Raw genomic sequence first — 72,089 nt, 5'->3', positions numbered from 1 at the left:
ATGTTGCCAGTAATTTCCAGTCGTGCTGACACAGTTTTGAGTATCGCATTACATCCCACAAAGTGTTTTTAAATGATCAAATATAACAAAGAACCATCATGTGTCAATCCGTAATTCCGAGCTACTAGGGGTGCCATGAACAATCGCATTCGCTTCTACAGCGGTACAGCAGACCCCCCATATCCCTGGTAATTGCGAGTAATCTCTTATAATCGTCTATGAGAGATAGTTCACGATATGGATTCAGGAACAATAAAAAAGGAAAGATTCCTCGAAGGTTCGAGAAAGAATAGGGAAGTAGAGAGGGAGAGAGAGAAGATGGAGGGAGAAGGAAAGGGAAAGGGAGGTTGATGGGAGTAGGGCTTATATCGGGAGGGAGGACGGTCCGATGAGTGCCTCTATGCCGGTAGTGCTACCAGGGGGAGGGGATAAGCCCCCCCCCCCATCATCCATCCACTCCATGTGCCCCTGTTCTCAAACCCCCTGTGGAAGGAGGGATTAGTGAGGTGGCGGAGGACCAGTCCCCTCAATGTCTTTATTGAGGTTAGGTTAGGTCTGGTATGGATGTGTCGGGTCGTGTCTCAAGCGCTGGCTACGCTATTAACCCACGGATCCCAGATCTTTTCGAACTTCCTAGTAGTCCCCCTGACCTGAGCCGTCAATTTGTCCATCAAAAAAGTATCCCTAATTTTCTGTTTTGTGAATGCCACGGTAGGGGCATCACACTGTAGCCACTGTTGTGCTAAGGCGCGTCTCGCGGCAAGGGTTATTTTATGGAGGAGGGTTTGTTCAGCTCGCGACCAATCCTCTATGGATCTCGATAGTAGGAACACCCACGGATCCAGCTCCACTACCCGGTCGAACACCTCTCCTAACAACGCTGCCATCCTCTTCCAGAACGACTGCGCTATCGGGCATTCCCACCACATATGAATATACGTACCCTTCTGGCCGCAGCCCCTCCAGCACAGGTCTGTCGTAGTTTTACCCGTGCGGAAAAGTGTCACTGGGGTGGTATACCATCGAAAAAGGGTCTTATACGATTGCTCCTGCAGGGTCACGCACACTGAAGAGGTCGCGGCCGCCTCCCATATTTCCTGCCACTCGACCCCCTCTAACACCTCCTTCAAGTCTGCTTCCCACTGATCAGTGTATTTAATAGTCCCCCATTCCGAGGTGTGCGTACTCAGGTGTGCATACAAACAAGAGATGAGGCCAGTCGGAAACTGTTCCTTGGAGCACATCCTCTCAAAGAACGTAAGAGGTGCCTGTGCCGCCTGTTTGATCCTGGCTGCTCGGGCGTAGTCCCGAAGTTGAAGATAACGGAAGTAGTCGAAAGGCCTCAGTGGGGTCCTGTTATTCAATTCCTCGAAGGAGACTATGAAATCGTTGTCATATAAGTGATGCAATCTCTGTAGTCCCGCGGTTTCCAAACCTCTAAAATCACGAGCTTGCAAACCTGGAGGGAAATCTCTATTTCTCAAGTACGGAGTCATCGGGGACAAAGCGGAAGTCAGACCATATTTAAGAGCAACCGAGTCCCAGACCTTCAAAGAGGTCCGAACCGCTTGGCATGGGATCCTATCTGGAGATCGAAATGCTCTAGGGGTCCACAGGATGAACTGGGGGAGGTCCGGGCCCAACAAAGAGGACTCTAGGTCCACCCATCGCCTTTCTTCCGGAGGTGTGTGCCACAATGCTATCTGGGCCAGTTGTGCCGCCACGTAGTAGTAGTAAAGATTTGGCAGCCCCAGACCCCCCCTCTCTCTCGCCCTGTAGAGTATATTCCGTGATGTCCTATGTTTCCTATTCTGCCAGATGAACCTGCCGATGGCCTGTTGAAGTGTCCCCAAGCTGGATTTGGTCAAGTGGATCGGGAGGGCTTGAAAGAGGAAGAGTATCCGGGGTAAAATATTCATTTTTACCGAATGAATCCTCCCGATCCACAAATCGGTTTATCTACCCACTCCTCCAAATCACGCAGTAGTTGTCTAGTTAAGGGTACATAGTTCTGTTGGTGTAACAGGGAAGGATCAGCCGTTAGCCATATGCCTAGGTATTTAATATGGTCCTTCACCACTCGTACGTTAAATGTCTTCCCGAGATGCCTAGCCTCTGCGTCGCTCATCCCGATGGGGAGCGCGCACGATTTGTGGAGGTTAACCTTATAACCGGCCACTGAACCATATTCTGCCAGAATCCCCGTCAAGGCTGCCATAGACTCCAACGGATCCGTTAATGATAGTAAAACATCATCAGCAAATCCAGAAATAACGTATTCCTGCCCCCGTATTGCGATGCCCTTGATCTCAGGGGTGGCGCAAATCTTTTGCAGGAGAGGTTCCAATGACAGAACAAATAGCAACGGAGACAGGGGGCAGCCCTGCCTCGTGCCATTGCTCAGTGGGAAAGGGATAGACTTCGCTCCCGTTATCCTAACCTGTGCCCTGACGTTAGTGTATAGGGCTTGGATCATCGTGATGAAGCGATCCGGCATCCCGAAGTGACGTAATGTTTCAAATAGGAACGGCCATTTGACTCTATCAAACGCCTTTACGGCGTCTAGCGATAACATCAGCGTCGGGATATGTAGTCTAAATTGTCTCTCTATACGATCGATGTTCCGTCTCGTATTCTCGAACAACTGCCTGCCCGGTACGAAGCCCACCTGGTCCGGATGGACCAGACTATTGAGGATCGGGTTTAGTCTAATCGCTAACACTTTCGCCAAGATCTTGGAGTCATGGTTAATTAAAGATATCGGGCGGAAATTCTCCGGGAGGGAATCATCTCTTCCAGGTTTGTGCAATAAGACTATGTTCGCGAGGGACATGTCTCGGTCTACGATCCCTCCATCCTGGAGATCGTTGAACCACGATTCGAGGTGGGGTACCAGTACTTCCCGGAACGTCTTGTAGTAGCTCCTGTCGAAGCCATCCGGGCCGGGTGCCTTATTGCTCTTCAGGGCCGATATTGCCGCATCTATTTCCTCCACCGATATCTGACCACTAAGGATGGCCACATCGACCTCGCTCAGTGACGGCAAATGGATCCCAGAGAGGAAATCTCGTATCTCTTCCATTTGTTCGTGTGGTTCCGCGTCGTCCCCCCTCGAGTGGTTATAAAGTGTAGAGTAATACTCAGAAAATTTTTTGCCGATGTCGACGGGGTTCGTCCGGTACGTTCCCGTAGCGTCTTTAATTTTCGTAACATGCGTGTTCGTAAGAGATTGTTTTTGATATTTTTACTCTTTCTCTTGGACATTTTATTAGTAATTTTTGAATGAGTAAACACATAGATATATTTACAGGGTGCCTAAATAGAAAAAAGGAAGAAAAAAACCCAAAAAGGGATGTCTTATATACAGACCGCCCAGAGGGTAAATACCCAGTCCAATCTCAACAGTAGTGTAGTTGCCAAAAAAATAAAAAAGCCTTTATTGAAATCTATTAAAAACCTGGGTTATCAGTGATGGACAGAATAATATAGGGAGAAATATGTATGGTAGGAACAGGGCTAGTCAGGAGCCTAATAGCCAAAAGGAACCCTCACAAAAAACGGAGAGGGGATAGAAGGCAATATGTACCCCCATACATAACTCAGGTAACAAAGCAGTAGGAGAGAACAGGGAAAGGGAGAAACACACACTCCCAACCAAACAGTAGTGCTATGCTAATACCCTATCTCCTATAAAACACCTTCGTGGGTGTTCTAATCTAAATGCTGTCATAACATCTGAATCCCCAGGTTACACACACATGCTAGAAAAACATAAATGAAAAAGGTGCTCAGAGCAAAGTGCTCAAAGAGTATTAAAAACACAGAAGAACCCGACGTACGTTTCGGCGTGACCACACGCCGTCCTCAGGGGTATCAGCAGTGAGCAGAAACTGTCCGGGTGGTAAATTTATACCTTAAGCTCATAAGCTTTATTGTAATCACCTGTGATTGTGTCTAAGCTGCTCTGTGTAACGAGTATATACCCCTACACGCAGGATCCAGCCTAACAGAAGACAGTACAGAGGAGAGATACGTCTACCGGACCTTAGAGTGGCCGGACTCGACGTAATAGGATAAGACAGAGTCAGGAACGATCCGAGGTCAAGGGCACAAAGAGACAGCGAAAACGAAAACTAGCCGGGGACTGGTACACAGGAATCAGCAAGCCGGCAAACAGTACAGAAAAGGATAAAGCGAAAACGAAGTCAGAATACAAAGCCAAGGTCAAATACGGAGAAACACAACTGAACACAACAAGCACTAAAGGGAACTGTAGCAGAAACCACGATAGGGCAAGGAACTAAGGGAAAAGGGTAAGTATAAGTAGCCTTCAAACTAATGTGATTGGCTCCTGTCACTTCCACTCCCCCAACAGGTAAGTGTATGGGGTGATTGGCATGACAGGAGCCAATGGGAGCCTTTTTGCAATTTAGGCTCCCACTGTCTCTTTAAGAGCGCGCCCGAGATTCGCGGCGCGCTCTTAGCTGCAGGCGGGACACGTGACCGCTTCTCGCGGTCACTGCCCGCCTTCCTGTCAGAACAGTCGGACGAGCCGCGCGCGGCTCGTGCAGCCGCAGGACCGCGCGCGGCTTGAAGAGAGGACCGCGTCCGGCCCCCGGATAAGGTAAGTACCGCTACAGTACCCCCCCCTGAGGACACGCCCTCCGGGCGGGCAGGACCAGGCCTGGCAGGAAAACGCGAATGGAAAGAACGTACAAGGCGGGGAGCATGAACAGCATCCGCAGAAATCCAACTGCGCTCCTCAGGCCCATAACCCTTCCAATGTACCAAGTACTGAAGCCGACCCCTAAGAAAACGAGAGTCAATAACAGCAGATACTTCGAACTCCTCATGACCCTCCACAGAGACAGGAGGGGGAGGGGGAGTATGCCGGGTATAGCGGTTGTGTACGTAAGGCTTCAACAAAGAGGTGTGAAATACATTGGGTATACGCAGATTCTTAGGCAGACCCAAGGCATAAGAAACGGGATTAACCTTATGTATAATGCGATAAGGACCAATGAAGCGGGGAGCCAATTTCATAGAAGGCACCCGGAGGCGAATATTCCGTGTGGAAAGCAAAACCCTGTCCCCCACCCACAACATAGGAAGGAGCCGCTCTGCGATGCTTGTCAGCCTGAGCCTTCTGGCGGGCAGCAGAGTCCACCAAAGAACGCTGAACCTGCTCCCAAGTATTACGCAAACCAGCCAAATGCTCATCCAGAACTGGCATGCCCTGAGAGGAGAATGCAGCCGGAAGAACAACGGGATGCTGGCCATAGACAACGTAAAAAGGGCTTTTGCCGGAAGAATCATGAGTGGCATTATTCCGAGCAAATTCAGCCCAAGGAAGCAGGTCAGACCAATTGTCCTGATGGTGAGACACAAAACAACGGAGGTACTGCTCTAGAGACTGGTTGGCACGTTCAGCAGCTCCATTAGACTGGGGGTGGTAAGCGGAAGAAAATGAGAGGGAAATACCCATCTCCGAACAAAAGGCTTTCCAGAACCTGGAAATAAATTGGCTACCCCTATCGGATACAATAGATAAGGGAATACCATGTAATCGAAACACTTCTCTAGCGAAGATAAGAGCCAATTCCTTGGAAGTGGGCAACTTGCGAAGAGACACAAAGTGAGCCATTTTGGAAAACCGATCTACTATCATTAGGATGACTGTGTTACCATTCGAAGGGGGTAATTCAACAATAAAATCCATTGATAGATTAGACCAAGGTCTCTCGGGAACGGGCAACGGATGCAACAGCCCACAAGGAACTCTACGAGAGGTTTTCATACATGCACAAGTAGTACAAGCACTTATATAGTCAGTAACATCCTTACGTAAGGTATCCCACCAGAAATACCGAGAAACGGCTGACACTGTTTTGGAAATACCAGGATGTCCAGCAGTCTTAGTATCGTGATAAAGTGACAGAATATCCCGTCTCTCGGGAATGTCAATGAACAATTTATCATTAGGCCTCTCGCTGGGTGCCATGCCTTGTTTCGCTTGTATGGCCTGCAAGAGGGACGAGGAAATAGACAATATAGTAGTTGCTATTATCCTGTCTGGGGGAATGACAGGAGTGACATCAATCTCCTGTTTGTCAATAGTCTCGAATTGTCTGGACAGAGCGTCCGCTTTAGTGTTCCGGTCACCTGGCCTATAGGTGATTATATAATTAAAATGAGACAAGAACAGTGACCACCTAGCCTGCCTTGAAGACAATCTTTTAGCTTCGCTAAGGTAGGATAGGTTCTTATGATCTGTAAATATGAGAATAGGATCCTTAGTTCCTTCTAGCAAATGTCTCCATTCTTTGAGTGCTAAAATGATAGCAAGGAGTTCGCGATTACCCACATCATAATTCCTCTCTGCCTTGGACATTTGTTTAGAAAAGAAGCCACAAGGATGCAATGGCTTGTCAGGAAACTCTCTTTGGGATAAGACAGCACCTACCCCTATATCGGAAGCATCAACCTCAAGTATATATGGCAATGAGGGGACAGGATGCTGTAAAATAGGGGCAGAGGCGAACGTAGTCTTAAGAAAGTCAAAAGCCTGAAGTGCCTCAGTAGACCAGACACGTGTATTGCCATCCTTTTTAGTCATACGAGTTATAGGCGCTACTATAGACGAAAAACCTTTGATAAAACGTCTATAATAATTAGAGAACCCCAGAAAACGCTGGATGGCTTTCAGACCTTGCGGCAGAGGCCATTCTATGACTGCAGCGAGCTTCTGGGGATCCATCCGAAAACCCTCGGCGGAAATCAAATACCCTAAAAACTGGACCTCGGACTGGTCGAATAGACATTTTTCTAATTTGCAATAAAGACCATTAGCAAGAAGGGTCTTCAGAACTGTTGTAACATGTCTGTGATGAGCGTGAATGTCTGTAGAATATATTAAAATGTCATCCAAGTACACAATAACAAATGAGTGAATAAAATCCCTTAAGACATCATTAATAAATTCTTGGAACACTGCTGGGGCATTGCAAAGCCCAAATGGCATGACGGTATACTCATAATGACCTGACCGAGTGTTAAAGGCTGTCTTCCATTCGTGGTCCTTTTTAATACGTATCAAATTGTATGCTCCTCTAAGATCTAATTTGGTGAATACCGTAGCATGTTTGAGCCTGTCAAACAATTCTGTTATTAGAGGTATAGGGTAAGCATTTTTGATGGTGATCTTGTTAAGACCTCTATAATCAATGCAAGGTCTTAAATCACCTTCTTTCTTTGATACAAAGAAGAACCCCGCTCCAGCCGGAGAAGAGGATCTTCTAATAAATCCCTTGTCTAATGACTCTTTAATGTACTCCTCCATGACACGGTTTTCTTGAACCGATAGGGGGTACACCCTGCCCTTAGGAGGTATAGTACCAGGCAACAAATCAATAGCACAATCGTAGGGTCTGTGAGGCGGTAATTTGTCAGCCTCTCTTTTATCAAAGACAGTCTTTAAAGTTAAATACTGAGAGGGTATAGTCGTAGATAAAGGAGGAACAGTAGGAACGTTAATAGAATTCACAGGCGTGACTTCAATAGTACATGACTCATGGCAGGCTTCACTCCATGATTTTATCTGCCCTGTCTCCCAGTCAAAAATGGGATTGTGGGCACGTAACCATGGATACCCTAACACCAACTGTGAAGAGGGAGAGGTGATGACCTGGAACCGAATGGTTTCATAGTGTAGAACCCCTGTGTACATGTGTAGCGGTGCAGTCTCGTGAGTAACAACAGGAGATATCAATGGTCTACCATCTATGGCCTCAACGGCCAAGGGTATCTCCTTCTCTCTGATGGGAATATTGTTTCTCTTTACAAAACCAGAGTCTATAAAGTTCTCGGCTGCCCCAGAATCAACCAGGGCGTCTATGTTTTCAACTATACAACTCTCTCCCATATGTAAAGAAACAGGGAGAAGCAGTCGGTTAGGAGGCAAAGTAGGAGACTTAGAAATCACACCCAAGGCCAGTCCCCTATAAGGTCTTAGGTGCGAGAGTTTTCCGGGAGCAGAGGACACTCCTTTACCATATGGTCTCTCTTACCACAATATAGGCAGAGTCCCTCCCTTCTCCTATGTAATTTCTCAGTATCTGAGAGTTTGGCAACCCCTAATTGCATAGGTTCCTCTTCAGGTACTTTAACACTCTCCGGTATATTAACTCTGGGTTGAATAGGTGTAACAAAACGTCTATTCCTGTTCTTAGTATAGAGCCTGTCACGAATCCTATTATCTATATCGATGAGGTAGTCAATAAGGTCCTCTAAGGCAATAGGAAGCTCCTTAGCTGCTACCTCATCCAATATAGAGTCTGATAAACCTTCCATGAAGGCCGTAGTTAACCCATTATTGGTCCAATCGACCTGTGAGGCAAGGGTACGAAACTGTATAGCGTAATCAGCCACAGACCTAGAACCCTGTTTAACCCTCATTAATGCTCTAGCGGCATTCTTAGACCTTTTCATAGTATCAAAAGTTCTGCGAAAAGCTGTTAGGAAACTGTGAAAGTTATGCACCATAGGTCCATTAGCCTCCCAAATAGGGTTTGCCCATTCAAGTGCTTTGTCGGTAAGTTGGTGCATAAAGAACCCAACTTTAGACCTCTCTGTGGGAAATGAACGTGGATACATTTCAAAATGAAACTCTATTTGGTTAATGAACCCTCTGCATGTCTTAGAATCCCCTCCATACCTAGGAGGAGGCGTTAAATGTGCTGTAGCGTTAGGCATAGTCGATACTTCAGGAAGCAGGGGTGCAGGAGGGTTAGGTGCGGTTGCTGGAATGGTTCTAGCTAAGAGCGTCTGGAGAGCCTGAGCTATTTGATCCATACGGTGATCCTGCTCTACAAATCTAGCCTCATGGGTCGCCATCTGTTGAGCTAAATCTGCGGGGTCCATGGCCCTATCGTAATGTAACGAGTATATACCCCTACACGCAGGATCCAGCCTAACAGAAGACAGTACAGAGGAGAGATACGTCTACCGGACCTTAGAGTGGCCGGACTCGACGTAATAGGATAAGACAGAGTCAGGAACGATCCGAGGTCAAGGGCACAAAGAGACAGCGAAAACGAAAACTAGCCGGGGACTGGTACACAGGAATCAGCAAGCCGGCAAACAGTACAGAAAAGGATAAAGCGAAAACGAAGTCAGAATACAAAGCCAAGGTCAAATACGGAGAAACACAACTGAACACAACAAGCACTAAAGGGAACTGTAGCAGAAACCACGATAGGGCAAGGAACTAAGGGAAAAGGGTAAGTATAAGTAGCCTTCAAACTAATGTGATTGGCTCCTGTCACTTCCACTCCCCCAACAGGTAAGTGTATGGGGTGATTGGCATGACAGGAGCCAATGGGAGCCTTTTTGCAATTTAGGCTCCCACTGTCTCTTTAAGAGCGCGCCCGAGATTCGCGGCGCGCTCTTAGCTGCAGGCGGGACACGTGACCGCTTCTCGCGGTCACTGCCCGCCTTCCTGTCAGAACAGTCGGACGAGCCGCGCGCGGCTCGTGCAGCCGCAGGACCGCGCGCGGCTTGAAGAGAGGACCGCGTCCGGCCCCCGGATAAGGTAAGTACCGCTACACTCTGGTCCTCCTGCGAATGGGGCTGTGGGGGTGTGGTGTAACACACCATAGTGTCAGCCCACATTTCTATGTCAGAGGTGGCCAGAACAGAAAGCTGAACATAATCAGGTGGAAGGGAATTAACCCTTTGAGTGCCCCGCCCGGAACAGATATAAATGGATACTTACTATGTCTAAAGGGCAGTATCCATAGCTTAACAATTAACCCTTGGAATGTCCAAATTGTGTCATATAGGTCAAGTATGTGGATTGATTCTTATGGCTGTATTGTGTAGCTTTAGTACAATTAAAGAAACAACTTATAACCGTTGTAAACCAGTAAGGGATAAGTACAATGGCTATATGGGCAATCATACACAGAAGCCGACAATTATTTTTGTTTTTGCCACTGTAAAAAGTAACCCATTAGTTTTGTAAACACAAAACAGACCCCTAAACTCTTAGACCTATAATACAAGTAAAGTGAATGGACATATGAACACCAAATATTAATAGAAATAAATAAAGAATATATACATATATACAGGCATAACTTAAGATACCATTTATTATCAGAATTATTGCAGTACTTTAAATAAACGGGGAATATGAAAACCCTTCATTTAACCCCAGGGGAGATAGCGTTTTGAGATGGTAAATCCAAAACGCCTCTCTTTGTCTTAGTTTTAGGTCCCAGTTTCCTTTCCTAGGAGGCTGTGGTACATGTTCAAGACCCATGAACCGGATGCCTGCCAAGGAGTGATTGTGATGTAGATGTAAATGCCTTGAGACGGGTGTTTCCAAACGTCTCTTGACAGAATTTACATGTTCACGTATCCTTAGCCTAAAGTGGCGAAAAGTCTTGCCTACATATTTTAGGCCACAGGAGCAAGACAGTAGGTAAACTACTCCTGTTGTGTTACAATTAAAGAAGGAACGTGGTTTGAAATTCATTAAGCCCTTGCTGTCAGAGGCCCTCTTGGTAATAAACGGGCATGCACTGCAGTGACCACATTGGAAAGAACCCATTGGTAGGTATTTTTGAAAATAACCTGACGGGGACGTAGTTGAGAGGTGACTAGGTGCTAGGATATCTCTCAAGTTTTTGCCCCTCCGTGCTGTAATTGAAGGGAGTGATGGCAGAATTTCCTTCAAATGCTTATCTGATTGGAGGATAGGCCAAAATTTTTGAAAGACATTCAGCATAGTGTCCCATCCTGCATCATATGTACCGATGCAGCGTATTTTATTTTCCTCAGTCTTACGACCCCCATCTGTAATTAGGGTTTCCCGTTCAGTGTGGATTGCCCTCAGATAGGCTCTTTTCAGAACCCTATTTGGGTAACCTTTGGCCTTAAACATGTGACGCAGCTCATTTGTCTGCTTTTAATTTGAACTCCTCCATTGTGGAGCAGTTTCGTCGAAGTCTCAAATATTGGCCTATTGGGATACCGGATTTGAGTGATATGGGGTGATGACTAGACCAGCATAGCAGGTTATTTGAGGCTGTCTTCTTTCTGTACAAGGTTGTTTCAATTTTGCCTTCTTTAGATACCTGTAGTGCTAGATCTAGAAAGCAAAGGTTTTGACCCCCTACTTCACTAGTGAATCGTAAGTTAAAATCGTTGCTGTTCAGCAGACATACAAATTCTTTGAATCTCTCTGATGTATCAAGCCAAATCAAAAACACATCATCGATGTATCTTTTCCAATAGAAGATCTGATTAGTGTATGATTTCAGCTTGGGATCTGCCCTAATACACCTCTCCCACCAGCCTAGATGGAGATTGGCATATGAGGGCGCACAAGACGTCCCCATAGCTGTACCAGTGGTCTGGTGGAAGATTTTGCCATTGAACAGAAAGATATTACGAGTCAAAATGAATTCAAGTAATTCCATCACAAAATTCACATAATGTTCAGGTAGGTCAGTTTCAAGATTTAATAGTTCACGGGTATGTTTAATACCTAGGTTATGAGGAATTGAGCTGTAAAGGGCCTCCACGTCAAGGCTGCACAGGAGAGCGTTTGGGGGTAAAATAAGGTTGGTCAATAAATGCAACATTTGTTTAGTATCTCTAAGGAAAGATGGTAGCTTCTGTACTACTGGGGACAGAATTTTATCCACATAAATGCTTACATTCTGAGTTAGGTTAGCACAACCAGAAACTATCAGCCTACCGGTCGGATCGGTTAGGGATTTGTGCACTTTAGGCAAACAATAAAAAGTAGATAGACATGGTTGTTTGGTGCACATAAATTCAAACTCATCCTGATTAATGAGTTGATGATTCACAGCCTTAGTAAGCATAGTTTTTAACTCAGCTTGGAACGCTTTTTGTAGGATCTTTTGCTAGTATACGGTAAGTATTTTTATCAGATAGAAGTCTTTCAGCTATACGAATGTAGTGGTCTCTGTCAAGTATCACCACATTGCCCCCTTTATATAGAGGGTTTGAAAATCAAATTTTTATAGCTCTGTAGTTTTTTCAGGGCTATTAGTTCCTGAGTATTAAGGTTGCCATTAGGGGATAGATCAAAGTCATCCATTTTTATCTTATCTATTTCCCTGGTAACCATTTCCAAAAATACCTCCAAATTTTTATAATCCTGAAAATGAGGGGTAAACTTACTCTTGGGTTTCAAATTAGTATGTGGTATATCAGATTGTATAGTACCATCCCCAGAGTTAAGTAATTCCACCAGAGTGTCTAAGCACTCCAAGTCGTTTGGTGATAGACCCAAACTTTGGGCCTTAGTTTCTTTACGTACTGCATGGTATTTATGCAAGGCAAGCTTTCTCACAAAAAGGTTTACATCCTTAGTCCAGTTGAACTTGCTGAATGTTGGAATGGGTATGAATGAAAGACCCTTCTCCAATACGCTAAGTTCGGTCTGACCAAGGATGGTATCAGAGAGATTAATGATACGCAGAGAGGATGCTCTCATTCCCTGCGTCGTCTCTGACTTCTGCCCCTGTATCTGGTGTGCGGACCCTGAGTTAGATCCGCTTGTCTTAATCCTAAAAAATCCACCCCCTTTTTAAGAATACTTTTAGTTGGATTCTTAGGAGTAGGGGTTTGAGGTTTTTCAGTTTCAGTATCGGTTGATTCGTATTCAGATGTACTGAATTGGTCAGAGTCTACTTTGGACCTCTTTTTAAAAGAACGGTAAATTCTACCTTGTTCAAAGTCCTTTGTATCTCTCATATACTTCTGGTGTTTCCTCACTTTTATAATGTGAGAGAATTTGTCCAGATTGGATTTGAGTTTTATCTCTAGTGATTCAAATTGTGGTTCTACTTTAAAACCCTGGACCACCTCAATCTCTTTATCCAGTTCTAGTTGGACATTGGATAGTTTAATAGACTCATATTTAAAAATAATACTCATGAACGTATTTGAGCATTTAGTAGCTGCCTCATCCCATTCTTTATAGAAATCTTCCATCTCGACTTGTCTTGATGGAGAGGTCTGAACTCTTAACCCTCTAGGGATGATTTTTTTAGAGATGTATTTCTCGAGAGTGGAGACTTCCCAGCTTATCTTAATTTGTTGTTTAAAGAGTTTAGTAAGCTTATTAAAGCTGGTGTGAATATTAGGGGGAGACAGTGTATCTAGTGTACTTTCAGTACTGAACACAGAATCAGCGTCCGCACACCACGTACTTGCGCTGGGCTTATTAGACAGAAAGCCTGCCATTGTGGTTTGGAAAACGGTTATAAAAACTGATAATAGTAATGGTGGTGACCACACGGTGAATAACACCAATTTAATTAAATAACAAGAAAAAGGAAACTCAAAAGGCTGGAAAGTGGGGGGGGGGGGGGGGGGGGAGGAAAAGACACTCCCGTATCCCACTGCCGAGCCTCCAGAGTATAGAGGTCACCTGGACTGGTTAAAAGGGGGTAACCCTGGAAATTGTAGAAAAAAGGAAGAAAAAAAACCCAAAAAGGGATGTCTTATATACAGACCGCCCAGAGGGTAAATACCCAGTCCAATCTCAACAGTAGTGTAGTTGCCAAAAAAATAAAAAAGCCTTTATTGAAATCTATTAAAAACCTGGGTTATCAGTGATGGACAGAATAATATAGGGAGAAATATGTATGGTAGGAACAGGGCTAGTCAGGAGCCTAATAGCCAAAAGGAACCCTCACAAAAAACGGAGAGGGGATAGAAGGCAATATGTACCCCCATACATAACTCAGGTAACAAAGCAGTAGGAGAGAACAGGGAAAGGGAGAAACACACACTCCCAACCAAACAGTAGTGCTATGCTAATACCCTATCTCCTATAAAACACCTTCGTGGGTGTTCTAATCTAAATGCTGTCATAACATCTGAATCCCCAGGTTACACACACATGCTAGAAAAACATAAATGAAAAAGGTGCTCAGAGCAAAGTGCTCAAAGAGTATTAAAAACACAGAAGAACCCGACGTACGTTTCGGCGTGACCACACGCCGTCCTCAGGGGTATCAGCAGTGAGCAGAAACTGTCCGGGTGGTAAATTTATACCTTAAGCTCATAAGCTTTATTGTAATCACCTGTGATTGTGTCTAAGCTGCTCTGGTCCTCCTGCGAATGGGGCTGTGGGGGTGTGGTGTAACACACCATAGTGTCAGCCCACATTTCTATGTCAGAGGTGGCCAGAACAGAAAGCTGAACATAATCAGGTGGAAGGGAATTAACCCTTTGAGTGCCCCGCCCGGAACAGATATAAATGGATACTTACTATGTCTAAAGGGCAGTATCCATAGCTTAACAATTAACCCTTGGAATGTCCAAATTGTGTCATATAGGTCAAGTATGTGGATTGATTCTTATGGCTGTATTGTGTAGCTTTAGTACAATTAAAGAAACAACTTATAACCGTTGTAAACCAGTAAGGGATAAGTACAATGGCTTTATGGGCAATCATACACAGAAGCCGACAATTATTTTTGTTTTTGCCACTGTAAATAGTAACCCATTAGTTTTGCAAACACAAAACAGACCCCTAAACTCTTAGACCTATAATACAAGTAAAGTGAATGGACATAGGAACACCAAATATTAATAGAAATAAATAGAGAATATATACATATATACAGGCATAACTTAAGATACCATTTATTATCAGAATTATTGCAGTACTTTAAATAAACGGGGAATATGAAAACCCTTCATTTAACCCCAGGGGAGATAGCGTTTTGAGATGGTAAATCCAAAACGCCTCTCTTTGTCTTAGTTTTAGGTCCCAGTTTCCTTTCCTAGGAGGCTGTGGTACATGTTCAAGACCCATGAACCGGATGCCTGCCGAGGAGTGATTGTGATGTAGATGTAAATGCCTTGAGACGGGTGTTTCCAAACGTCTCTTGACAGAATTTACATGTTCACGTATCCTTAGCCTAAAGTGGCGAAAAGTCTTGCCTACATATTTTAGGCCACAGGAGCAAGACAGTAGGTAAACTACTCCTGTTGTGTTACAATTAAAGAAGGAACGTGGTTTGAAATTCATTAAGCCCTTGCTGTCAGAGGCCCTCTTGGTAATAAACGGGCATGCACTGCAGTGACCACATTGGAAAGAACCCATTGGTAGGTATTTTTGAAAATAACCTGACGGGGACGTAGTTGAGAGGTGACTAGGTGCTAGGATATCTCTCAAGTTTTTGCCCCTCCGTGCTGTAATTGAAGGGAGTGATGGCAGAATTTCCTTCAAATGCTTATCTGATTGGAGGATAGGCCAAAATTTTTGAAAGACATTCAGCATAGTGTCCCATCCTGCATCATATGTACCGATGCAGCGTATTTTATTTTCCTCAGTCTTACGACCCCCATCTGTAATTAGGGTTTCCCGTTCAGTGTGGATTGCCCTTAGATAGGCTCTTTTCAGAACCCTATTTGGGTAACCTTTGGCCTTAAACATGTGACGCAGCTCATTTGTCTGCTTTTAATTTGAACTCCTCCATCGTGGAGCAGTTTTGTTGAAGTCTCAAATATTGGCCTATTGGGATACCGGATTTGAGTGATATGGGGTGATGACTAGACCAGCATAGCAGGTTATTTGAGGCTGCCTAAATATACTTTGAAAAAATATATATATAATTATGTCTTGAATTGAATGAAAATAGTTCTTCCTTATAGGCTAAATAATTTAGACCTTGTTTTTATGCTTACTAGACTGTAAAATGGAACATTAACTTGTTCAAAATGGTGTCTAATTTAGCTGCATGTTGGCAAATGCAAGCAAAATAATTTATTAATGTATTAATTGAATACTATGCAGGCAGGGATATTCACTGCATTAAAATGAGCTAATTAAAACCTAAATTGTAAAATTGAGGCTGAAATAGTTAATTCTGAAAAAAAATCCAAATCATCTATAGTCAAAATCTACGGACTTTTAGGCTCCGCTTTGTGATTTTGTTTATAATTGACTACAATTGAGAATTTAGTGACTATAAGTAATTCTTTAGAACTGATCACGAATGTTAGTTTTAGTATCTCATGCTGTTTAATCACAAATCCTCTTTTGAGAGAGGCTTCTAGACCATATATTGCAGGGGTTTCAGCCTTCTTTACTTTGGCAAAGTATTTTGCATTCAGCCATTTTCAAACTTGACCCTACACATATACATTTTTTTTTTTTTTTTTTCCCTCTAAAATCTGATTTTAGAATTACTTTGCTTAGTTACTTTTGGCCCTGTGTATGCATTAACTAATTAACGGAGTGATTTGCCACTAGAAAGCACTTTCCTTTTCCATTGTTTACATAATTTAGAGCTGCACTTTGTACATTCCTAAGATAACATTGAAACTTCTTAAAGGTTTAGTATAGGTTAAAACATTCCCTGTATATAATGCATTATATAGACAATGCATTAAAAATAGTGCAAAAATGTAAATTAATAAAAAAAAAACCTTAAAGCAAACACCCCCCACAATAGAATGAGACACTCCAATAAGGAGCAACTCATTCTGGTCTCTTCAGGCTGATCTTATTTAACGCGAACAAAAAGAGGAGAGTAGGAAGCCTAGAACGAGCACTCAAAATATAAGGGGATAACCCTAGAGAAACTACCAAAGTAGTTAAAGACAAAAAGGAGAGAGGGGTGAGTGCCCTAAATAGTTAATACATAACCTTTAATGATACATATAAAAAGTGGTAATAACCACGGTAAAAATGATCAATGAGCTGACACTAATGATTCTGGTAGGGAACAGATGTCCTGGAAAATAAATGATAATAAACATGTGTTTGTAAACCTAGTGACCTCACCAGAGGTGTCAGTGCATGTTCCAACGTAAGGGGGTAAAACCCATATCTGTAGACCCCTACAACGTTAGAAACAAAGAGAGCTTTCCAAGTGAGATAAATGGAGAGGACCTGTGCAGAGGTTTCTAGTGTCCTCACTGTGGAAAGCTAAGTGCTAAAAGGAAGAATGGTTTAGCACAATCATTAGACAAGGGTGAACAACCCAGATTGTCTGTTAGTATTCCAATGTTTCAGGGTAAATCCTCTGTATATAGACCCCTGAAAAACTGATAAATAAAAGAACTTCACTAGTCAAACAAATTCTATAGAGAGGTCCTGTTCAAAAGTTTTCAGTGTCCTCTCAGCTGAAGCTAGGTGCAAAAAAGCAATAATTTTGCACATAATGTACATAGAGTGTGAGTGTATACTGAGACCACCTGGGTACAAGGCATCAGTACACTCACTTAGCCATATATTGTAGGCATAGATAGGTAACGAGTAACATAAATAAATAACGTAAATTGAATCTTGAGTATAAGTGAATGGGCGATCGTAAGGGTTGGGACCTCCTGGGTAGAGATCACTAATACACCCGATACACAGTGTAGCCCCAATTAACAATGTAACATATATTCTGGCACGGTATGCACCTATAAGTCTCGTATAGTGTCCTATAGAGCGTTATGTATATATGGACGGGTATATTCACGGTTAGAAGTATACCCCATATCAGTTATACATAAAATACAAAACAAAGCTAAACTGGGAAGGTCAGTATACAAGTCGGCCGGCAGGGTAGCCAGTAATAGAAAAATATTAGGTAGCTAGTTCATAGCAGTAGGAACATAGCCACTAGTCCTTTCCCTTCCCAGTAAAAGCTCAAGTCAGCTCGAGATCCATTGTGCCACAAACGCCATAACAGGAGAAAAATCTTAGTGCATCAGAAGTAGTGATAGCTGTGGATCGTCGAGTGGCCCCTGACGCGCGCGTTTCGCCCGCAGCTCATCAGAGGGGAGCCGATGTGCGGGAACTGGACCGATATTTAAAGGTAGGTGATGAGTTTTCATTGGAGGTAAACAAGAAAGACGTCAGCCGTACCAGCCTATCAACGTCAGGTAGGGAGGTGATGTAACTGAGTGGAATAAATGTCAGGCAGATTAACCCCTTGTGAGTCTAATTGTGAAACCATAGAGAAAAAAAAAAAAATTAAGAACACCCTTACGATGGAGGGATGAATGTCAATATGACCCTTGGTAAGTATAAATGTTCGCCCATTATTGATGTGCAAATAGCATGTAACAAAATATAGCTGTGCTAAAAATTGTAAATCTAATCGGAAGATCGTTGAAAGCAATAAAACAGAAGGATATACATGCCGATGGGGAGATGGTACACTTATTGGACGTTAAATAGGATATTGAAAGAGACCATCTATGGGAACCCAGGGAATGTGCCGACTAAAATTGTAGATGTCCTTGGATTTGGACGTACAGCAGTCTGCGGGTATCGAGGTATCATATACCATTAACGAGTTACCTATAGATGAGTGTATATATTAATCCCGTGGGTTGAGTATCACATATAATGAGTGACTCAAGATTCAGGATATAAATACACAGGGGAAGGTGACCCGGAGATGTATCGTGGACAGATAGCGATACATACATAATGAAGGTAGAGCAAAAGTGGTTAGTGACCGGAGAACCGGTGCTTCAGTGGAAAATAACAATAAACATTAATTGGTCACCTGAAAGGTGCTGGTAACGTACAGTGGAGGAAATGCCTGTCCCCTGTTTCACTTGCAGAGCCCAAGAATTGGGTAGACGAGCCCAAATTAGAGCAGCTGACAAGGGTGTAACTCCACACGATGGAGTATGTAATAATGATAGCCCAACAAACCATTGAGATTGAGGCACCTTCCTCCTTGATGGTAAAATAGGGATATAAGGGGACAGAAATAGGGAAGGAAACAAATCTACTGGAGGTTAGGAAATATGGCAGTGAACAGATCCAAAGGCCTTGTTTCCCCTGGTGACACATTATGGGACTGTGAATGGAGATACTCTGCTTGGTGTCCAAACAGATCCCATCGTTGTAGGTATGAGGTACCAGGCAGACTAGTGGATAAATGGGGTGAAATTAAATTCTTCATTCATCCCCCCTGGGTTTAGGGTTCTGAACTCATAAATCCACTTGGACTCCTTCTGGAGAAGAGTTAAGTTAAAATTGCCTTTCCTGGAGTTTAAAGTGACTTTTTCTGAGGCTTGGAAGGATAAGTGGTTGGGATTGCCGTCATGAAAGTGGCGAACATGGTTCGCTACAGGAGTGCTTAGGTTCAGGTTGGTAACAGAGTTGATATGCTGAAGAACACGTCTCCTGAACTCCTGATAGGTTTTCCCTATGTATTGGGTACCACATGAACATGTTATCACGTAGATGACACGTGTGGTGCTGCAGTTGATGAAATGGTTCACCCTGAATTCTTTAGAGGTTTGGCTACATCTCACCATTTTTGAGGTTTTGATGTATTGGCACGCCTTGCAATGGCCGCATTTATGAGTCCCTATTGGAGCCACCAACCAGTTTTTTGTGGAAGTTTTTCTTTCTAAGTGGCTATGAACCAGAAGGTCTCTAAGATTTTTTGATCTGCGTGCCGTGATGTTCGGATAGGGTACTAGATTGATATCTAGATCTTTATCATATTGCAAGATAGGCCAATGTCGGGTGAATATATCTTTGATGGGTTGCCATTGATCATCAAAGGTGCCTATACATCTAATCGTTGGTTTAGTAGGGATAGGTCTTGTTGATCGGAGGCTGGTGCTTCTTTCTTGTATCAAAGCTCTCTGGAACGCTTTCTTGAGGGTCCGGTTTGGGTACCCTTTGTTTTTGAAACGGGTACGTAGTTTATTAGCCTCTGCTCTGAAGGATTCCTCACTGGAGCAGTTTCTTCTTGCTCTAAGATACTGACCATAGGGGATTCCAGCCTTAAGTCGCTTTGGGTGGAAGCTGTGCCAATGTAAAAGGCTGTTTGATGCAGTGCTTTTCCTGAAAAGTTCAGTATCTACTGTTCCATCGATATTAAGTATGATCCTAAGGTCCAGGAATTCCAAATGTGTCTCATGGATCACATATGTCAGTTTGAGTCCAATTTGATTATCATTGAGCTCATCCACCATATTTACAAAAGATGGGATGGAACCAGTCCAAAACAGCAACACATCGTCGATATATCTGACCCATTTGTGGATATATTGATGGAACTGACTGATATCTTTCAGAATAGTTTCCTCCCACCACCCAAGATATAAGTTCGCATAGCTAGGGGCACAAGCTGTGCCCATAGCAGTGCCAACTAATTGTAGGTAGTATTTGCCGTCAAAGACAAAATAATTGTGAGTTAAGATGAACTCCAACAGTGCTAGTATTAATTCAATTTGTTCAGAATCGTATTTGCTAGATTTAAGTAGAAAATAAGATGAAGCACGTAGTCCTATTTCATGTGGAATGTTGTTATACAAGGATACAACGTCTAAACTTGCGAGTAGAGTGTAAGGTGGAACCACTAGGTTTTCCAGCATTAGCAGTGTTTGTTTGGTGTCCTGTACGTGTGATTCTAAGTTGATAACAAAGGGATGAAGGAGTTTCTCTATAAATTTACTGGCTTTTTCTGTTAAGGAGTTATTGCCGGAGATGATTGGTTGGCCGGGAGGATTTGTGAGAGATTTGTGAACCTTCGGAAGGCAGTAGAAAGTGGAGATGGTTGGATAGTTGTTAGGGAGCATAAATTGAAATTCTTCCTTAGTAATTATTTTCATTTCTAGTGCTCTGGTTAGTATGGTTCTTAGTTCAGTGAGGAACAGGCTAGTTGGATCTTGGGAGAGTACTTTATATTGGGTAGTATCTTTCAGGTGTTCCATGCACATGTCCAGGTAGATCTTTTGGTCCATTATCACAATGTTTCCTCCTTTATCAGAAGGTTTAATGATTAGGTCTTTGTTATTGATGAGATCCCTTAGTGCCTCCCGTTCTGCTCTGGTTAAGTTGTCCCTGAATTCCCCAGGTGGTGGAAGTGATTCTAAGCATTTTGTCGTCATCTGGACAAATAAAGCACGTAGTCCTATTTCATGTGGAATGTTGTTATACATTGTATGCCTTTGGCACTTTTCTGTAAAGCTACAATGCTATATAAGAAACAAGGCTATTTCAGTTTCTATAGTTAGAATTTTCACAGATGGTCTTGAAGGGCGTATGTCTAATTTTAGAGTATTATAGCAGTGTGACTGTTCAAATAACCCACCAAAGGGCTTTCATTTGATAAAGCAGACACCCCAGGGTATCTTAACCCATTAAGGACACATGACATGTGAGACATGTCATGATTCCATTTTATTCCAGAAGTTTGGTCCTTAAGGGGTTAAATGGTGTATTTTGTGCTTTAACTTGTCACTATTATTTCACCAATTTATGTCAATGTTTGGTGAGGGGTGAAAAAATGTAATTTTTACATATATGTTGCATTTTTGCTAAGCATTTCTTACACTTGATATGTACCACTGTCATAAAAATCCCCATATTATGCTCAATTACATCTTCTGAGTAAAACAATATGCCCAATGTATGACCTAGACACTATTTTGTGAAGTTACAGTGCTGTAAAAGAGATGTGACAAGTTCAGGTTTTTAAGTGTGAATTTTCATGGAGGGTTTTGATGCGCCGTGTCCCACTTTGGAACACTTGAACAGGCTACATATTACAACTACACCATAAAGGCATACCATTTCTTAAAGAAGACATCCCAGGGTATTTCAAAAGGCATATTTTGAACTTTAGCATGGGATAATTTTTCCTCTAGCTTGTACCAAGTGTAGTGGTAATAAGCATTTTCGGCTGAGTACAGTAATACACAGTAAAACTTTTTTTTAAACTTTTTTTGTAAAGCTTTTTTTAACGTTAACCCCTAGCTAGCCTAGCACCAAATTCCCCACTAACTTCCACCCACTCCAGCTAGCTCAATATATAATTTTTATATATTTAAATTAATTAATAAAATTAAATTTTAAAAAAATAATCAGATGACAGTAAAATTTAGTCCCTGTCAATTGATCACTGTAGTCAGTGATCAATTGGCAGGGAAGGGGATAATTTTATTGAAGCAGATTCAATATGACAACACTCAAAATAAGATTTTAAAGGCTTTAGAATCCATTTGTTTGTTATCCAGATTCAAGGTCCTTAGTCAGTACAAAGCTGCTTATCTTCCAAACATGATGATGTCAACCATTGACTCATGGTATTTGAGCATAACCAACACATTTTCTGTTTCCCCATGCTCACAACTTTCCACTCTGACTCACTGCTGAACTCCACTGTCTCCACTGTCTCCCTGTTACTCATTCAACGAACTGTAAGGCAAATTTTGTTAATCAGCTTGTTTGGGACAGATGGGCAAGTTTTGTTAGCCAAAATGTTGATTGAACAAGACAATATGTTTTAAATATGTTTATTGGTATCATGACTTAAGTTCTCATATCAGACAGATTTTCATTAAAGCAAACAGTCGCCTGCGCAGAGGCTGAAGTATCGGTTTAGAAGGGTCAATGCAGATTATCGCCTGCGCAGAGGCGGATTAGTCAGAACATATAAACATATATAAACTTTGCAGAAATGTATTTGTATATATTACAACACAGACTGCACATAATGAACTATTGTGACGTGTTACGCTAGCTGCCCGTGGGCGTTAAGCTTCATGGTTATGTAGTTTATAACCGTGCTTCCCAGGGACCAAGGCGTCTCAGCGTGGGCTCCCGTCACCTGCCTCCCTGGTGTGCCTTATTACTGTGTGGGAGTGAATTATCCGCCGGCCATTTCAGTCTCAAATGGGTTCGGGCTCCATGCCTTATGGGCCTCTTCCCCCAGCCTCCGAAGTGTGGGCTTTCAGGCCTGGATCACCCCCATCGGCCTGTACAAGGGAGGGGGAGCGGGGCCGGGCCGGGTCTCCTGGCTCCAACGCTGTCTGTGCTCATCGTGGGCCCTGTGTGCCTGGGCCTCGCGGGGGCCTTGTGGTTGTTGTGTGCTGTTAGCGGGTCGGGATAATCTGTGCTCCGCTCCTGGGCATGTCACCCCTCGGTTCCGGGCTTGTTACCGGTTTCTAGCGGGTATATAGGGTTTTTAAGTGGGTTTTTAGGCTTTGCTTAGCCGGAGCTGGCTTAGGTTGCTGCCGCTCTGCTCGGTGGCCCGTCCCCGTCCCTGAACAAGACAATATGTAAGCTCAATGTTCTATTGAAGTTGTTTAGAAACTCTCAACACATCCCATGTAAACCAACAGACGCCCGTAGACTCCAAACTGCGATAGGCACCTTCATATGGAATGACCGCAAACCAAGAATGTGCAGATCTACCCTATACGTATTATTAGTAGTAGTAGTAGTATTATTATTATGTTATTATTTATATAGCGCCAACAAATTCTGTAGCGCTTCACAGTGGGTGGACGAACAGACATGTAGTTGTAACCAGACAAGTTGGACACACAGGAACAGAGGTGTTGAGGGCACTGCTCAATGAGCTTACATGCTAGAGGGAGTGGGGTAAAGTGACACAAAAGCTATGGATACTATTAGACTAATGACAGTTGCAAGAGAGGAATCAGTCGGGAGCTATTAACAGTTTACCCAAAAGATCCGGCGGACTTTACCAACAAGCATCCCACTTAGCACAGATCCAACAATGACACATCACCCCGGGGAAAAAGAGATGAGTGGACTTTGAACACAAAATCTTTGGCTACAACCGCCCTTCCCAATACATCTGGCTACTGAGACAACACAGACAACTACCCCCCAGACATCTCCCGCAATCACATACTCAATAGACCTCTGGGACAAACTCCAAAACGGATTCGATCTCTCCACTGAATTAACGCCTCTCACTCCCATCCTGCGTGACAAACTCTTCCTCCCAGGCTTCACACCTAAACACTACGCACAATTCGAAAGCCGAGACATCATACGACAGGGACACCTATACACAGATAGAAAGCTTATCGAATACTCAGCGCTTCCTGAGGCCACAACACTGACAGCATTCGACCACTTCCACTTCATGCAGCTGAAGAGCTTCGCCTCCACCCCAGCAATATGGCAGACAGCCACATCAGCCATGACCCCTTTTGAATGGGACTACATTAGAGCACCCACACGAAAAGGGCAATTATCTGACTTATACATCACCTTGGCCACACACAACATGCAAATCTCATTGCCCTACATCACAGCATTGGAACAAGACCTGGGCCAACATATGGACCCCCCTAACCTCAAGAACAAGCCTATAAAATGGTGTTCCGCTGGTACTACACCTCACAGTGCCTAGCAGCAATGCACAGAACCAGCTTGAATTTAAGCCCACGAGGGAACCCGAGACCCATGGGACTAGCATCCTCTGTGTGCCTTCCAACGCAAGAGGTGAGGGCTGAGGAACGGACAAGGGTTGTCATCCAACAACAATACGAATGTAGAGACAAACCTACTTAATTACTGATGGTACTGGACCCAGTTGTTACATCCCCCTAAACTCTGTTATGGTTCCTGTAAATACTATCCTTTTGATGCAAATGTTAAGCAAACATACTCAATTTTTTTGTAAAATACTGCTATAACGATGCAAATGTCAAGCAACCGTATTTTTTTTTTTTTGTTACTACTGTTATCTTGATGCAAAAGTTAAGCAAACATATTCGATGTTTTTTGAAAATCTCAACCAAAAAATAGAATAAAAAAAAAAAATACTCTGGACACAAATTGGGTATTGTCACTCATGATTGCTCTAAATTCTAAACTGTACTATGGAAGTACCATAAAATACTGTAGAATCTGCCTAGACTCTGCTAAGAAATAGCTCTGAATAATATCAGCTTCATAAAACCCTCCAGAGGATACTTTACAGTTGTAGCACGCACACTAGTAAAACTTTTCTGACTTAAAACGTGTATAGTCGCAGACAGAGGTTTGTTCAGATGGACTACAATGCATCCTTTTTTAGCTCTGGGTTAACTTAGGAAAGCCTTTTGTCTGACTTTAAATAGTGAGCTGCACAGGTCATTTTCAAGTAGAAGGTGGATAAAAGCCAGCCAAATCTGCGCCAACAATGTGTTGGTGGTTTTGACTGCATTTGCATTCTCAATTGTATTTTTATATGTAAACAGTTTTTGGTGGCAGAAAGAAATCAGTCTCAAAGAGATCATAAAAAAAACCCCAAAATAAAATATGCAAAAGCATAAAAGATATAAATAGGTCCATAAAAATAAGAGCAAACAATTGAGTATTTTAAACTTTATTGCAAAAACTTAAGTCTAAAAAGGGGACATACCAAAAACAACATCATAAAAGAGCAATTATTCATAGTACTAGATAAGGGGTTAAGGCATTTCTGCTTGCTGCTGTCACAGCTCCCGGCTCACCGCATGGCGCGTCTGTGCCCGACCGCGCCGACAAGCTGAGCTTACCTGCTCAGCGGCGAGCTGGGAAACGCTCCTACGCGTGTTCTGGGCATGTGCACAAATCAATGGTCACAAATCTTGACCATTCTATGTCTCTAACGTATTAGTCCGTCCATTCTAAGGACCGGTTTACGTTCTGTCCTTTTTATTTCCTTTCTATTTTCTATGTAGATGTTACATAGTTCTGCGCGTTGGACCACACTAGCAGTCGTGACAGCTGCACGGCTGTTGCACTCATCACTTTAGCACTATTATGTATTGATTTGCTTTATTATTTTGCTCGTATAGGAGCCTGGGCACTTGTGAATGGGTCTTCTATACATCTGAATCCATTCCGGGATTTTTGCTTATTCATTGTATAGAAAACTGGGCCCTGAAACCAGACTGGTCATTTTACTGCCCCTTTTGGATTTTTGGTGCACCTTTTGATCCCATATGTTTTCTACTACCGAAGGGGATCCCATCATAGTGTCACTTCATACATTTGTTGAGCTGGTGTTATCTAACTATTTCTGTCTGGATATCACCTGAAGAGTTGTCTCCTTAATTTAACTTTAATAATATTTTTTGTAGTTGGAGACAGTTTGTAGTTCTTTCTAGCCCTAAGGGACATCTAATAGGCTCAGATGAATTGCTCCTTTCGTGAAAAAAGATGTATACATTTTATACTATTGCTCTACCATATTGTATCTAAATAAACTTGTGGACATCGCATGAAAAGTTCTTTCTTGTTTTATTTTCCAGTTATCTAGCACTTAGCATAATTGCTTGTCCTTTTGTAGACTTATGTTTTTGCAATAAAGTTTAATATACTCATCTGTTTTCTATTATTTTTTATGGACCTTTTTATGTCCTATATGCTTTGGTATATTTGATTCTGCTTATTTTTGTGTTTCCTCTTTTGGGTTACCCCCTATCTATAAGTCTCCTGAGCACACCATCTATACCCATTGGGATAGTAGTTTTCTTTTGCATTATATACCACATATAAAAAGGACATAGAAAATAATGTATTATGCATGGTCGAGCCAGGTAAGAAACTGTATTTAGCAAAAATGTATTAATTTTGTGTAGAAAGTGGTCTTTTGGGCCCTTTTATATTGTTGTAAGAGACTTTTATAGCTGCTCAACCTTGGAAATTGCTGGGTGATGCCTAGTGATGTTACCGAATGTAGAAGATGATATTTTGATAGTGTTTAATTGATTACGATGGAAATTTTTAGACTTGTGTGTATCCAGGCACAAAATTGGACAGGTGAAATATGTAAATATTAAGATTTAATTGAAACTTTTATCTATATACAACCCTTATCACAGCCCCCGGCTCGCGGCTGCACGTGGTCGCACCAGATTGGTGTGATCACGCTGACAGGTTGGAGGAATTACCTGTTCAGCAACGAGCCAGGAGCCGACCCGCTATGGCATCCGTCCCCTCCACACGCTGGATCCAAAATGGCGCTGACCACGAGGTCGCGACCATTTGTAGCTCCTCCTCCAAAGGTCACGTGTACGTGCGTGTGACTCACCACGTCGACGCACACGCACATTCTGGGGTCAGAGGCCAAGCTCTGACCAATCACAGCCCAAGGCGAGATATTTAAACCCCTGAATTTCCCTACCTCATTGCCCTGTCATGGTTTGCGTTTCTGGTTCCCGAGAGTGCGTTTTCTTGTCCTTGTTATTGATATTCCTGGTATTCTGACTTTGGCTATCCCTGACTATTCTGATCTCTGGTTTCCCTGACTTGGCTTTCTTATTGATCTTGTGTATTTCTGGCTTCCTTGACCTCTGCTTTTCCTTGACCATTCTCTGTCTTTCAACGTATTAATCCGGCCATTCTAAGGGCCGGTCCACGTTCTGTCTATTTTTCTATTCTATGTAGATGTTACATAGTTTTGCATGTTGGATCACATTAGTAGTCGTGACAACACTTGTCATGTTTATGTATAGTTTGAATCAAAATCAGAGCAGTAGAATCAGCATTCATTACTATAAAAGAGTGAACTTTCTGCTCCCTAAAACTTGACTACAATGCAAAGTTTAGTATCTACACCCCTTGAAAATGTAATTCCACCCCTGACTAACTGGTCCACTCAGATCCAGTTGACCTTTGCTAACTAGAGCACTTTGTCTTAACAATGAAAACGATTTACTACATTAACACTCACATACGGAGATATTACTTTTATGTTAGTTATAGAATGTAAGCTCGATTGAGCAGGGTCCTCTTCAACCTATTGTTCCTGTAAGTTTATTTGTAATTGTCCTATTTATAGTTAAATCCCCTCTCATAATATTGTAAAGCGCTACGGAATCTGTTGGCGCTATATAAATGGCAATAATAATAATAATAATAGATACCAATATCATATTCCATATGGGATGAAAGATAAGTTTGGATCATTCTTGTGAGCACACCGACTGATACACATTTCACTCCTGTATAAAGATGTAAAAAGGCTATCCATTCAACAAATTAAACCCACTTACATCAAATCTGACTGTGACAATATTTATATTATCACTGAGCATGATATGGTATCGAGAGATTTAAAAGTATTCTCTGAACCCTTGCTGTATATGCGTTATTCTTTTACTGTTTATTGTAAATAAATAACTATAGTTTTTTAGTCACTAAGAATAACCCTGTCATGTAATTGTCTTAGAAATACCACAAAACATAAATACTCAATTATTGTATTACTCAATAAAAACAGCATTAATATTTTATTCCTTTTAACATTTGTAAAATGTATCGGATTATCTTTCAGAGGTATATTGATGACATTCTTAAACCGCTGAGTATGAATAGTTACTGTTTTTATTATGAGTTAGTTATCAAAATATTTAAATCTTATTGATTTTTAGATCATGACACATACATGCATGAGAAAAGAGATTGCTGTAAATAAAAATTGAGTATTTTTAATCTTTTATTCTTTGTACAGAATTGTGTGCAGCAAATTTTTTTTCCAATCACATATTTTGTCAAAATGTTCCAATCAAAAAAGTGACCTTTTATGGGATGATCAATACTGCACTTGAGTAAAGCGGACCTCTCCCCTTCCCCACACAACCAGGAAATTGGAGTGAGCCCTCACGACAAGCCCATTTCAGATCTCATTTCAGTTAGGGGCTAACCCCTTCATTGCTTGGTGGGCTACTCCAGCAGAGAAGGGGTTAAAGTCCTGCTTTAAGGTAGCCATCAACATAAAAAAAATGCAAAGCAACAAACATAAGTCTCTGCCTTTAGATTAAAGCTAAAAGCCAATCTATCTATCTTTGTTTTTGATTTTTTTTTTTTTCCAAAAGGAGAAAGGAAGTTGGGATCGGGGAGTAGGACAGTAAAGTGACTCGATCAGAAAATGGATATCAGAGCTAGTGGCGACACTGCAATCTCCTCCATTTACAAATGTATTTTTGTTTTGTTGGATTTAGCACCATTAATGGAATCTTATGTTTTTATGTTAGCACCTTTTTGCCACCCTAAACCCAGATAGACAATTTTTACAAACTAAAACGTGAAAGAGGAGATATAAAATAATATTACAGGGAATTAAAACTGTATGAGACAGATATCCGTGTGTGTTGCTTAGACGATCATATCTTCGTTCACATCCTCTGCAAAACAGAAATATAGGTGTTAGATATTAACTATAGAAGATATAAATGTTCATCTGTACACCAAAATATGTGCGTTTAATGAGTATAACTATATAAATATATATATATATATTACATTACAATTACATGACGCATTCTTCCTGTGCAATTAAAATTGGATTAGCCTGCATCCTCTCCCTTGAGATGTACCGATGAGTTAAATATACGTAGTAATTTGAAAACATCCATAATTTTTTCAACAGTTAGTAAATTTAGTCTTGTAATATTTTTAACTTAGGGAACTAAAAGCAATCGCAGAGTTATTAACTAAAGTGAGAATTGTTGGAAATTAAAAGTCAGTTTGAAATTTTAGACTAAATTAGCTGAAATTGCTGACCCGGATTACCTTTTTCCAATTCAGTTATTTTAGGCCTCAAATTTGTATTCCCAACAAGTCTTACTTTAGTAAACAACAAGTCTTTAGGAAATCCATGATCTTCTGAGGAATGGTTTAACTACTTCATATAGATTAAAGGGAAAATTAAAACATCCATCAGTACTGTGGTCTTGGTACAGTGCCCCTGTCATTTTAGCCATTGAAGAATATTTATATTCATTTATTACAGCCATGCAATGAAAAACATTGCTGTTTTGCAAAAATGGTAATGTTTTCATTGCAGGTCAATCACACCTTTATTTGCTATCTTCCTGACAGCCACTAGAGGTGCTTCCACTGGAACAACCAAGTTTGACTTGGCCATGTGGCATTTGACTTCCATGAGGGTGTCGAACTTCATCAAATGCTGCTCAGAGGGAAGCAGTAGACTAAATGCTTGCCTATGAGAAGCATTGGGTTGGACGAGAAGGCAATGAAGGCATTTAAGCCATGCCTCCCAGATGACGTAAGGGGAGGAAGAGCAGACAGGAGTACTGAGTAAGTCTCGGCGCTGGAAAATGGTAATTTTTCCCCCCAGAATTTTTTTTTGTTTTTGCAGGTGTAAATCTAAACAGGGCCTCAAATACTAGGATTTCTTGTTTGTATTCCTAACACTATGGCATTCCTTTAAGCTGTTACTTTTTTGTGTTTCAGAAAACTAAGCTTTTATCTATGTATCTATTTTGCCATATCCAGCATTATGGATAAATCAAATAATACCCAATTTGCAAAAAAAGACATCAACTTTGTATTTTACAGCTGTTTTTGATGGTAAATTGATAGTTCTTTATACTTACGGTCCTTGATGCCGAAGCACTTGGCCCATTCATCCAATGCAATGTATTTATCATTGTCGATATCACACTCTTCAAAGAAGCGAGTGGTGCAGTGCTCCATGGGGATCAGAGGCGCACGGAGAGGGGACAGCTCAGTGTGGGAAATGTACCTTTAAATGAGAAATCAGAAGCAAAAGGTCAGTGTGTGGCCGTTACTAAAAACTGGGAAATGTAACAAATTGGATACTACACTCATACCTATGTAAATGTGAATGTATTGAGTAACAGCAAGGAATGCACAATCATGTGCTTTACAAACTTACAAGCATTGTGTATTTATGGACATGGACTAGCAAATTGGTCTGCTTGTTCTCATAGATATCTATTATTATTAGAGAAATAAAAGGGAACTTTGGAACCTACTGTATTAAGGAAAGAACGTTATAAGCAAAAAGTGGTAATGATAAAAGAGGACTGACAATAACTGCGTTTCCTCAAATAGTTTTTTTTTTTTTTTTTTTCTGAAACAATGCCCAGTGTTGTTGGTTTGCTTGTAAAAACTGTGACTTTGGTGCCTCTTTTCTCCTCCGCACTTTCTGCAAAATGTATTATATATAGAGACAATGAGAATTCTAGATTTAACTGTTATTGACACGCTATCAGTTTGTCTAACTGTGGACAATGTTGTATGGTTACAATATAGTACAAATCCAGGCCCCAGTTGGAACACAAACAAAAGTATGCACTTGGAGAGAAATGTACAAAAGGCTTTATTGCATGTTAACACCTGAAACAACATCACACCCTGGGTGGTAGCTATTTACCAAATTAGGGACATTTGTCTCATGGATGAGTTAACTGTTATAGGTTTTGAGGAATTCATCTTCCCTCGCTTTCCTATTCCCCATTTCTGCATTGTTCCATTTTTATTTGACCTCTTCCTGGTTTAATGTTTTTGACCCGTGTTTATTGTTCCTACTAGTTTAAATATGTTGTAAAATGTACATTAATCTGTGTTTGTGTGTTTAATGTTATTGTTCAGATCACATACTGTCAGAGCACTCAACCCTTATAATGCCACAAATGTCATTCACATACACAATTAACAAAATTACCTAATAACCCCTATTAAATGTTATTACAAAGAAAAATGTTTATACATATGTTTATACATTGATAATATGTTTCTTATTTTCTACATAAACTCTCCTTTACGGTATTCACAAAATAAGAAGAATTTAATAAACCTTTATTGGGATCTGGATTTAACACTTCCAACCTTTATGTCTGCTGCTCTCTAGGGTTAATATCCACTGCCTGCTGATTTCTGTACCATGTATATAAAATATTTTTTTCTTCATCTATGATAGATAGATAGATAGATAGATAGATAGATGCATTGTTGCACAATATTGTGCTATATAGTTAATTGTATTGTAGTAATAGATACATTAATAGATTTGCACTGTGCTATAGGCAATCCCTCATTTCTCATTATGTCACTTCTTTAAACATCATGGTCTTTATTTCGCTTGCTTCCAGTAGGGTCTTTTTTAGTTTTATTCCTATTTTCGCATCTTTATCTCCTTTATAAACTGGATAAAACATGGTTTGTCCTTTGTGTTTGGATTTTATTACTGGTATGAAACAAATCACAAGTGAGTATTCAGAGGTGCTTGCTTGGTGAAATACATCCTAAGATAACACTTGTATGTGAAAGTAAATTATTTGTACGGCATCCAAACGGCAAGTGATTGTGTTTATTTCCTGTAACTGGGTTGCTACACAAATAACCTGCATTGATTTTTAGATCTGCCAATTTGCCCGTCTAATACCTCTTTTGCTTATAACACAGCTCATGCTCCTCAACATCTTTGTTTATATAGTTGCGCATAGTGTTTCCCACATTGCCAATGTATGTCTGACTATATTACCTACCCATCAATGGGGTGCTGGTCCAGCTGTCCAAACTGCCAGTGTACAGGGAATATGTACATATTGTAGTTCTTCTCAAAGTCACGAGCCAGCAGTTCCACAGTGTGATCTCCAGCTTCCAAACGCTTCTCGTTTTCATGAATCTTCTTCACCTGTGGTAGATAATAAAATAGATGTGTGGTGGGAGGAATAACAAGTTAATATTACCATGACAATCCAGGAAGAATAAAACAGTTGATTATCTAGACGGACCAGCACCATGTCTACATTGAGAACAATGTTCGGACACATAAATGTGTTGACCATAATCGCATTTATGGTTGCCATAGACTCCAAATCTGGAGCGCCACAATCCCATCTGAATTGTAGGATTTCTGCAAGTATTCTAGAGTTAGATAATCTACTGGTATCGCTACATAATGTCATTACTATTCTTAGTCATTGTCCATTGATGCCTCCACAACTCGACATAGACAGTCTTGCATTTTTTAAATTAGATAGAACTATGGTAATAATTATTTTTTGAAAGAAAAGGCACATAAATTGCTAACATATAATAAAAAGAAAGTATTTGGTTTTAAGTTTTAAAACATAGAATATCTCCAACCCTTATCCTCCATGACAGGATAACATTTATATTATTGTCTATACAATACTCTTCACAGTAAACTCATTCATATGCATACGTTTGTTAGATCTGTTAATAAATTCTTAACTACCTTCAAACATTCTTCCTCCACAATGGACTACTTACCCTCATTTTCTGCTTCTCATTCAGCAGGTTGTTGTTGTCATCGCGTTCATACAAACCAACCAAAACATTCTTTAGCCAGTCACGCATACGCAGGGGGAATTCACTCAACTCAGAGTCGACGCAGGGTGCGATGACTGCAAGTACACAAAAGGGAACAGAATGATTATTTTTTATCTTGAACTTATTCTAATATCATTCCTCATATAAAACCTACTTTGCCACTAGTTAAGCATATCCCTAGAAGTGCAAGTAAGATAACTGTCCAACAGCAAAGATCGTGCTTAATTAAATAATATTGAATTTAATGTAAAATTCGGCTCAGGATTGACATCCCTGATATTAGAGTTAAAATACTGTGTGTGAACAGGGGTAAAGATTGTAGTAAGGCTAAATATGGCAAGAGAGTCTCTACAAAGAGAGGATTTGTTGACTTAGTATAGAGTGAATAACACAGTGCATTTGAAGATCTTTGGTCAAGTCCAATTTAGACTGATGCCCATTTCCCTCCCACATGCCTGCTAAGTATATTTTAAGTGGCAAATAAAATAAATCATTACAATGTGGTTAACATTAAACTACCGGTATGTTAAAAGTGTTCAGTAGGGCAAATCAAAGATAACAGGGTGTCTGTTATAGCTTTTAAAAAGAGACAAAATTTTTTTTTTTTTTTTTTTTGGTGTAATAGGATATGGTGTTAAGGATATGTAGGTGGTCTTTGGTCGAGACAATGGAAATATATCAGAAATAACCCCTATAATTGTTAGGTGAGCATTGATTCTGACCTAGCAAGTGTTAAGTGGTAAAGATTTTCTCACGTTTTGAGGAGTATATGGAAAGGGCTTCAAATGAAAGGGCTGTTACAAACAATAGCCGGTAATATGGGTTTTAACACTAAGGTGATGGTAAACAATTTGACAAGAAATTGAACAAAATGTATGTATAGTAATAATTGCTGTATCATAATTTAATTTAGAACGACACTCAAATACGGGAGAAACACAAATATAAGGACACACATGGGTTTAAAGATACATGGAAAAAGGATATAACTTAAAATAATAAAGAGATATAGTAGTGAGAAATAAGAAAAGACCTCAGTGAGGTACATGGATAAAATATAAATCCACATGGGGATATAATTTTCGGAAAATGGGATAGGATTGGAAATGGTAGCTAAGGTAGTATTATATCACATAAATTGTTACCACATATACTTGCACTAGGAGGGCAATTGTCTGTAGACCAATAAGAAGGGGTATACTTAGACACACACTGAAACAACGATATAACGCAAAGAAGAAAAAAAAAGAGAAAAGAAACACAGTGTATATATACTTTTAATAGTTGATATGAAGTAGTCTCATTAATATATTAACGTGAAAAGTTGATTTGGTTTAAATGATATAAATGATTTATGTCCTTAAAGGGAAATCTTTTTTTTTTTTTTTCTCTCTCTCTACCCTTCGAAGCGATAAAGTGGTGTCCTCTAAGGCGTTTTTTTCTGGGCCCGGTGGTAGGCCCGCCCCTCTTGGTGTAGTGATACTACATTGTTGACGTTGATTTCTATTACTATCGGAAATCTACGGTTAAAATAGAGCAGAAAGAACCACCTTCTCTCTAAATCTAGCTGTATGTTGGATGACCATGTTGGATCTTGTTCGATCCAATTTTAATGTGATGGAGTTTTTTGTTGTCTGTTTTTTTTTTTTTTTTTTGTTTGTTATTCCACGCTCAGAGCTTTTGAATTCATGGACAAAGGAATGGCAAAAAATGACAAGAGTACTTCTATGTGTGGTGACTGGGGGTCTGAATATAATTACACCTGTTTAATTTTCTGATAGACACAGATGTTAAAATTTTTATCTTTAAATGTTCAAGGTTTAAACACGAATAAAAAAAGGAGTAGATTATATGATACCCTTAGTGAACATAATATTCAAGTGGCATTCTTACAGGAAACTCACTGGTTGCAAGATCTTAAACAAAGATGGGGCGGGGTTAAATTTACCAATATTGTACACGCTTCTTTAAGAGACAAGAAAAAAAGAGGAGTTGCAGTCGTCTTTAATAGTAATATTGAATTGGTAATTGAATATATTGAACTAGACCAAGAAGCTAGATATATAATTATTGTATGCGTAATGGATAAAAAGATCTATACCTTAGTAAATGTTTATTTACCGAATGTTGACCCTATGTCAAAATTTGCATCAATAATGGATAGAGTGGATAAAGTATCTAAGGGGTATTTAATAATAGCAGGAGATTTTAACTGTGTGGGAGATCCCATAATGGATAAAACTTATATCTCTGCTACTACAAACGATAAAAGAACTGCTAAACAATCTAAGAAATTAAAAAATATTTGTAAACAATATAACCTTCATGACATATGGAGAGTATTACATCCAACGGATAAAGACTATTCCCATCAATCTTGCGTGCATGGTTCATACGCTCGTATTGATTTTTGTTTATTAGAGGCCAACGCGATACCCTTATGTAAATCAAGTGAAATTAAAGAGAGTCTATGGTCGGATCATAGCCTTATTTTACTAGACTTTGGTAACAAATCCACAAGGGGGTATAATACTTGGAGACTGAATGACGCCCTCATAAATGACCCGAAGAACAAGGAAGAAATAACCCAATTATTAAAATTTTTTTGGTTAGAAAACAACTCATTCGATACTTCGCCTGCAAACAATTGGTGCACACATAAATCAGTTATGCGTGGCTACCTAATTAAATTAGCACATATAATGAGGTCCAAAAATGGGAAGACCCTAACTGATTTATATATTGAGTTTTATAATTTATCTAAATTAAACAAACAAAATCCCGCCGCAGAAACAAAAACTAGGTTAAATGGGTTACAAAAACAAATTAATCTTAAAGTGGAACAAAAAATTCAATTAAATATCCATAAACTAAGACTAAAAAATTACTATACTGGTAATAGAGCCAATAAGAACTTATCTAAAAGACTACGAAATCAGTATGCAAAAAACAGGGTGGAACAACTGACTGATGGCCAAAAGATCTATTCGACACCGGCTGAAATAGGGGACAGATTTAACCAATTCTATGAAGATTTGTATAATCTTAAATTGTCGCCCAATCAAAAAGATATACAAAACTATCTTGCTGCAACCCAGATCCCAAAAGTTACATCGCAGGATCTATTAATGTTAAATAGGATCATCTCGGCTGATGAAGTCAAATTTAAAATAAATAGACTTCCTACTAACAAAACTCCGGGCCCCGATGGCTTCACGAATAAATATTATAAACAAATGCAGTCCCTATTAATTAATCCTCTAACAGAAATGTTCAATCAAATAGCTCTAAACAAATCTTTTCCAACTGAATTACTACAGGCCAAAATTGTTCCGATATTGAAACCTGATAAACCCAGTCACAATCCTAGTAACTACAGACCTATAGCCTTGATTAATGTGGACATGAAGATCTACGCGGCCATTATTGCCGATAGAATTAAGTCTATTGTGGCGACGCTGATCCATCCAGATCAGATAGGGTTTGTGCCGGGTAGGCAAGTATCCAACAATATTAGGAGAATAATTGATACTTTGGATTGGGCTAATAGAAATGGGAGGCCCTTCCTGGCCCTGTCGTTGGATGCTGAGAAAGCTTTCGACAGGGTCGGGTGGGGCTACCTCAGTGAACTCCTTATTGCTTTTGGATTCACTGGCTGGATACATAACGCCATTATGGCCCTATACTCCTCCCCCACTGCTAGAACGGTGGGTCCAAATATTACGGCAGGGTGGTTTGCACTCAAAAATGGTACACGACAGGGTTGTCCTCTTTCCCCCCTGCTGTATATATTGTCTATTGAGCCTTTGGCAATTAATATTAGGAATAATCCCCTAATCCAAGGTGTCCAAACGAACTTGATGGATATTAAGATATCATTATACGCGGATGATGCGTTACTCACTCTTACATCTCCAGAGTCCTCTTTAAAAACGCTAATGAAGGAAATTAAAAGGTCATCCAATTTGTCGAACTTTAAATTAAATGTAACTAAAACCACAGCAATGTTTTTGAATTTCGACAGTGATCTGGTAAACATCTTAACCCATTCTTATCAATTTATATGGACTGATGTGGAATTAAACTACCTGGGACTACTCATAACCGCCAATGTGACAGACATAATGGAGAGGAATATAATGTTTTTCATGAGAAAGATGAACTTCAAACTTAAAAGATGGAAAAATTTAGAAACTTCCTGGCAAGGTAAAATTAATATTATTAATTCATATATTTTGCCTAAATGGCTATTTATGTTCTCTATGATGCCACTTAAAATACCGGGGCCTTGGTTGGCTATGATCCAAGCCAGTTTTAACAATTTTATTTGGAATAACAAAAAACCCAGAACCGCCCAAAAAATCTTAACTAAAAAATTGTCTAATGGTGGATTAAATTACCCTAGTATTACCAATAGTTATTACGCAAATATCATTAGACATATCTATCTTCTTCAGGACCCAGTGCAGGTCCTCGAACCATGGTATATTTTAGAGTCTGAAATGGTGCAAACTGACACATTGCAATTTGCGATGTGGACAGTTACAAATAATTCTTTAACCAATATGTTTAAGAAATCTACGATATTATTTCAAATTTTGGAAGAGTGGATAAAAATTAAGAAAAAACTAAGCCTAACGAATAAGATACCTAAGACATGCACATTAGATATATTGCAAAGCCTTATAAAAGATTTTTCTTTAAAGAACTGGGCTAACGCAGATAAAATTAAGATATCACAAATTATGCAAGGCGATAACATTTTGTCATTTCAGTCCTTAAACGATACTTTTCACATTCCATCTAGAGAAATTTTCACATATTTGCGGATAAAAAACTTTATACACAAAAACGAGCTCAAATCGACGTCCATTTTTGCTAAAAATTTGGAATTTATGTTTAAGTTGCAACCTATCAAAAAGAGCATGTCTGCTGCATCAGCAATGTTGGAATCCCTTAAGGAGTCTCCCTATAGAGTGATCAAGGTTTGGGAACGAGACTTGAAAGTGCAAATCTCGATAGAGGACTGGAACTCTTCTTTAACGCGGGTAAATAAATATATCCACTGTTTAAATCTGTCAGAATGCCACTTCAAAGTTCTCTACAGATGGTATTATACACCTGTTAGAGTAGCCAAAATGTTTCATTCTGTCGAGCCAACTTGTTGGAGATGTGGAAGCCATATAGGCACTTATATACATATTTGGTGGTCATGTCCAGTTGTTAAAGTTCTGTGGTCCTGGGCCTTCAATATTTTTACATCTATGTCCGTAGATAGAATTCCGGAGAATGCCGTTTCGGCTCTTATACATTTGAATTTGCCTTTTGATTCTCAAAAAGAGATATGTCTGGCTATTCATTGTTTAGTCGCTGTTAAAATTATTATTGCGAGAAATTGGAAAATATCTAAGCCGTTTAATAAACGATCACTGATAGAACAAGTAAGGCATCAAATATCAATGGAATATGAAATGATCAAAAACGCGAATGCTACTTCTAGAAAAAACAATTGGTATAGGGAATGGTTAGATAATTACAGTTCACTATTTGGATAATTACCCCATAGAAGGTTATCTTTCAATGCGATTTATACGAGACATATAGATATCTGCTGAAATAGAGAAAGATCGCTTGAACTGAAAATAGAACTCAATAACCCCACTATAGGGAGAAAAGAACATATTTTGATTATGTGCTCTGAGCTGGTGGATTTTTTTTTTTTTTTTTTTTGTGTTGTGCCTTATTGTTGTTACCGTTGTTTTTGTTGTTATGTTAGTACTGATATGCCGGATTATGAGTGAACACTATCTGTATGTTATGCATGTTAAACATAAAAGATCTATGTATTTATTGGATAGATGTGCATATATGCTAAGTATTAATTCCTGCATATTTGATGTATGTCAAAAAAAAAATGAAAAAATGTTTGTCTAATAAAGATTTATTAAAGAAAAAAAATAAAAAGAGACAAATTCATGTTGCTACTACTCTGCCCTCTACTTGTTTCAATCAGATATATAAAATGCTGCAACTAATAGTTGACTACATTAAATAGGCTCTCGAAATAGGGTCACTCAGCTGTCTCCTAAAGCAGTGGACCTCAAATCAATAATCTTACCACGATTTAGGGATTTCTAATAATTCTATGTCAATGGGGCTATTTACATACCGATAAAACAAATTGATTCTACATCAAACACAGTTAATGCAAAATTGCTTGGGTACCAATGACCCAGAGTATCAAATTTTGATGATATTTCAGCTGCTTTGTTCAAAGAATTTGAGTAGTATATATAAAGTATCTTGATGGGTCGATATACCTGCTCCATGTTTACACATTTGCAAGAATGTCATATGTAAATAGTTTTTTATTTTTCACTAGCTCTGCTGTATTGTTGAGGATTGTGATATTTGAAGGTCTGAAGATATGAGGAGATAGATGGGGTAGTAATGCATTGTGTATTATGGTGCCACAAGGATATCAGGAGGCTGAATGAGAATAGGGAGGTAGATATTTACATTTAACTTAGGAAACGTAAGACTCATAAGGACTGACTGCCAGAACAGATGTTTGTTCTAGCATGCTTGGCTGTTACAGAGAGCTCATTGTAAAAAAAAAAAAATATTCTATTCTTCCAACCACTGATGCTCTCAGAGAGAACCCAATTATAGACAAATTATCCACGAATTGCTGTTCAGGCATTATTATACCTACAGGACCTGAACAAAGCTCTTTCAAGACATAAGTGCAGGCCAGGACATATCTGTGTACCTAAGGAATTAGGCCCCAAGGTTGGCCTCTCCAAGCTTTGGTTTTGTTGAATGAAAGAGACGAGCCAGCAAGAATGCGACAGCTCACGTAATGCAGCTGGAAAAATACATATTCCCCATGGGAATTCCACATGCTTAAACCAGTCAGAGAAGCACGATAACCCCTGGGGCATGATAAAATGATGACAGTGGAAAATCTAAGTATGTCTGTGCATGCTGAAGATAATTTGTTTTAGCTTGTACTTTTTATTTTTGTGTCATTATTAACTATTACTTTAATTTATAGTCCATACTTTTTCTTAGATTTGTACGAGTCATTCCGAGTGCTGGTTTGCTTTGTTCTAGCTTACTATCATCAGGTATACACTCATCTGAAATTGTAGATCAAATCTCCCTTAAAGTGTCTGCATACTATTTCATCCGATTCCCAGCAACTAACGCAACCAACTGGGTTTAAAAAGTGAACAGCGCAGCCAGGGGGCTGTCACAAAGTTGGTGCAATTATAATGAAATTGGGTTGTTCACACGTGGTTTATTACTGCACACAGTATACTATTCATTTCTTATAAGGCACTGAATAATCTTTGCTCCTATGTGTTAGCAGATAAATTTAGTTCTATGATTATATTTGCCTGTATTTGCCTGCCTGGTACAGAACAGTAGTAGTAGTAGAAGTAGGAATACCCTGAAATGGCAATAAGAGTATACAGAGAAACAGGACTTTCTATGTTTATGCACTATATTAAAAGCACTGAACAATTCCAGCCCCTCTTATATCTCTTCACTGATCCAGAGGTATGCCCCTCCTCGTACCCTCCGCTCTGCCCGCGACCACCTCCTGACCGCTGCACGCACCCGTACGGCCAACTCACGCTTGCAGGACCTCTCACGGGCGGCTCCTCTCCTATGGAATAACTTGCCTACTGCCATCAGACTCTCCCCTAGTCTTCAATCATTTAAGAAGGGCCTTAAAACCCATCTCTTCAGGAGAGCGTATGGCCTCCCAGAGTAATCTCTCCCTTACATACCTGTCTCTTGCTCTCCTATGGGATAGTGCTTTGCTCTCTCCTCCAGCTCTGCTTCACTCCTACTTGATATTTCCTATCCTAATGTTTCTAATACCCCACCTCCTATAGACTGTAAGCTCATTTGAGCAGGGTCCTCTTCAACCTATTATTCCTGTAAGTTTTCTTGTAATTGTCTTATTTATTGTTACATCCCCCCTCTCAAAATATTGTAAAGCGCTACGGAATCTGTTGGCGCTATATAAATGGCAATAATAATAATAATAATAATAATAATATAAATCCACAGACAGACCAACATGATCAGTATGTTTTGTAGGTTTAGACATGTTTTGTATCTCTCTTATTATGTACACTCTGTTCCCTTTGTATTCCCTTTCTATTCATATATCATACAATTTAGAGGAATTAATATCAATAGGAGAAGTTTAGGAGAAGTACATGACAAACTAGGGGGACGTTTTACTGGAATTGTACAGGTGACCAGAAAAAGGAGGTGCACCCAAAAAAGGGTGTTACCATGTGCACTGGGATGATACACAGACTTGCCAGCTCTGCTGAATATCTCTGGCAATGGCAGAAACCCAGTAAGGCATAACTGGAGTCCAAAACCAGTATTGTTCAGGCAGGACCAGGGCTGTTTGGGGGTATGGTATTTCTCATGTTACTCACATTTGCATGGTCCAATGTAATCCAGGTGCAACTTGTGACCCTTCTTGGTTCCCTCTAGAGTACATTTGGTGGCAAAGAAGTGGCAGGAAGAGTCATAAGTCTTGTTGTCAGTGCCACAGACCTAGATATGATAGGTTAAGAAACATGAAGGTATTATAAAAATGAATAATCGAATAACTGTGGAATTACTTGTACAACTGTATAATACATGTGTTTTAATAGGAATAGCCTGTCCCTCATCTAGAACGTTTCATAATGAACAGGCAACCACTGGTTCCACAGCTGCTCCATACTATATTTCCCTTTAACTCTGTGACATGGACATAAACATACAGATATATTGAACTATTATTGACACTTGTGTTAATCACAGTTGTGACAGAGAACCATATGAATAGACTACAACAACCAAATAAAGCTATATAGCTTGTTCCTTGAAATGTACATGCTCGGTTAGTCTGTTGCTGTTGACTGGTACATGTATCAAATAGTATGCAGCTTTAAAAGAAATTCCTTCATTCCACATACTTGCATCGCCATGAATGTATGGTCCTACCTTCTCAAACTCTCCAACACTGGCTGGGCAAGTTGAGGGGTCCTGGCAAACACACAATGGGGTGTTGCTCTCATCCACTTCACACACCTTGCCGTGCTTGCAGTGATGGTTTAGGCATGGATCTATAAAATATAAAACGTGTTGGTTGAAATCTAGAAGGCTAATCAGGCAGCTTCCCAGAAGTTAATGTTTTAGGACTATCATAAAAGGCATGGCCTATTGGTAACTTGTCTTGGTATAATTTAAACTTTTTCAGTCTTGTCCATATCCCATATAAGAAGCACTTACGGTCACTTACGGTCAGTTTGCCAGTTAGATCTCATTTTGACATCTAAATCACAGATTACTCTAATTTACATAATAATAATAAAGTAGATGGCAATATATTTTTTATAAATATACATTTCCCTAAGGGTCTGCTTATTATAAAATGCATGGCTTTCTTTAACCAAAAAGGTTTAACAGGCATGTTCTATGGATTGTACATACTGTGCATCAGTGGTTATTAATTTCAGGGTCCATCTGCTATTTTACAGGGCTTATTGTGAGAATTCAAAGTGAATATCAAAGTTAAGGTCAAATTAGCCGAAATGGAAGAATTTTCTTTAGTTTGGTTTTGCTTTGAATCCACTTTTCTCATAGTATTCAGGCCACTGGTAACTTTCCGCAATAAGTGATTAACTGTAGCACACTTTGAAAAAATGTAATGAAATGGTTTCCCATTATTTATTTTAGTATGTATTATATTACAAAACTGGGACACTAAACTAATTTTACTTATTCCTGAAAAAAAGTCACTACAATAGTGCCATATACATAAATATTTGGAACTATTTTTTTAAAGGTTTTAATAGAGAAAAATAGAAAATAGATCATGAAAGTCAATATATAAAGAAATAGTAAAATAGCCAAAGCAACAGAAGAGGCCTTTATCTCAGAGGAGTCTAAAATTAAACAAAAAAGGGCCAGTGGGTACATATTTTGGTTCTGCTCCTTAAAAGATTTCTTTTATAATCGGCTATTGCTGCCTTTTTTATTTTAATCTGTAACGCCATGTTTTTATCTGTGCACGTATTTAATAAAGTTACATCATTTTGAATAGTTGGGATTTTGTTATACATACTTTCGGGGACGTATTCCTCTTCCTCAATTGCTTCATCAAACTCCCCAACCTCCACCTGTACAGGGTTGGCTCCTACAGGTTCCTGCAAATATAAAGGGCATAAGTGTTCCACAATTCTTTTAAAAAATATCAGAGACAAGAAGAGTATCTATATAGTCTTACTTCGGTCACAACATCTTCTATCACCTCTTCCTCTTCTGGCAGAGCATCCTGCTGCTGTTTGAAAGAATAAATCCATGTTATGAAACATTGTAGTAACACTAACAACCTCTTCATATAGAAAAAGAAGGTGTACTCACAGGTGCAGCTAGTGCTTTGCCAGCCAGGCACAGGACGAAGAAAACCCAGACTTTCATTCTGGTGTTGGACCTGTGGGTAAATTGATAGAAAAAATTAATCCTAACACAAAAAAAAAGAAATGCCACAAAGAAACACAAATATGTGCATGTTTTTATAACATAATCCTGGCTGCTCTTTATTTGCCAAGTAGTTTCGTATTTTCTTCATTAATGAAAATGCACAACTAAGCTATATAAACTTGAACACTTTAGCCATAAATATGATGGGATAAAAATCTCAGACGATACCTGGTCTCTGCACAAACTGATATTTTGAAACAAATGAGGAATAAGGTACAGTCAAAGGAAGCCTCGTTTTTATTTTTGCTTAATTAAATTATTATAAGTAATTAGTATGACAGAAAGCCGCCGTGTTTTTCTTTGAAATTTGAAATGTGATGAACATTTAAACCAGGCTTCTCCAATCTCCGGCCCTCCAGATGTTGCTGAACTACAACTCCCATGATTCTATGAATGAAATAGATAGGCTGAGAATCATGGGAGTTGTAGTTCAGCAACATCTGGAGGGCTGGAGTTTGTGGAAGCCTGATTTAAATCAATGTAAACGAAGGCCAAGGGAGAAGTATAAATAAAACTCCATAACCAGAATAGATTCGCTCTAGAACAGTATAAATTTATAGAGACACTCTAAGCACCACTACACTACAGTTTAAAGGGATACTAAAGGGACCAAAACAACTTTGGCTTAAGGAAGCAGTTTTGGTGTATAAATCATGCCTCTATAGTCACGGAGTTAAATCACTGTGTTTATACAACTTCAGTCACACCTCCCTGCATGTGACTTGCAAAGCCTTCCTAAACACTTCCTGTAAGGAGAGATCTAATGTTTAAACTTGCTTCATTGCATATTCTGTTTAATTTCGAATATCTCATCCTTTGCTCTGTCAGTTGTCACTAGACCCTGCAGGAGTCTCCTTTGTGCGGTTAAAGGTAAATTTACAGTGCAGATGATAAAGTGAGTTAATATTTGAAATTGAAACACCCTTTTTTTCAAGTGCAGGAGCGTGATCTATGCATCAAAACCATGCCATTAAGCTGAACCTGTGTTGGTGCTTATAATGTCCCTTTTTTATTTAATGGGGTGCAAAGATCTGTCTCTGTAAACTCTCCATAAGGTCACCTCTAGTGAGCCAGCCACTAGCGGTCCTTATTTGTGTGGTCCTGCAATCTTTGCAGGGCCGACGTTCTGTGTTGTCATAGTCTCCATTGTATGCATCCCTACCAATGCCTCCTAAGGGGGAAGCATTTGATTGGCTGAGATCATCTGTGATGATGATCTTATTCAGGGGTTAAGCAGCGGCTGCCACAAGACCGGTGCAGCAATGGACTAAAGGTCGTTTAATCCAAATCGCCTCTAGATCATGTTTGTATTCCTAACATAAGAGTGTTCCTTTAGCCCTGCATCGATAGAGACACAAATTAATCTGTTTTGATATTCCACTGATTGTTCAAAAAGTTATAGTTAAAAAATGAATCCAAATAATGATACCTTGTACATATTTAGAAAGAACATGCAGCTCAATCTATTAAAACTTTTTTTTTCTGGTGTGTTTTTTTAGCAGCAAAGTTATACCAGAACTGATATTCATTAACTAGCATAACTTTGCTGTGATTCCAGTTAATAAAGAGTACCAACCAGAGCGAATCCATAGGAATCATAGAAACTGCAAGCAAATTTGGTATTCACTATATGTCATAACTGCTTCATGTGCTCATAAACCAAATTCGATGACTCTCATAGATATGCAGCAGAAAAAATATTGCTGTTGTATTGTAATAATGCATCAATGATCCATTGGTTAAAATTGGAATTAAAAGCAAAGACTATATCTGTATAAGTGATTGTGTTTCCTAAAGAAATCTGTGCCAGTTAACTGTACTGCCTATACACCCTGTCAAAGAGTGTGTACTGCCAGCTTCCTTAATTTTATTTGCTCATGGCAAGCCTTGTGTCTCTGGACAACGTCTGCGTTGAGGTCACTCAAAGAACATTCTACTTTGAAGAGCATCTAGGTGGAAAAATACTGCTAGTTCTGGCAGCTGTGTGTACTCTTTCCCATTTCATCCATTCTCCATTGATGCTGAGGGTTTCTGTTTTGTTTAGATGCAATTTGGCAGTAAATACATAGGTTGCGGTAAGAACAAGGAAATAACCAAGATTATCCAATCACATTAGATCAGAGCGCTAAACTATATTTGCTAACCAAGGGGTTTATTCATTTAACAGGAAATTGTGGAGAATATATAAATGAGGGGCTGGATTCTAATACTAAAATTTATTTAACTCCTGTTATGGGGTAGCAGTTCTCCCATTGACTTCTATGTGAATAATGTTTATTTCATTAAAGAGAGATTTGTCACCTTTGTAACATAATATAATTCATAGTATTACCATGTATGCCTTAAAGGGGCAGACTAAGCACCATAACCACTACAGCTCAGTGTAGTGGCTATTGTGGAAAGAGTCTACAAGTGCCATCTTATGGTTTTTTTTTTTTGTTTTTTTTGTCTTAGCATTTTGTAGTTGTTTGACAATTTTTTCCCCAACACCCAGAGCCTTCACCCTTTCCTTCAGAATCTATTATGGAACCTTAAATACCATACCAAGTATTGTGTTTGTTATTAAACAACAAACATTTTGAAATGACCCTTAGACAACCATCTCCTTCAATTCACTAATTAAACTATTAATGGAACGTATGGGAAGACAAGATTTAAAAGGCATATTCACTTAATTAAGACCATACAATTGACCATTTTTTTTATATAAATATTTAATTGCTTGTGTTTTATACACCGTTAATGTTTTCATATATAATAATTAATATTGCTATGTTGTGTGTGAGATTGTTTATTGCATATAAGAATGGTACTGTTTCATTATGAATATGCTAATGGTTGTGCTGTTATTCCCCTATTTGTTTTCTGTTTTCCCCCTTTTCATTTAAAATATTTGTATATTAATATTTTTAAACACTTTCAATAAATAACATTTGATACTGTAACTATTACTGTAATCTAACTAAATGATCGGTATGGTAGTATGGCTACAGAATTGATAAAGTGTCGTTTTTTAGACCAAACCCTTTAGTTCCTCTTTTAAGTCTGATATTAATTTTTTTCCAGGGAACGCAAAATGTTTTCTATTTATGAAAGTATTGCAAAGCTCCAAATGACTAAATCTCATCATAATGTGTTAGCAGAAATAAATTTGCTAAAAAAATTGTTTAAATAATAATAATTTATAAGCAGACATTCTCTTCATTTGATGGCCCAGTCAGGAAAGTCAGCCTAGTTCCACCAATGTCTACTTTGGCTTTAGAGCCGTTCTTGTTCAGAAACTCTAGATTTATCCAGGGATTGTTACTAAACTTACTGCATCACCTCACCAATAATTTCCAGATAACGTGTGACCTAAATCTTATCATGGGACTATCATCTGGGACTGAGAGGCACACATTTCTCTCTCTATAAGATTTGATGGACCTCTCCCTACCACTAGCTCACTACTGTCTGATAACACCCAGAATTTTATGGAATGATTCAAATCCCTGTACATGAGCAAAAGTACTTGAACCTTATGTGTGTTTTGGTTGGAGGGTTGTGAAGAGGAACCGTGTCCTGCAGCAAACAAACTTTAGCTCTTCATGATCTCAGTGCAAGAGGAAAAAACAAGTTTATTTCAGTAGAGTAAACTTATGCTCATGAAAAGAGACTTATTCCTGATGGTAGCAGATGTCTGGAAATACTTAGCTTTGCACACTCCTTGGATAAAGAAACACACATTACCTTGCTTCATCATGGAAGAAGAAGCATATGAAATGATTAACTCGTTCTTAATATCCTGCTCAGATGGAGTGTTCATTATAGGCTTCTACATGGCACAGCCTTTATTGGCTTAACAAATAATTCGTGGAAATTTATTTTTCTACTGGTAGATGAATTAACTTTTCCCTAATTGCATCCTGGAATACCCAGATTCATGGGTGAGGCAGGTTTGCTCATATTGGGTGCCCACTTATATAGGGATATGCTTACCTAAGTAATATATAATTACAATATAAAAATATACTCACTTCCAAGCTACCACTCTTTATATAGACATTTGAATTGGGATCTCTTACTTTGTTAACAGACATAAGTTGAAGCAGCCTTGATTTGTTAAGACATTTAGCTTTATCATTTAAATTGACTTGTTATATGCATGTCAAGCAATATCACAAACAATTTAATTATACTTGGCTTGCCATGGTTGTTGTAAGCTGCTATCACATCTCTTTTGGGTGAAAAACGTTGTATGTAGCTGCCCACAGACAGGACATGCGTAGCCTTACCACTATGCTGAAGGAATGGCAGTAACGGGAAGGTCAATAAAACAAAGTGACCCCAAGTCATGCCTGGCACGGAAACTGTACTCTAACTCTATCAGTCGAGCTAAATAGCTAGTAGTGTCCCAGAAAAATATTTTTACTTGTTTATCTTACATTTCTATACATGCGCTTGCACACCCACTCTAGTGTAAACACATGCATCCACAAAAAGGCAAATAGATCTATATTTTGGGGATAACCGAACTGTAAAGATTCGTTGTAAGAATTATTTACTTTTGAACAAGTTAGAGTGTTTAATTTAGTAACCCAAAAGTAAAACGTGCTCCTCCTCCTTTTTTGTATGATAAGATTTACACAGGGTTTGCATAGGAAACTATTTACATATTTTATAAAAACTAGATGGAAATGATCCCTGCATTAAATATGTATATATTACATTTATCCAATAAACCAATGCCTATTTTTCGGATTATTAGAAGCACAAATAGTAATAATAAAAAAAGTATTAATGTTAAATGATGCCTTGTGTTTTTGGTCTGCCATCCTCCATTTAGATTTAAATCTTTCTAGTTCCCCACACTCATCCAGATGAGGTCCATTTGTTTTTGTTACATCTTCCTCTCATGCAAGGAAGCAAGAAATGTAATTTGAACTATAGCCCATTAAACGTTCACCTGCAAAACATCTTTGGACACAAACCAGAATAGAGAGGCGCTGTAATCCCAGCTGTCATGGACAACACCTCCCAAGATGGTCAGACAAGCATTAGTTGGCTGAGCACTGAACATTATGGTAATTGTATTAGATAAGAAATGGACCAACTGTGGTTGTCTTTCCCATGGCACATATTAGAATGTCCAAATAATATTGTTGCAACAGCCAGATTCTGTTTTTATGTGCCTCAGAAAAGCAGCTTTAGAGGTAAGTTAAAAGTGTTATGGAAACCACAAAAATAAATCCATCAATAGGAAAGAGCAAATTGTCTATATATTGCTCAAGATCTTAAAGGTACACTTTAGGCACTGTATCTGCTTCATCCCCTGGTACCATAATTTCATTCAGCATTAAACAGTTTTTAAAGTTTTCATCTGTGCTGCTTTGGCTAATGAGAAAGTATTAGCCTGAGCAGCAATGGGCAGCTGTGATTGGTTTGAGAATGTCAACTGACTGCTTTTAGCCATCAGAGCTAAAGAAAGTGTGTAATCTCTGCCTTAGCCACACCTCCAGAAGGGGCTGGACTGTTAGTGTCCAGGGACCCTTATTTAGTGCTAAATTGCTCTAAAATGGTTTAACCCTGAATGGAGGGACAGCGTCAGGCGACTACAGGCACTATAACCAATTCTACGAGATGTCAACAATGATATTTAATAATAGATGCCAGCTAGCATAGTATAGAAATCCTTGTGCAATGGCTATTTTGGAAACTTGCATGTTCTAGTTTTCGGAAGCATTTCACAAGGCTTTAACTATACAGTAAACAGCTAATCAGCTTGCCAGGTAAATGGTATTAAAATGTCACCTGCTCTACACAAGGAACAGGAAATGTATAAGTGAATGTTTAAACAGATCTCAAAAACATTCATTTACGGTTTCAATATACATTACAATATATATACTTATATTTCTTCTACTGTTTTTTTAAGCACCATTTTCAGGTGCCATATCAGCTTTAAAAAAGACACTAAAGTCACCCACACCACTTCATCTCAATGAATTGTAGCCGGTGCAGTGGCTCTGTCCTTTTAACCTTGCAATGCTTTTCTATGGGGAGGCTTGGATACATGTGCAGCAGTCGCTAAGCATGCATATCATATCAATGCACTTGTATTAGTAGTATTAGATTGGCAATCACTGAGGGAGGTGCAGAGGTGAGCAGTAAAACTTACATTTTATTCATTTTTATTGGAAAAAAGGGGGAGGGGGAAACATGAATATAACTAGAGACAGGGGAACTATAGTATCAGGAATACAGGCTGAGCACACCCCAGTTTTACATTGTGCAGAAAAGAGGAATAGTTTTTTGAGCTTCTGATGTACGTTGATTTCCAAGGAAAAGCAGAGGTTAACTATTCTATTTAATTTAAAAAAGAAACTAAATCGATTTAAAAAAAAATTAAACACAGACCATTTTCTCAAACATCACTGTCCAGAGGGATGGATTTCATATTAATAATGTGGAAGTGTACACTGTACACATTATCAATCAGATCAATCAGATGGAACGTCCAGGTAAGCAGCTTGGTCTGCAGTTTAGTTAGATGCAGCAATAACCAAACTATTTATGTATATAAAAACAAATTAAACTGGCAGTGCAAAACTAGCATTAGTTGTTACTTGCATCCCAGTCACTATTTTGGTGTGGAGTGCCAGGGAGGTTCGCAGTCTCTCTGACACTCCTCTTTCCCATAATTATCCCCTTTGTGCAAAGGGCACTATCTCTCTCAACTCCAAGCCTCATAATTCCCTTCAACCCAGGTATCAATGCAATGCTCAGGTAAACTAGTAGCAAATAAGCAACACTGCTTAATTTCCAGTTAATTTGGCTATTTTAAAAAACTTTTAGTACTGCGTTACTGATTAGTTATTACTTATCCATTATCCATTACGTGATACTCTATCAAAGGATGGCCAAATGTGGCTTTACAACTGATCTACTACAATTCCTGTGATGCTCAGCCAAAGCAATTTTTGGCTGGCCAAGTTTTGTGGGAGAAGTAGTAGAACAGACAGATATTTTTAAAGGAGGTTTCACAGTTATAGGCATAGATCTTCACAGGTCTTCCATATACAGACTTACAGAGTTTACCAGCATGCATTTTTTCTTTCAGACTACTTAACATCTGTTGTTTGGCAATATGGTCTTGTTCCACTTAGGGGCTATGTGCATGCACTTTTATGGGACAGCAAACATGTTATGATTGAGTCACGACTATTTGCATAATATGCCAGTGTGTGCCTTTACAATCCTATGCTTATTACAGGTCTTATTCTACTAGGCAAATTATTTGTTACCACCTTTATATTGGGAGGGGAGAGGTTAGGGGCTGAATCTGCATATTCTGCCCAAATACCCTAACCATATAGCTCCCTCAGTTGTGGCGACTTGCCACGGTGCACTGCCAATCTTTTAGTAGAATATGCACTCAACACCATGCAATATTGTCATTTCAAAGATCATCTTTGCGGAATCAATCTATCCATTTATTTATTGATTTATCTATTGATCTATATATCGATCTATTGATCTATCTTTCTATTTATCTAATGTATGTACTTATTTTTAATTTATTATTTTCTGCAAAATGTCTGCAAATAATGTGTTACAGAAAAGGTCACTGGGTATCGCTTGGCTACTCCGTTGTTATTTGGAAAATATAAACAAATGGGCAAAATAAACATCTCAAAAAACAATAGTCCCTGCTGTCAGAAGTTTTGTTCAGAACATCCCCTGTCTGGGTGCTGAAAGGCTGTGATGATCACCCTGTAGGACAGGACCTGCCTGCGTTCCCATAGCAACAAGCATTCCTCATGGCCTGAGTAATGCGAGAGGGTAGGCAGGCATGGGCGGGGTTAGGCTCAGTAACTTTGAAAAGTTTTTTTCTATCCCACATAATATCACCCCCCCTTCTTTCTTTTCTTCAATCCCACCCATCCCCCACTTTTTGCTTATGTGGCAGACAATGGATGCACTAGCCCTTTTCCCTTGCTAGGGGGATCTGCCACGCACAGGCAAACAGATTAATGTCATAAGTAACATCTTGATGTTGCCACAGACATCTGTGTCCCATTAAACAATTCAAATATCCAACTTGTTACCAAGCTAATCATTGTAATTTATTCATCACTCATCTATTGTTATGCACAGGGAATTAATGGTCCAGAACAGATTATAAATAGCTAGTATTTAATTACAATTTTGAGGAATATACTTTTTATGCACATGCAAACTATCTGCCATGTAATGTGCCTGCTCCCTGTTTGCCTTAAAGCTAGTGTATTTGTTCTTTGTAATTATTCTAGTGTAATAGTAATTTCTTATTTAAAAGTCATCACCATTTATCGTTCCTAATTACTGCTTGCCATACCACTTCTGCTGGAAAGCTAATTCAGGTATCAACTACCAGATGCAAAGCATGTATGGTAAACCATCACATGAGCCTACATTAGATTGTTTGTCTTGACCATTACATTAACCTACTGGACGCTAATTTGAGAGGAGTGGAAATGCTAGGAGATTGGGAGTTCAAAATGTATGTAATTTGAACATTTTGTGTCACTGGGACACATTTTGTTCTATGTATACTTTGTGTCCATGCTATTTTATGGTGTTCTTGTAATTATACTTTCATCTTCCATAACTCTTGTAATTATCTTCCATAACTCACCTTACAATTATTAACAATTATTACCAACCAAGATCTCTTATACTTTTAATGGGTGAAAAATATTATTAATTAATATATACTGTTTAAATGGCATCCTTAAATTCTGTAGAAATCTATTAAAATATATAAAATAACTTGTGTTTAAAAAGAATACCCACTATACAGTGTATGTGTGTGTTTGTATATAATTATGTGTGTGGGCGTGCGTGCGTGTGTTGCTGAAGTTTGAGAACTTCAGTAAATATATTCTCAATTGGATTATTGAAATTCCAACATCCGCAGTGTATTTACAGCTGTCTTTACAGTTCTATTCTACCATCAAACAACACTTCTAAGTGACAAATCACACAAGCCAGAGAGACATAAAGTGTCCCTCCAGCCATACAGGTATATAACGTCAATCTCTGTAGTTTAATATTTATGATTACCTACCAAAGCTATATGTCTGTCTATATATTATCAATAAAAGAAAATGAACCTCACGGGTACATGGATCATATTCATAACAAGATTCTGAATTATCTCTGTAAACTGTAGCAATACTCTCATACAATGTATACTTGTTATACATTGCCCAAATCTTCGATTCCATTTTGATATATATCTGTATATTTAGCAATAATTTAGTTACACGAAGTGACGGATAGAAAATAAAAGAACCCTTTGTGTACCTGGAGATTACATTAGAATATTTTTAAAGAAAAATGCAATTTCATACCTCGGGAACAGAGTAGAGAGAGCTTCAGGCTCCTGGTAGGTCTGAAGAAATCTGAAGGGTATAGAATAAGTGAGCAGTCAACAGAAATAGGATGGGTGGGTCTCATTCTCTCTCTCTCCCTTTTTTAGAGGCTGTCCTAGCTCCCCCTCCTAGATCCACTCTAGTGTAGCCAAAATACAAAGAAATTCCAGCATCCCTCAGACCTGAGCAATCCACCATTATCATAGACCTAAAAATGGAAAGAATATGACAGCAAAGAAGAGCAAACGCCATTGTGTCTCTGGAGTAGTTATAATAGGGTGATAATTCAAGAAACAATGAACATAACTGATACATTTTTCCAGAACCCCTTACAAAAGATCCCATACCTTGCAAGTGCCCAAAATAAAAGAGTATCCTTTAAAATAGTGGCCAGATGACTAGGTGATCAATTCATTTACTTTACATATGACATTTTTCTTTTCTTTTGTTTAAAACCATTATGGGTTTTGAGTAATTGTTTTCAGGTTTAATATATCAAGGTTTGGATTAGGTACTGGAGTTTAAGGGATAATCCTGGCACCAAACATCATTGCGATAATGGTGCAGGACAGGACAGCCTAAGACCAGGCGAGGCTGAAAGGTTGAGAGCAAAAAAGTATGTTTCTTTTTCACTCTTTTTGTGAATAGGGAGCTAGTGATAGGTTGAGAGCATCATCTGACTCTCTTAGCCTATCAGGAGCATCTGGTCCAAGGCTTCTTTATTGAAGCCTCGAACCATCAGTGGAAGTGGAGAGGCAGAGCGATCAGGCAGCATTTTTCAATGTTTGGGATTAAACTGTTTGTTTGTCTAACCCCTTAAAGTAAGGTGGACCTCCTTCACCATAACAACTTCATTGTGAGAAGTTCAGGGCAGAATGTATTCTCTTTGCTACCCCAAGGCAAAATTTCTGGGCGCTGCACCATTTGTATACTTACAGTGCCTTTCACTAATGTTGGCAACCTTGGTAAATATGAGCAGTGTGTCTGAAAAATTGCCTTTATTGTTTAACATTTTGTTAAAAACAATATACAAAAATACTCTTCTCTCATGGGTATCAAACAATTGCAAACACAACACAGGTTTATTAAAAAAATATATGTATTTGTTAAAATATGTGTATACAACTATTGGCACCCTTTTAGTCAATACTTTGTGCTACTACCCTTTGCCAAGATTACAGCTCTGAGTATTCTCCTATAATGCCTGATGAGGTTGGAGAATACATGGCAAGGGATCTGAGACCTTTCCTCCTCACAGAATCTCTCCAGATCTTTAAAATTTTAAGGTTTATGATAGTGGACTCTCCTCTTCAGCTCAGCCCACATGTTCTCTACAGGGTTTAAGCCAGGGGACTGGTATACCCATGGCAGAACCTTGATTCTGAAGTGAGTAAACATTTTTGTGTTGATTTTGATGTATGTTTTGGATCATTTTTCTGCTGAAAGATCCAACCACGGACTTAAGCTTTCTGGCAGAGGTAGTCAGGTGGTCATTTAATAAAGACACAGATGTAGGCGCTCTCTAAAATGTATGGGTGAACGGCAGCAGTAAACCAGCAGGACTTCCCAATACCTGCTATTAACCAGACAGTGCAAAAACAAAGTGGTAAACCGCGTCACACGATGGTAGGAGATAATTTAAACAACAATGTACATACATACAAGTGGTCCCAGTATTGAGGTAGTGTCACGACTAGTAATGTGGTCCAGCACGCAGAAACTATGTAAATATATACATAAGAAAGAAAAGGAAAATAACAGGATAGAGCGTAAACCGGACCTTAGAATGGCCGGACTAATACGCTAGAGACAGAGAATGGTCAAAGGGAAAGCCGAGGTCAAGGAAGCCAGAAAATACTCAATACCGATAAGACAAGCCAAGTCAGGGAAACCAGAGATCAGAATAACCAGGGAAACGCCAAGGATCAGGATACCAGGAAATCAGAAACACGAGAATAGCACTTTCAGGGAACCAGGAAACTGAAACCACGACATGGCAAAGTACTAGGGTGAATTAGGGGTTTAAATACCCCTCTCTAAGCTATGATTGGTCAGAGGGCGACCTCTGACCCCAGAACGTGCGTGTGCGTTGACGTCGTGACGTCACGCACACGTTAGTATAATTCTCGGGGGCGGGGCTATCCATAGACGCGACCACGTGGTCGGCGCCATATTGGATTCGGGCGTGATGCCCGGAAGAACTACGTGCGCGGTTCCTGGCTCGCCGACGAGCAGGTAAGCTCGTGTAGTCGGAGCGGTCGTGCCGGTCGGGCACGACCGTGAGGCTCGGCGGGCCGGTGACCGCAACAGGTAGTAGATATAAACCTTAAAAGGAAAAAATGGAAACAATAGTGCAATATGCCAATGTATAATAGTACAATAGTGTAATAATTTAAAAAGCCAGTAGGAGGACCAACTCACACTTTCCAGAGCTGCTAAGAGCTCTGCTGAATAGCGCCTGGACGGTATGATCCCCGTCTAAGGATATGGTGGTGGTATCTTTTATCCAAGGCTCCACAGACGTATATACAATGAAAGCACAAAGAGAATCCAATAGTGTATTATGTATATATAAATGAGTAAAAGGCAAAGGGTAAATACCCTACTTACAATTTCCAGAGCACTAAACCTGCTCTGGTGGTGAGTGCTTGTGGTGGTATAATCCCCAGCAAGGGATATAAGCAGGATCCAAGGTGCACAGGAATGAGAGGTAGATCAAGAGCTGGAAACAAACTGCAATTTTATTATTAAAATAAAAAAATCTTTGAATATAAAATCTCCAGTAAAAATTACAAAGTCCAAAATGCAAAGTCCAGACTTCTTGATCCACTTAACGCATTTCGCCCAAAATGGGGGCTTCTTCAGAAGTGTAGATAATGAGGGATAACAGTTCCGCCCCTATATAGGGCATCAATTGAATAATCCCAGTATGTGCACTCTTCCTGCTTCCGGCCGGTCGCGTGCGCCAACCGGAGTGACTTCACGCGACCTGCAAGGGCTGATGGGACGTGTAGTTCTAGTATTGTTAGTGATTCCGGAAGTCGCGTTCGTCGCCCGGAAATGACGTCACGCGACTAGCGGTGCATTGTGGGGGGAGTAGTTTATACACTACTCTTTTCGGCATCCTCAAACAAGGGAAAAGGTAAACACAATTATACATATATATAACTGTGAAAAGCTGTCAGATCTTGTGGTATTCACATGACAACTTATATGTCAAAGGTTATTAAACATAGGTGGTCATTTAATACCTGTTAATATTTGATGGAGTCCATGTTGTCATCTATCAGGGTTCTCTGGCAAAAAAAAACAGCACCAAAACATCAAAGAGCCATGACCATATTCGTGGGCATGAAGTACTTTTCCAAAAGGCTACCTCTCTATGTGCACCAAAACCATCTCTGGTGTTAATTGTCAACAATATGTATTTTGGATTCATCTGACCATAGAACAAGATTCCATTTGAAGCTCAAGTAGTGTCTGGCAAACTGAAGACACTCAAACCATCCCTTTTCACAGTGTGTTGAGACAGTAAAGAAACATATCCTCGTATAGGTTGATTAATCACATTTCCACTTGACTCAAACTTCTTAATTATTGCCCTGATGGTGGAAATAAGTATTCTCAATGCTTTTGCTATTTTCTCATAGCCTCTTCCAATTTTCTATGGGAAAGCATTGGATTGACTGAGATCATCAAGATTGATGATCTCAGTCATAGAGGCAGCCAGCCACTGCAAGACCAGTGTGTCGAGAGAGTAAAAGTAACTTGTAAACCTTTAATTTCTACGGACAGGGGGCAAGATACCTAAACATTGATTCCAGCACTAGAGTCTTCCTTTAACAATGCAACCAAGTCCAGTACACACAAATAAATCTCTCTAGAATGTAGAAACAACTTAAAACCAAACAGGTAATGCATGTACATACAACAACATTTATTCTTTTAACAATATTTTCCTTCCACATATCTACCAACCTTTTTAAATAGACAAAGAGGGAAACTCTCATTTTAGAGATGTAAGTATGGTTGTGGGGTTTGGCTGTTCTGAGGAATTTTAGGTGACATACTAACAATAATTTGTGCAACTAAAATGAAATTTAAATTAATAATATATCGTATTAGCACAGACTGATATCTAAACACATTTATTGTAGTTAATGGACACATTGCTGTATTATTACTGTGGAGCACTATGGAGCGCCTAGAAAAGACGGACAATAGGAAAGAAAAGAGAGAGAGAGGGATTTGGGCCCAAAATAAAAATTGTCCCTCCTAAATAAGGATACATGAGAGGTATGTTTATGTATAGTACAGACAGCACTCTTTTGTGAGCAAAACTCTAACTTGAAAAATAAAAAAAGGCTCATAGACCCACTGTGTAAATTGCAGAGGATACATTTTTATTTTTAAAAACAAACTTGTTGCACTCAAAAGTACAGCAGGGTCAGTAATCTCCATGCAGTTTTTATGGAAAAACTCACTTTGACTCCTGCAATAAATATTCACCTCTGCTGTCAGGTTCAGTATTTCGGTTCTCGGCGGTCCAAATCATTCCTCTGTGTCATATTATTGGAATCCTTTTGGCAAATAACTGCCTTTAACCCCCTAATGACCAAACTTCTGGAATAAAAGGGAATCATGACATGTCAGGCATGTCATGTGTCCTTAAGGGGTTCAAGAGGCGCTGGCATTTTTTTTCTTGTTTTTCCTTTCCTTATCCCCTTTATGATTATCCGCTTTGCTTGACAATTACCTTTTTATATGTGTCTTTTTTTTTTTCTTGTGCTGGATCTCAAGGCAGTGTTTCAGGGCCGGATTTTCCTATAGGCTAACTAGGCTTCAGCCTAGGGCCTCAAGATCAAGAGGGGCCTACATTCAAATTGTTAGCAAAATTAAAATTACACTATTCTAAAAACAGTGAACAGTAAAACACTGAACCGAAAATAAGGAGAAATTCTACGCATATGATATGACCAGTGGCGTACTAAAGAGGGGGCGGGGGGGGGGCGGTCCGCCCCGGGTGCCACTTACTAGGGGGGTGCCCGGGGCAGACTGCAATGCCCCTCCTGCCGCGATCGCCGAGACTGGCAGTCTGCAGCTCCGCAATGTGCAGAGCTGCAGACCATGGATCTCGCGTGCACTGCCCAATCAGAGCGTTGCCGCGGGTTACAACGGCAACGCTCTGATTGGGTCTTGCGAGATCCATGGTCTGCAGCTCTGCGGAGCTGCAGACCAGAAATGAGGGCCACCAGACCACCAGGGACCCCACCGGACCACCAGGCAGCCCCCACTGGACCACCAGGGATTTAAGGTAACTTTTTTAGTCACCCTCTCTTCATCACCCCCCTCCCTCTCACAATCACCCCCCTCTCCTCATATGAAAACTAGGGTTCTCAGAAAAAAACAAGAGCATTTATAACACAAGGTCCACTCTAAAAAGTGGTTTTAAGTACTAAAAGTGGGCCAGTCGCCATGGAAACCAGTGGACCCAGAAGGCACATTCCATTGGTGACTCATCCTCCCATTTGGGTAACACTGCTAAATGAGGATCAATTGTTAGAAGTATTTCAACAATTTCTACGGTTGTTTGTCAAGTTTTAGAACTTTGCTCTTTAAATGCGAATCATAAGTAGCCCCACAAATCATTTAAATGCTGTTACAGTTTGTTGCAGAATCAGAATGCACAAACTCTTTTTTATTTCGATTGCACGCTTTTTATCTTGTGCAGAGTCTCCTAATGCAATTAAACTGGCAACGAGGACCAGTAAACGTGTCTGTCTCGCTCTAGCTAACAGCACAGGAAGCTAATTCCCCTCTGAGATTGTCAACTAAGTCTTAAAATAGTTAGCATTTTATGATATCATGGCTATACACATCAGAGTTGGAAAATGTTATATAAAACTTCCAACATTTTCCAGAGTGCAGAAAGCATGCAGGAGCTAAAATACCCACATTATGGGACTGTGAGATAGATTTCCTGTCTGGAAGTACAAAATACAAAACTCTGGTCGTTAGCACAGATTATTTGAATTTTCCCTATTAGCCACGAAGGGCTCCCAGCTATTCCACTTTCACTGGGACAGGCACAAATTAGGGTCCTGTCCTGCCCTCGCAACTGAACAGAGGGTGCCAGGACCATGCAGACAAAGCTGCAGCAGTATTCAGTTGAAATTCACTTTTGAGAATTCACGATTTAATTGAATTTGTATGAGCATTTCACAAAGATCCAAAGATGTCCACTTTTCTGAATCTCTGTGATACCCTCATGCAATCCCCACAAGTTTGCGAGATTAGATTCCAATATTAAATCGGGTTGGATGGAGAGATAGACAGACGGAAGGATGATCATTTTATAGATAAAAAAATTAAACCTTTTATTTCTAAAAGTAGAGATTTATTGTTGATTGTGTTTCATGCTCAGATTAGTAATGAGCTGAACTCCTTGCTGTATAAGTCACTACCATATCTGCTATTGGGATTTTCCAAACAACCTTAAAGCAGGAGTGTTAACCAAATGTGCAGGAATACGTAATTTAGCTGAAAGTGTTGTGCTACTAAGAAATACACAAAAATAACTGGTCCCAGAACCTGCACTGAGGAACACAGTATATTACTTTCATCGGAAAATACACCATTTACAAAAAATGCTCAACTTTAACTAATACATCGTCTTTACAAATTTTGAGCTTGCTTTGTGGGTGGAACAGTGTCAAAAGTTTTCCTGAAATCTCAGATGATGCTCACAGTCTATCAAGAGCTCCCCATTTACAAAATGGAGTGAGAAAAATGCAGACGCTCTTAGCCTATTGGCTGCTAGTCTGATCAGGGCCTTGAATGTCAACTGCTTATCAGTTATCGCCATTCTATCACTGTAAAGTGTTGTGGAACAGGTTTGTGATATATATATATATATATAATAAAAAATATATATATATATTTATTTGTTCCTGTATGTTATGGGACTTTCACAGAATCTGCTGCTAAATATGGTATTGCACACTTATCAATAATACGTAGTGATCATTCTCACAGTCTCTAAGTATACATTTTCAAAGCAGCATTTTTTTTATTAAAATTGTAGTGAATTCTTGAGTTTCCTGTTACCTCAGTATGACATATGCTCAACAGATTCTCTTCCAGGGATTTCATAAATAAACAAACTCCTGGAACAAGTTAATAGAAGAAACCAGACAATAAGGGCACCAGAACATTTTTGGCACCATAACCACCACAGCAAACTGTAATGGTTACGGTGCTTGGAGCATTACTTTAACACGCAGCTGTATATTGTATGCCCTGCTCTGCTGTTTTTTTATTAGCTTATTGACTCTCCTCTGTTTATTTACCTGTTCTGGCTATTCTCAACCAATTTGCACCTTTTACTCTCAGGCACACATTTTGCTATCTATGACACCCCACTCACCCTCCTCTAACATCAGTTGTTTTAAGTGTTAAACTCATATTGATCAGTTTTGCTTCAGACCTGAGTGTAGCGTTACTTACCTTATCCAGGGACCGGCCGGGGTCCTCTGTTCAAGCCGCGCGCGGTCCTGCTGCTGCACGAGCCGCTCGCAGCTCATCCGACGGCTGCAACAGGAAGGCGGGCAGTGACCGCGAGAAGCGGTCACGTGTCCCGCCTGACTCTAAGAGCGCGCCGCGGGTCTCGGGCGTGCTCTTAAAGGGACAGTGGGAGCCTAAATTGGCAAAGGCCTCCCATTGGTCCCTGTCATGCCACACTCCCCATACACTTACCTTTTGGGGGCGTGGATGTGACAGGGGCCAATCAAAATAGATGCTAAGGTATTTATACTCACCTTTTCACCTTAGTTCCTTGCCCTATCGTGGTTTCTGTTTCAGTTCCCTTTAGCGCTTGTTGTGTTCAGTTGTGTTCCTTCGTACTTGACCTTGGCTTTGTTTCTGACTACGTTTTCTCTTTATCCTTATCTGTTCTGTTTGCCGGCTTGCTGTTTACTGTGCACCAGACCCCGGCTAGTCCTAGTTTACGCTGTCTCTTTGTGCCCTTGACCTCGGATCACTCCTGACTCTGTACTCCTCTCATATACGTCGAGTCCGGCCATTCTAAGGTCCGGTAGACGTATCTCCCCTCTGTGTTGTCTTCTGTTGAGTTGAATCCTGCGTGTTGGGGTATATTTTCGTTACACTGAGGAAGAGAGGAAAACGCATGAAAGACTGTCTTTTAAGTATTATGTTAGTCCAATAAAAAGGTATCATTGCATATTGCAATACCCTGGTATTTTGTCATCTTGTTTACTAATTTGGCTAATACAATCTACACTATGTATGTATGTATGTATATTTGTCACATCAAATTAAAGCTCTGTTTGTCGTTTAAAATAACATTTTATGTGTTATTGCAATAAATGAGAAAGATGGAATTTACACAAAATTGCTTCAGTCCTCTAAGGGCACTAAAACAACTTTAGCCTAATTTGACAGTTTTGATGTATATTGCATGCCCCTGCAGTGTCACTGCTCAGTTCTGTGCCATTTACTGTCAGTCCAGTACAGGAAGTGTTTAGAAAACTGGGTTTAGAAAGGCAGGAAGATGTGACTAGGACTGCATAATCAAAGTGATTTAACTCCTAAATGACAGAGAATTGAGCAGTGAGACTGCAGATGCATGCTCTATACACCAAAACTGCTTCATTAAGCTAAAGGTTTTTTTCTTTTGTTTTGTTTTTTATTAACAATAGTGTCCCTTTAAAAGCAACTCAAGTTAAATTGGGTCCTTAAGAGGTTAAAATTCTAGCTTTCAAATAAAATAGCCCCCACCACCTTCTTACATCCCATGTTAAAAGGATTTAGTCTTGAGCCATCATGGAATTGAGTGATATAACCAATGTCATTATCATTATACAGCGGTCATGTCACCTCCCTAATCTGACTTTTAAATTATACTAAAGTATATACTATAGTAATATATTATTATTTATTTATTTATTTAACTTTTGCTAGCTTCCAAGCATGAAATACTGTTTTTGATTAGTAACTATCTCACCATATCTCCAAATTGTCCCTATTTCTGAGGGACAGTCCCTATTTTGGGCCTAAATCCCTCTGTCCCTCTTGTATATCCTAATGTTTATCTTTTCTAAGAGCTTCATATTGTTGGTCTGTCCTTGTGTATAACATTATTGCTCCAGAGCAGGGGTCCTCAAACTCTGGCCCCCAGATGTTGCTAAACTACAACTCCCATGATTCTTTGAATTACATAGATAGCCAAAGAATCATGGGAGTTGTAGTTCAGCAACATCTGGGGAGTAGGGGTTTGAGGACCCCTGCTCCAGAGCAATAATACTCACAGTAATGTGTATTTAAACTGCATTAAATGTGTTTAGAAATCATTATTTGTAAATAAGACACATTGTTCTTGTTCTAAGATACATTTTAATTGTATAAATTGTTATTAGTAGGTCACCTAAAATTTCTTCCTGTATCAGTCCTAAAAGTGTCCTTCTTTGTCACCTTGGAATGTTGGGAGGTAAAAAGCACTACATTTATTAACAGACTAAGAGACTATAAATGCCAGGAATACAAAGCTGTATTTCTGGCACCATAGCTTCCTGTGCCTCCCCCTTCCCTAGCACCCCCTTACTGACATGAATTAAGGGTTAAATGCCCTTTATTTATTTAATTACCTTACCAGAGTGCCGATGTCCCTCGACGCTGCGTCGGGTCTCCACATTCACCAACGTTCCGCGACAAGCGGGCACTAATGCTGCACGCGCATTGGACATCCCCATAGAAAAGCATTGAATCAATGGTTTCCTATGGGGAAAAATCTGTCTTTGGAGGTCCTCATGCAAAAACATGAGGATGTTCAATGCCAGATACCAGACCAAAGGTCTGTTCTGGTGCAGAAAGTGCCTCCAGTGGCTGTCTGGTAGAGCTGTAATGTGCAAAAGGGACACTGCACCCAGACCACTTCAATGAGCTGAAGTATTCTGGGTGCCTATAATGTCCCTTGAAATGTCTGCTACACAAGCGTTGTATAGGTTACTATCAGACCCGGTCCTCAAATACTAAAATGAGAGACCCCTGATTAGCCTGCGCTACGGAATATGTTGGCGCTTTATAAATACCAGTAATAAATAAACTAGTGGAAGTACTTCCTGGTGAAGGATTGGTCTAACTGCGCTGCGGAATATGTTGGTTCTTTATAAATACCAGTAATAAATAAATACATTAGTGGAAGTACTTCCTGGTGAAGGAGGGGTCTAACTGCGCTGCGGAATATGTTGGTGCTTTATAAATACCAGTAATAAATAAATAAATACATTAGTGGAAGTACTTCCTGGTGAAGGAGGGGTCTAACTGCTGCAAGTTGGGTTTTTTTTTTAATCCATAAAAGGCATTTAGAATGTGGATCATTTTAGCCCATTTTTTCCATTTATGTGTATAGTCTATATGTGTAGCATGAGCTTTATTTCTTTTATTCCAGAATTTGCTGAATTTTGCATATCTGGAGACTTTCCTAAAACGGATAATTCAAACTACTTTTCAACTAGCGTCTATGAAAGGGGTTAGTAATTATGCAGGGGTTAGTAATTATTTTTGCTCATGATTCTGAGAGATTGTTATTCAGTCAGCAGCCACAATGGGGATACATAAACATACATTGGACACAAGAATTTTGTATTAATATGTACCTTAAAAATTCAGCAGACACAATGATCCACTGGGATTTCAGCGATAGATTGTTTTTGTCTAACTCTTACATTTACCCACCCAGTAACATTCAGCAGCTGCTCATACATGTCTCTACAAGACAGAAAAACATCTGGGCCAGTTCAGTAACAGACAGCCTTAAACACTGATTGGGCTGAGGACGTGGCAGAGGAGAGATCCTCCCAAACTTGGCCCAAAGCTCACCCTCCCTCTGTTAAACAGAACCAAATGGCAAGATGAGAATTGTAATTTTTGCTGGTGTACGTGGCATCTGTGCCACAAAATTTATTTTGATTTAACCCTTATCCAGTAATAATTACCAAGTCATATGTGTGTATGCATATGTTTAACCCTTTGATTACCAGACATGTATAAATTATTCAATGTGTCAATTTCAGCAGATATCTTGTTTTCCTTCTGAAGTCTTATCCAGCATTTTACATTTAATGTATTGTAGTAAACAAGCACTCTGATCTTAAAGACTAATGTAACTAACATATGTCACTGTAAAGCACACCTGTTATCTGCCCAATGTGTTGGTGACTAGGTGGGCAAGTAAAACACTGTAATTTACATATTGTGCAAGCATTTTAGGCAGCACATTTAGACAATAAACACATTTTCATTGCTTCTTGGGTTGTTCTCTGTACTACATGTAGATCAGTGCACTTTCATAATACATTGCTTTATAAATCCCCCGAAGGAGGGAATACTGAATTTATAACTCCATACTGTAAGGGATCTGAAATCGAGATGGGATGGATGGGCCTTGCTAGGCATGCCTGAGAAGAAATCTAGGTCACTGACAATGCCTAAAATGGGAAACCTGGAAAGGTGGCATGACCACCCACAGAATGGGTAGTTCAGCCGGGCATGAATGCACACCAGGCTGATTGACAATCTTCCAGCTGGCCATTCATAAAGAAATTATGCAGAGAACGTGTTAAAGGCTCTTAATACCAGTACATGTTAATTCAAGAACAAAATACAGTTTTAATGCAAGTCAAATGGGGAATGGGTTTGGGATTGAACCTTTATATAACTCTGTCCATGCCAATGAGGTAGAAGGCAGCTGTTACACATACTAGATTACAGCATCATCTCATGGCAAGAGGTGGCGCCTGGGACTATTTGAGGTCCATCATATGCAATGATACCGGAGAAACTGACGGAAGCCAAGCACAGAGAGATGGACACAGGTTTCTTCAGGAAGGAAGAGATTCTTTATTGGATCACCGATCGGGACTCAGAGGGACTAGCGTCACCAAAATACAGCAAAGTCTGAGTACTGAATACATAGAGTACATTCCTTATATAGCACTGTAGCTCCTCCCACAATTAACTACACCCACACATACCCTTAACCTATTTAATAAATAGAGTCTAAACTCATCCATCCGGTCTAACCACGTGGCTCATCTGATACAAAGGAGAGGGACGCGTAATTCCAGTTCTTACATTCCTGCACCTGGTCAGTACAGTGATAACAGTATCTTAGCTACGTGTAATTAACTAACTGATACTACAAACACATATACATACATATGCCTTGTGGCAATCTTAGCCTGCTAAACTTGTATTTTACTGGAATTACATCACATTCCCCCCTTTGATGCCTCTGATATTTCACAATTACTTGAGGCATCACTTAACCTTGGTTTGCATATACCTCAGGTTACCATGAACCAGACCAGACTTATCTTATGATGTGAATCTTTTAACACTCATCTTCCTGCATTGGTTCTCCTTGATCTAGAGCCTTATACTTATATATCGCCATTATCTGTGCAGCAGCCTTCCTCTCTGCTATACTTCCTATCAGGCTTTGCACAGACCTAACTACTAAGGGTATAAGACACGGTAGGAGTAGACACAACAGTAAAATCAGTAGGACTCCACCTACCACTGCCTTAAGCCCTCCAAACCACTCATACCAGCTACCAAACCAACTACTTGGATTGTACCCTTTCCATACCTGAGTAGGCACATGCACTAGTTTAACCATATGGCTAGTAAGCTCAGCTATTGCTTGCCCTTCGTCATCTATTTGAAGACAGCAATTGCTCAGGTTAAACTTCCCACATACACCTCCCTCTACTGCCAAAAGGTAATCCAAGGCTAATCTATTTTGGTACACTGCTGTCCTCATCCTGGTATTATGCCTCGCTAGAAGATTGAGTGCTTGTGAGGTCTCATTAGTAATAATCTCAACCACCGCCTGTAATCTTATAATACGGTTGAGCATATAAATTGGGGTTCTATAACCAAAGGTACCATCTTCCGCCCACGTGGCTGGCCCATAATAATCCATGACACGCTGGGGAGGCCATTCATTATCTTCCCAGGTGCCTATCTCTAAGGGTCCCCTTTTCTTCCTATGATTCACATCATACACTTTAACACCTAAAGTCTCACCTGTTTCAATCGGTAACAAGAAGAAGGATGGTTTGAGCATACCCAACACACATGCCCCTTCCCAGTCCTGTGGCAACTCCGAATAGGCTTTCTTACCACAGATCCAGTACAAATTTGCTGGGGCTCTCCAGGTAGATGTGATGGATAAATCAAACCACACATCCTTTAAACTGGCATATCTAGCAAACGGGTTAGATGGTTCTGAGACATTTGAAGCCGACCACCAAGTTGTATTTTTAGTATCATCATCATAAGCTTTTTGCCCTAGACAAGTTAATTCTCCTACAGAAGTATTATACATTATTCCTTTCCTTGCTATGCAAACATAACCTATGATGGAGGTCTTTAATCTCCACTCAGATTTACCTCTAACACTCAAATGATAATCGGCTTGTGTAGATATTAGTTGGTCAACTGCCTCAGAACCGGACATTACCTCCTTTGCTTCCCAAGGCCATTGGTCTCCCATGTTAGTACCTCCACACACATAGCAGTTGGTAACATTAAGACTACCGGCAATACTTTCAGCTAGGTCAATGAACAGGTTTTTAGCGTTATGGGGGATCTTATTATCTATACTCATCTCTTCATAAAAGGAATGGTATACTTGATGAGTCTGGGAGGATACCGTATCAGTCTCTATTCCTATAAACAATAATGTCCCAGGATCTAAACCCGTCCCGTATATCTGAAACCCAAATAAATTTCCATACTTATCTAGGAACTTGTCGGGGTTATTAATAAGTATATGGACTGGGTTGCATTCCATAGACTTACAATAAGGGCTAGTCGGCAACTTAGTCACTATCATGTCTTTATCTTCTGTCTGTCCCCAAGTCGCCCACCCCACACAAGACCAATATGGACAAAAGTTATAGTCTTTATTTGGGCATCTAGGACTCACATATTTATTTTTACCACTGGGACAAATATATTTATCATTAGACCCATACGTCCTCTCCCATCTAAGATCCCCACATACATTCCACGGTTTTCTACCACTTGATATCGCCTTACATGCATCAAATAGCAGAACACCCGAAGAATGTACGGATTCTAACACCGTCTTATTAATTAGGGTCCCCTGAGGATCTCCATTCCTGAGAGTCAACCAAATTGTACGAGGTTGATACTCTGGACTGAAGCACTTAGGTTCTCCTACTCCTAAATGGCACACACTATAGTCTATATTTAGGTATCTACATCTTGATACCTCTCCTTTACATTCGTATTGTGAATGCCAAATTAGGGTTTGGGAAATATGGTTACCTGTTCTCGTAGTCTTAATGCATACCTCACAGCTAGGAGTGTCGGTACCTCTACCTTCCTGAATATAAAAACACATATAAATAAACACAATCAAAAGCACATCTTTCGCCGTCATCCTCAGTCTTCGTCCGTGCGATGGAACCTCAGCTTCCAGGATGTGAGGGCTGCAGGGAATGGAGTTCTGCTCGTCTTCACAGGTGTCCCTTCGAGACTTTCCTGGCTTATACACTATGTGTTGGTAAGCGGACAGGCTTTATTATGGCCTTCTCACTCACACCTGTAACAATAAAATTTGTAATCCACAATAATTCCTCGTTACTCCGACTGAGTAGTGCGTTTCAACCGGATCTTGCAGGGATTCTCTGGATCTGCTGTAATTTGCCAAGAATCGACTGCTGCTGGTTTAACCCTGGAGTGATGTATCCACGGAGTTACTTCGGCTACTTTTATCGCTGTAGGGGTAGACAAAAGAACAACATAAGGACCTCTCCACTTGGGCCCTAACGGTACATTATTCCACTCTTTAATCCACACTTGGTCTCCTGGATGATAACTATGAACAGGGGGATAAATATTCACAGGTAATCTATCTTGTACCCATTTCTGTACCTCCTCCATAGTCTTACCCAACTCTACAACCTGCTGCCGGGTAATTCCTTCTCCCAACTGACTCAAGTCCCCCCTTAAGTTACCAAGTACGGGAGGTGGTCGCCCATACATGATTTCAAAAGGAGAGAGGCCCATCCTTCTGGTAGGGGTACTGCGGATTCGCAATAAAGCTATGGGTAAGAGAACGTTCCACTTAAGTTGGGTTTCCTGACACATTTTAGCCAACTGGTTCTTTATAGTTCTATTCATTCTCTCTACCTTACCAGAACTCTGGGGTCTATATGCAGTATGAAGCCTCCACTTTATACCAAGCATATGAGTCAGTTGTTGTAGGCACTGATGAACAAAAGCTGGACCATTGTCCGATCCTATAGAACAGGGTAGTCCATATCGGGGTATTATTTCTCGTAGCAGGAATCTTACAACTTCTCCTGCTTTCTCTGTACGAGTAGGACATGCTTCTACCCAGCCTGAATAGGTGCACACAATTACCAACAGGTAACGATGTCCACCCGATTTAGGCATTACTGTAAAGTCTATTTGTAGATCGGACATGGGGAGTCCCCCCATAAACTGGACTCCTGGTGGCTTTACTGGTCCTTGTCTTGCATTATTCTTAGCACACGTTACACATCTGCGTACAATGGCCTGAGTCAAGTTGGACAATCTTGGTATGTAGAAATGTTTCCTGAGAGATTCTTCAGTACTGTCTCTCCCAGAATGTGTCCCGTTGTGATAATTTTGGACAATTTCTACCGCTAGTGATGCTGGTATGACTATTCTTCCATCTTCTAGCTGATACCACTTGTTCTCCAAATACTTTCCCGGTTCAGTCTTTAACCACTCCTCTTCTTGAGCTGTATAAACTGGAGTCCATTGGGACAGTGGAGTTGGTATAAGAGCAGCTATATGCCCCACATACTCCTGTCTTCCTGATTCAGCAGCACGCTTAGCTGCACTATCTGCCATCCGATTTCCCTTGGTTACATCACCATCTCCTCTCAGATGCGCTCGACAATGTATGATACCGACTTCTTTCGGCTCCCACACTGCTTCCAATAGTTGTAGGATTTCAGCTGCGTACTTGATTTCTTTGCCTTCTGAATTCAGTAGTCCTCTTTCTTTATACAAAGCTCCGTGGGCATGAGTGGTTAAAAACGCATACTTAGAGTCCGTATAGATATTTACTCTTAAACCTTCAGCCAATTGTAACGCTCGTGTTAGTGCTATTAATTCTGCCTTTTGTGCTGATGTTCCTTTCGCCAGTGGCCGAGCTTCTATCACCTTGTCTATTGTTGTCACTGCATATCCTGCATAGCGGATCCCTTCTTTCACATAACTACTGCCGTCGGTGTAATATTGAACATCGGGGTTCTGGATGGGAAAATCACGAAGATCTGGTCTACTTGAAAATACTTCATCCATTACTTCCAAACAATCATGTTGACTTTCAGTAGGTTGCGGCAAAAGGGTAGCTGGATTTAAGGTGTTTACAGTCTCTAAATGCACTCTTGGGTTTTCACACAACATTGCTTGATACTTGGTCATACGGCTGTTACTAAACCAATGATTTCCTTTGTAATCCAACAACGTCTGTACTGCATGTGGGACTCGTACATAAAGTTCTTGACCCAGAGTGAGTTTATCGGCTTCAGCTACTAGCAGGGCGGCTGCAGCTACGGCTCTTAGACAAGGTGGAAGTCCGCTGGCCACTGCATCCAGTTGCTTAGACATGTAGGCAACAGGTCTTTGCCATGATCCCAAGTACTGTGTCAATACTCCCACAGCCATTCTTCTTTGCTCGTGTACATATAAGTAGAATGGTCGTGTGTGATCAGGTAGACCTAATGCTGGGGCACTCATCAAAGCCTTCTTCACATCTTCAAATGCCGTTTGCTGTTCTTGGGTCCATAAGAAGGGGTCGTGCTCTGTACCTTTGATGGCTGCGTACAGAGGTTTTGCCAGTATCGCATAGCTGGGAATCCATATCCTACAGAAGCCTGCTGCCCCCAAGAATTCTCGCACTTGTCTTCTATTCTTGGGTATTGGTATTTGGCAGACAGCTTCTTTTCTCTCTGGCCCCATAATCCTTTGACCTTCAGAGATATGGAATCCCAGATACTTGACAGTTGGCAAACACAACTGAGCCTTCTTCCTGGACACCTTGTATCCTGCCTTCCAGAGAATATGTAGTAGATCGTGCGTTGCTTGCTGACATTTTTCTTTTGTAACTGCTGCTATCAACAAGTCATCTACATATTGTAACAATACACATTCTCCTGGGATAGACTCGAAATCCAGTAGATCTTGACTTAGAGCTGAACCAAATAGGGTAGGTGAATTTTTAAACCCTTGGGGCAGTCTTGTCCAAGTCATTTGGCGTTTTGAGCCCGTTACAGCGTTCTCCCATTGGAAAGCGAAAATACATTGGCTTTCTGCGGCAATTCGGAGGCAAAAGAAGGCATCTTTGAGATCTAAGACTGTGAAGTAAGTAGCCCCGCCCGGAATTAAAGCAAGCAGGTTATATGGATTGGGTACAACTGGATGTATGCTAACAACCGCATCATTGACTGCTCTTAAGTCCTGTACAGGTCGATACTCATCTGTACCGGGCTTTTGAACAGGCAGCAATGGGGTGTTCCAGGGGGAAGTACAGAATTTTAGGATACCATACCGTATGAACTTATCCAGATAGGATTGGATGTTCTTCTTAGCCTTCTGCGGAATGTGATATTGTCTTAGGCTCACTGGATAAACCCCATGTTTCAGTTCAATTTTTATTGGTGGAATATTGCGGGCCAGTCCTGGTGGGTTGTTCTCTGCCCAAACTCCTGGTATGTTAAACAATGTCTCATCACTCCTAGGGTTTTGGCTAGTCAACACTGTATAAAGTCGCCACTCTTCTTCCTTTGGTACGGATAAAGTCATAATACCTGAAGGTCCATTAAACTTTAAGGATGTTGTTCCATTTGGTAGGAACGTAATCTGCGCTTGTAATTTTGATAGCATATCACGTCCCAGCAATTGGACTGGACATTCAGGCATATAAAGGAATTGGTGTTTTACTACGTGGCCTCCCAATGTACAGAGTCGACTTTTAAGAACCGGTTTTTCAGCACTTCTTCCAGTTGCTCCTATCACAGTAATAGTCCTTCCAGATGGAGGAGCAACTAGATTAGTCACCACTGAATGTTCAGCACCAGTGTCGATCATGAACGCACTCCTTTTCCCCCCTATTGATACATCGACCATAGGCTCCGCTCGACCAAGGGGGATGGAGCCCGGTCGGTATCAATAGTCCTCCATGACAGTGTCAGCCAATCCTACAAAGTCCCTACCTTCTCTATCGCGGGACCTTTGCGCTGCTGGAATATACCTGTCTTCCCTAACACTTCCTCTGTTCCCATTACTCCCTCTATAACCATTACTCCCTCCGGGGCCTCCTCTACCTCTCGCTCTACCTCTAAAGTTTCCGTAGCCTGCCCTGGGTTGGTCTCTCTCGTACTGCTCTCTTTGCGGACATTCGTTCCTCCAATGCCCTTCTTCCTTGCAATACGCGCATTGATCCCTACTCAAAGGCTCCCTACTCCATCTATTATTGCCTCTATCTGGGCCCCGTTTATCTACGCCTGCGATCGCTACCGCTAGCATATCAGCCTTTTTACGCATCTTGCGCTCTTCCTCTTTCTTACTTTCTGTATCCCTGTTCATATAGACCTTATTTGCTACCTCCATTAGTTGGGTGATGGACATACCTGCAAACCCTTCTAACTTTTGTAGCTTGCGCTTAATATCTCCGTATGCTTGGCTGACAAAGGCGGAGTTAACCATTCGGGAATTGTCTGCGTCTTCCGGATTAAAGGGGGTATACAAGCGGTATGCCTCCAATAATCGGTCATAAAAGACACTGGGCGCTTCATCGCTTTTCTGGATCACCTCAACTGTCTTCGACATGTTAATGGCTTTCTTTCCTCCGGCTTTCATGCCAGCAATTATAGCGTCTCTATAGGCTCTGAGTTGAACCATATCAGCACCATTTACGTTCCAATCGGGATCGGTGTTGGGATAGTGTGTCGCGGCCCATGCTGATGGATTGGCTTGGTTCAAAGCACGGGCTCTATCCTCTAATGCTTTAATGGCTGCTTGATTTATTCTTGTCCTTTCCTCATTGTTAAATAAAGTCATTAGTAACTGCTGGCAATCAGCCCATGTCGGATTATGCGTCTGTACTATTGAGGTGAACAGATCAGTCATAG

At 40.2% G+C, this 72,089-nt stretch overlaps 1 protein-coding gene across 1 annotated transcript; it reads right to left on the bottom strand.

The window, feature by feature from the left end:
* Positions 1 to 28,222: 28,222 nt before the first annotated feature.
* SPARC (secreted protein acidic and cysteine rich) lies at positions 28,223 to 52,932 on the bottom strand. The gene is made up of 10 exons (XM_063447858.1): positions 52,828 to 52,932; positions 43,334 to 43,403; positions 43,197 to 43,250; positions 43,035 to 43,116; positions 41,912 to 42,033; positions 41,356 to 41,476; positions 32,828 to 32,961; positions 32,077 to 32,225; positions 30,160 to 30,308; positions 28,223 to 28,944 (listed from the first exon to the last, which is right to left on the bottom strand). Exons 2-10 carry the CDS (start codon positions 43,388 to 43,390, stop codon positions 28,916 to 28,918), a joined length of 897 nt encoding a protein of 298 aa, XP_063303928.1. The 5' UTR covers positions 43,391 to 43,403; positions 52,828 to 52,932; the 3' UTR covers positions 28,223 to 28,915.
* Between the last annotated feature and the right edge of the window lie 19,157 nt (positions 52,933 to 72,089).

This window comes from Pelobates fuscus, chromosome 3 (genome assembly GCF_036172605.1).
Source record: "Pelobates fuscus isolate aPelFus1 chromosome 3, aPelFus1.pri, whole genome shotgun sequence".
Classification (NCBI taxonomy): domain Eukaryota; kingdom Metazoa; phylum Chordata; class Amphibia; order Anura; family Pelobatidae; genus Pelobates; species Pelobates fuscus.
This window is presented reverse-complemented; position numbering and strand designations above follow the sequence as displayed.

Excerpts from the sequence above, each read along its gene's own strand:
- SPARC (XM_063447858.1), bottom strand. The coding sequence starts at position 43,390 with ATGAAAGTCTGGGTTTTCTTCGTCCTGTGCCTGGCTGGCAAAGCACTA. Across the intron at positions 43,117-43,196 it reads TAGAAGATGTTGTGACCGAA|GAACCTGTAGGAGCCAACCC; the intron begins GTAAGACTATAT and ends TTATATTTGCAG. Across the intron at positions 32,226-32,827 it reads ATGAGAAGCAGAAAATGAGG|GTGAAGAAGATTCATGAAAA; the intron begins GTAAGTAGTCCA and ends TATCTACCACAG.